The 60,948-nt window shown below is 40.9% G+C and overlaps 3 protein-coding genes across 5 annotated transcripts in view; 1 reads left to right on the top strand and 2 right to left on the bottom strand.

Annotated features, from left to right (window-relative positions):
* Positions 1 to 3,336: 3,336 nt before the first annotated feature.
* snap25a (synaptosome associated protein 25a) lies at positions 3,337 to 38,228 on the bottom strand. Of its 3 annotated transcripts, XR_006362070.1 has the most exons (9): positions 38,084 to 38,223; positions 25,326 to 25,469; positions 24,051 to 24,092; positions 19,264 to 19,312; positions 15,690 to 15,807; positions 10,169 to 10,288; positions 8,895 to 9,039; positions 4,803 to 4,952; positions 3,337 to 4,393 (listed from the first exon to the last, which is right to left on the bottom strand). XR_006362070.1 is itself a non-coding variant. In XM_044048492.1 (8 exons), the coding sequence occupies exons 2-8, from the start codon at positions 25,395 to 25,397 to the stop codon at positions 4,884 to 4,886; spliced, it is 615 nt and encodes a 204-aa protein (XP_043904427.1). In that variant the 5' UTR covers positions 25,398 to 25,469; positions 38,084 to 38,228; the 3' UTR covers positions 3,337 to 4,883. The 3 variants fall into 3 exon arrangements, 2 of the variants coding, with proteins under 2 accessions (XP_043904427.1, XP_043904426.1); XM_044048492.1 differs by lacking the exon at positions 15,690 to 15,807 and adding an exon at positions 16,013 to 16,130 and having other exon boundaries at positions 3,337 to 4,952; positions 38,084 to 38,228; XM_044048491.1 differs by having other exon boundaries at positions 3,337 to 4,952.
* Positions 5,933 to 8,059, top strand: LOC122783695 (heat shock 70 kDa protein). Its single transcript, XM_044048490.1, has one exon. The coding sequence runs from the start codon at positions 6,045 to 6,047 to the stop codon at positions 7,959 to 7,961; it is 1,917 nt and encodes a 638-aa protein (XP_043904425.1). The 5' UTR covers positions 5,933 to 6,044; the 3' UTR covers positions 7,962 to 8,059.
* A 15,331-nt stretch (positions 38,229 to 53,559) lies between the features above and the next one.
* ankef1a (ankyrin repeat and EF-hand domain containing 1a) overlaps positions 53,560 to 60,948 on the bottom strand; it is an 11,843-nt gene continuing 4,454 nt past the window's right edge. Inside the window, exons 4-11 of the mRNA XM_044048708.1 lie at positions 60,898 to 60,948; positions 60,585 to 60,734; positions 60,334 to 60,457; positions 59,229 to 60,063; positions 58,237 to 58,463; positions 57,861 to 58,009; positions 55,563 to 55,715; positions 53,560 to 55,243 (exon numbers count right to left, since the gene is read on the bottom strand). The exon at positions 60,898 to 60,948 is cut by the window's right edge and continues 149 nt beyond it. Of these exons, the coding sequence (XP_043904643.1) occupies positions 55,091 to 55,243; positions 55,563 to 55,715; positions 57,861 to 58,009; positions 58,237 to 58,463; positions 59,229 to 60,063; positions 60,334 to 60,457; positions 60,585 to 60,734; positions 60,898 to 60,948 (1,842 nt within the window). The 3' untranslated portion in view covers positions 53,560 to 55,090. The remainder of the gene's footprint in view (positions 55,244 to 55,562; positions 55,716 to 57,860; positions 58,010 to 58,236; positions 58,464 to 59,228; positions 60,064 to 60,333; positions 60,458 to 60,584; positions 60,735 to 60,897) is intronic.

The raw sequence follows: 60,948 nt of genomic DNA, 5'->3' as shown, positions 1-60,948 counted from the left end.
ACACAATTTTAACATCTTAAATTAAAGAAATACATAACTAACCTTTGAGCATTATTATCGTTATTATTATTATTATTATTATTATTATTATCATTATTATTATTGTTATTATTATCATTATTATTGTTATTATTATTATTATTATTATCATTATCAATATCATTATCATTATCATTATCATTATTATTATCATTGTTGTTATTATATAATGTAAATTATTTTCTTAAAACTACAGTGGGTAACTTTAAGTGATTTTTATTATAAAGAAACATTATTTGTATGATGCGTCCTTCATTTCAAAACAGGCTCTGTCAATCAATACTATCAGACCTGACCGGGGGGAGCGTTTGTGTGGATACAGCAGCAGCACAGGAGTGGATCTGAGTAGATGTTCTGGAGCTTGGTTGTGTCTTGTAACTGGCTGCACAGACCACGCCCCCTGCTCATGGGGAACAGACGCTCACGCTCAGTGAAATCATGGCAGCTGGTGAACTCACGGGACACAATGTAAAAGTGATTTTAGCCAACAAATGACTCACCTAATACATTTCTACGGCAGCTTCAGTCTATAATATCTTAACACCTAATCTGCGCCACTTAATCTTCCCTTTGGACAGCATTTAAACCTCCCTCTCTCTCTCTCTCTCTCTCTCTCCCTGCACCAAAGTCTGTGGAGGAAGTGAATGATTTGATCACCAAGTTTTCATCACATTAAGTTTCTTTATGTGTGTGTGTGTGTGTGTGGGGCTTGTTGCTGACTAAGGCCAAACGTGAATCCCAGACAGTGTCAGGAGGCTGCAGACAGCACTCAGGACAGAGACGAGGCAGCAGGACTGGAACAGGACGAGACATGAAAGAAGAAGGAGACGACGAGATGGTGCCTGGGTTTTTAGTTTTTGCTGAGCGCAGGGAGAGTCTGAGAGAGCCAGAGGAGAGTAAGACAAAGTCAGAAGGATAAGCTCGGGGGTTTGCCTGCAGTCAGATACAGAATGTGCACATTTAACCACAGCAGCAGCCGAGACTCTTAATTATCCGGCACATACATCCAGGACAGAGCAGCCACACAGTAAATACAGCACTGCCGGTGAAAGAGTCACCTGGATAGATGTATGCTGTATTATTGGTTCATTTATTTTACTGTGTTCTCTTGTTTTTATGACTATCTCGTATCTTATTTTAACCCTGTGTTGTTTTTATGACTCTCTGTATGTCTGCTTTTATGATTTTTATGTTGGTGAGTTCTATTCTTTTCAATAGATGTTACAGCTATAGCTAAATTGAAATTAAATGATCATTAATGGACATACTAATATTTATCAGTGAAGTATGGATGATAATAAAAGAAACATCAAAGACCACCACTTTCAAATTAAAGTGACAGTTCATGGATGCCACATGATCATAAACAGATTATTTCTGTCTTTGATATGTTCTGGATTATGTTATGACTCTGCACCAAAGTACGAAGCTAAAACCACTTTAGGTAAGTTGATGTCACTCGTGTTTATCCAAAGTAAGAGTTTCAGAGACTCACTCTGCAGCCCAGTCGTGAAACTGATTTACACCGAGGGAGACTAATGCACAACAGCGTCGCATGAGTCAACAGTTCTGCATCAGCGTGAGTCAGCACTTTCAGGACAGGCACTCGTGTCATTTCACCTCCGTGCGTTCAGAGTTTTCACAGAAATAAATGGAACTGCAAACTCGCTAATGAAAGAGAGGAAATGTGAGATGAGAGGACAGAATTTCTCCAGACACCAGAACGATCCATAATGTTCTTGTACTTTCTTCTGGTCTCCTTCAAGGGTATTTTTGTTATCCTGCTGAATAATGGATGAAGCTCAGATAGTGAGATAGAGGGAGATAGTCCTTTGGCACTTGCTCTTTTACTTTCTTTGTTTATGAGTTTTCTCATGTCTTGGCCTCTGAGCCATAACTGCTCTTTGGTCAGAAATAAAAAGGTTTTGGCCTAAAAGGGAAAGTTAAATCTGGCTCACGGAACTCTAATAGGACTTTTAATGACACAATCCATTACGACGACCAGTCAAAGCTCTCCATACGCCACACACATTAACCCAACGCCCCAAACTTTCTCTCTGTGTCCACATAAACACACTGAAGTCACCTCTTTAAACTAGTTTAATCGTTCTAAACTCTACTGCTTGGCACATATAGGTAGAATATACTGAATATGTATATATACATGCATATAAATGTGTGATGATTTGGCATGTTATGAATTCTCCATTGTAGTGCAGGGCTCATTTTGTATTTCCATATTTTTCATGCATGTATGTGACAGCCACTGAATAAAAATGTAATATTATACGACATCAAAAACGCCTCGCCGTGTGGAACTGCTTTATATAAGACAGGTTTCTATGTAATAACCGTGACTGATGATGTTCTGTTTGCCTGTTCGCTGCAGACATAACATTCACCTGCCTTCCTGTCCTTTTAATAACCGTGTGTGTGTGTGTGTGCAGTAACTTTGAGGACTGGCTCAGTCACTGTCACTGAACAGGCTGCAAACAGGGAACTGTTCTGACACCAACTCTGTCACTCTACGCCACCTGCAGGAAAGAAACGTAATGGCAATAATGAATTGACAGACAGTGGATTGACCTGAAGGAAAAAAAAACATGTTTTAATGTGACGATTTGGTAAATGAGTCTAAATCAGTGTCATCAGTAGTGGTGTAGTTTACAGGTATTTGAGACAACGTGCTCCCCTGCAGGTGTGAGGGTGGAGGTTGATGATGCAGCACAAATCAGTTCATTCTGTGACTCTCACTTATTTGAATTGTAAGACTAACACAAAAGCTTCCAATTATCCTTATTTTTTAAGGTTTCTTTGCAGCGTAGGATGTTGTTGCTGATGCTGGAGGACCTGCACGCAGAGTGGTTTTCGTAGAACAGCCAATCACAGCAGCCTCTTTCTATCAACTGTCCTGTGATTGGACAAAGTCTGTAAACAGAGGAGGTGCAAAAGTGCCGTTCTCTCTCAGATCAATTTATTTACATTATACTGAGAGGTTATTATGCAATTATTGATTAATGTTGCTGAAAGAAATCCTGCCTACTGAAATGTAAGTATTTATTATCTTGATTAAATACTTTGACATCTTTAATGGATTCTCTGCATTTCTAAGAAGAAAGATGAAGAGCGTTATAACCATACATAAATCTTCTATCTTGGTGACTGTCAGTGTATAAATTATGGTAACTCTCCTGCACTTTGGGTGGACCGTCTGCCAAATTAGTGCTCATCTACATGTCGCTGCCTCTCTTAAGCCCCTCGACTAAAAGAAACAATAAAGACAGACACGGGTGCGACTAGGGTTTATTACTTTTAATCAATTCAGCTAGCTACAAAATGTCCACCACTTCACACACTGACAGGATACAGAGAGGGAGTCTTTAATATTACATGCGTTGAGGACATCAATCTCACAGTTTAACCTATTGTGTCATTCAGGTTTAGGTAATTAATCACCTTACTCTAACTACTCAACATTTTGGCGATTTGGTGTGCATAGCTCTAAAGTACAGAAGCAACAAAAAACCCCTTTGTACGTGTTTTTTTGTATACTTAGAATCATTGTTATTTAACATGATCATTATTTTTACCAATAACAAACCACACGGGGAGAATAAACTTACAGGTACAGTCTTCTTATAAAAGTAAGGTCTCTCAGAAATATGCGTCTTTGCTTTACATTGCAAACGTTTATTTTTTTTCAGAGCATCCAAAACCTATGTTACAGTACACAACCAGTCCTTCTCTTTCAGCACATAATCAACATCTTCATCACTGAACTGCATAATCATTTAGAAAACAGGTCATTTTTTTTGCAATACAACCCAAAGTCCTCGTATTTTTCATCTTTGACTCACTTTTTTTTGATCCCTTTTGCATTATTGTACAACAAGATGGTCACAGTCGGTAAATATATCGAGACAGAAAGAGTGGCACTATTGCAAACTTGCAGGAGTATGGAACGATCAACTGTGTCCTAATACTGAGCATGCGTTTTGTCAATTTGCTACTGCCATGTTATCATTTTTTATATATATTTTTCAGACAAGTTTTATTTAGAAGACTAAAATCTACCATTTGTCATGCAGAGAACGCACAATTCACATCACTTGGAATGCAGTGTCTAATACAGCTACAGAGAGTCTAGTTGCACATTGTCTAAACAGTAACTCAGTATGAACAGTATGATTGCGATGAGGGAAAATGACCCAACGGCTGCCCTTTGATTGTAAGTGCTCTTTGCTTTCTCATTCGTCCGCGCCGTCACTCAGCATGCTCTTACTCACGCTGCTCCGTCAGACTTCATCTCCACTTTAGTCGCGACAACATCAAAAAACAGGAGCATGACAGTAGCCTAAGTGGAATGACACAGTTTTACTAGGACGATACTGAGATACTGAAAAGGAAAAAGAATAAAAACAAACAGCTTGTTTAGCATTCCTATTATATACTTGTCATCCAGAGCGGTGTAATTTTATATATATATATATATGATATATGATATATAATAATATATGATATATATATATGTATATATATATATACGTTCATAAAGAGAATAAAAACTTCACAGGTGAGCTAGAGAGCCATCAAGTCAGCACTATATACAACCTTTGGAAAGAATGATATACGGAGTATAAGAAATCATCTTTTTTTACGAGGACAATCATCTTGAAAAAGCTTGACGGACGACACACAGAACAACATTTACAATGGGGAGGGGAGGTGATATGTGCATGTGTGCAAACCTAGAAGGTCAATACCAAGATGAAAGCATGTCAGCGCCTTTGTCAACGTGCGGCGTGGGGGACGCTGGGGACCGTCACGCCGCGCACGCAGAGCGCTTAGCCACTGCCCAGCATCTTTGTGGCACGCTGGTTGGCCTCGTCGATCCTGGTCTTGTTGGAATCAGCCTGGGTGAAGGAAGAGGAGAGAGAGAAAATGTCAGAGTCAAATCCTAAAGATTATTTTTGATGTCGGGTCAAACTTTTTTTTAATACATCTGCCTGACATAGCAAGGCAGATTCACTTTATATATATATATATGTATACATATATATACACATATGTATAACGCTGATGGGAGTAGTTATTGTGTGTAAATACTGTATATAATTTCTGTTGCTTGTGACATCCTGGGTTTGTTACCTCCTTATTTAGGGTCTTACATTATTCCCAGGAATTGTAGAACTTATTGCCAACACTTGCAGGAATTAGATTTATTTAATTCTGTATACATGTGTACATACATGGTCACATGCACTTAAAGGTCACCTGAGCTGACCTAATGCATTAAATATAACATATCCCCTTATTGCATATTTATAAAGTACAATCTCAAGACATATGTGATCACAACACAATCTTTTCTTCTTTCATCTTCTGGTGTCTGTCCATTATGTTTCATGTCACTGTGTCATTTCATGTGATCAGAATTCATCAGTGTGTATTCTATGTGTGTAACTGAATGAAGTTAATCAACAATAAAGCAAGTCCTTTAACATGGATTACAGACTTTCAACCTGTTAAGCTGTATTCATACCAAGAAGAAATAAAACAGAAGGCATATAAGGTGAATGGTGATTAAAGTAGTGGTGTCCAAGACTTACATGTTCACCCTCTGACAGCCCTCCCTGTTTTAGCCTCACAGCTTCAACCTCAGCAATGTGTTCCTCTCAGTGTCAACTTTGGCTAAGCAGCAAAACCTTCTGTCCCGCTCTAGAATATTCACCAGCTCTCTCGCAGCAGCCCGACTGAGCGAGTCTCTATTATTAGCAGCTGAGTCACTGAGCCTGGAGGCGGGGCAGGGGAGGGGCCTGGACTGTTCTGGAATCCTGGTTGTAACTATATAAGCAACAGGCCTGAGTCAGTCCAGGCATGAGTTTCAGAAGAAACAACACTGGCTGGCAAGAAGCTGACACAAAGGGAACAACCTGAGGAGACTCTGCTGAGAACCTTCTACATCTTTGAGCAACTGAGCACGCATCACTGAGACAACAGGAAAAATGTCTTCAGCAAAGGGAACATCCATCGGCATCGATCTGGGAACCACCTATTCATGCGTTGGGGTTTTCCAACATGGCAAGGTGGAAATCATCGCCAATGACCAAGGCAACAGGACCACCCCCAGCTATGTGGCCTTCACTGACACAGAGAGGCTCATTGGAGACGCCGCTAAGAACCAAGTCGCTATGAATCCCTCCAACACAATATTTGATGCCAAACGATTGATCGGAAGAAAGTTTAATGACTCTGTGGTGCAGTCCGACATGAAACTCTGGCCTTTCAAGGTGATCAGCGATAATGGAAAGCCCAAAGTTCAGGTGGAGTATAAAGGCGAGACTAAGACCTTCTTCCCAGAGGAAATATCATCTATGGTTTTAGTTAAAATGAAGGAAATAGCTGAGGCCTACCTGGGACAAAAGGTGTCAAATGCAGTCATCACAGTGCCAGCTTATTTCAACGACTCTCAGAGGCAAGCCACTAAGGACGCTGGAGTCATCTCTGGACTTAATGTCCTGAGGATCATCAATGAACCCACAGCAGCAGCTATCGCCTATGGCTTGGACAAAGGTAAACGAGGTGAACGCAATGTGCTGATCTTCGATCTTGGTGGAGGCACCTTTGATGTGTCCATCCTGACCATTGAGGACGGCATCTTTGAGGTGAAAGCCACAGCAGGAGACACTCACCTTGGTGGGGAGGACTTTGATAACCGGATGGTCAACCACTTTTTGGAGGAATTTAAAAGAAAACACAAGAAGGACATCAGCCAAAACAAGAGAGCAGTGAGGAGACTGAGAACAGCTTGTGAGAGAGCGAAGAGGACCCTGTCCTCAAGCACCCAGGCCAGCATTGAGATTGACTCTCTGTTTGAGGGCATCGACTTCTACACCTCCATCACAAGGGCTCGCTTTGAAGAGCTCAACTCAGAGCTCTTCAGGGGAACACTGGAGCCAGTAGAGAAAGCTCTACAAGACGCCAAGATGGATAAGTCCAAGATCCATGATATTGTCCTGGTTGGCGGCTCCACAAGAATTCCCAAAATCCAGAAGCTCTTGCAGGACTTCTTTAATGGCAGAGAACTGAACAAGAGCATTAACCCAGATGAAGCTGTGGCATATGGTGCAGCAGTCCAAGCTGCCATCCTCATGGGTGACACCTCAGAGAATGTACAAGACCTGCTGCTGCTGGATGTGGCTCCTCTGTCTCTAGGCATTGAGACTGCTGGTGGAGTGATGACGCCTCTCATCAAACGCAACACCACCATCCCGAGCAAGCAAACCCAGATCTTCACCACATACTCCGATAATCAGCCAGGTGTGCTAATCCAGGTGTATGAGGGTGAGAGAGCCATGACCAAGGACAACAACCTCCTGGGCAAGTTTGAGCTGGCAGGTATCCCTCCCGCACCCCGAGGTGTTCCACAGGTGGAGGTAACCTTTGACATCGATGCCAACGGCATTCTGAACGTGTCCGCTACCGACAAAAGCACGGGCAAGGAAAACAAAATCACCATCACCAACGACAAGGGTCGCCTGAGCAAAGAGGAGATTGAGCGCATGGTACAGGACGCCGATAAGTATAAAGCTGAGGACGACCTGCAGAGGGACAAGGTCGCCGCAAAGAACTCACTGGAGTCCTACGCTTACCACATGAAGAGCAGTGTCGAGGATGAGAGTATGAAAGGAAAGATTAAGGAGGAGGATAAAAAGATGGTCATCGACAAGTGCAACGAGACGATCTCCTGGCTGGAGAACAACCAGCTGGCGGAGAAAGAAGAGTATGAGCATCAGCAGAAAGAACTGGAGAAGGTTTGCAAGCCCATTGTGACAAAGTTGTACCAGGGAGCAGCACCAGAGAGCTGCGGCGGCCAAGCAGGAGGAAGCTCTCAGGGACCCACTATTGAGGAAGTGGACTAATGACCATATGATTGTTTAATTCAACAGAATCACTGATTTTGTTCTTGAATTGTCTTAATAAAAATTATTTATGTACAAAAATAAAAAGTAAATAAATCTCAAACTATGAAAAAGTTGGACTCATCTAAATCTGTCTGTTTTATACATTTGTTTCATAATTTTGTATTTAATTCTTCTTTTAAACAAATATGACATTATCTTATGCCTCTGTAAATAAAGGCTAAAATAACAACAATAGTAAAAACATGTGTTTACAATAAGACTGGACAGGACTTCAGTCAACTACAGTGGATCAATAGAGCTACTGAGAGGTAAATAAGAATTAACATGTTTTTAATTGCACCTAAAAGCACAGCAGGTGTCTTTATTTTGTGAATGCACATAGAAAATGTAGTAAAATATAAGCAGTGGGTTGAAAAGAACTGAATAGAATTCATTTTCTTTGTTGAAACATTTGTGTTCACATAAGATACGAGTGTGTTCTTGGATTCATTTTGTTCTTTCATCCAGTTTCATACTGCTGACTTTCCTTAACGGTGAATTTGTCAATCGGAGTATTTGCTTATGCTGCTTTTCTCTCCAGAACAAGAGAGGGAAATGCGAAAGTTCCATTTTGCGAAACATGAATAATACATGGCATTATATTGAGTTGCAGTAATGGCGGTTAATAGTCATTTTGAAATGCTTCCAAACGTCAGCAGAGACACAAACGTCAGCATTTTACAACATGGTTCAGTGTGAACATCAGACTCAACTCAAATCATGATTTAAAACGAAATCATATCAATAATGAAGGGGAAACTATTCAGGTGTTTAACCTTCTTTTTACAGGATACAATAAAACTTCCTGAATAAAAGCTGTTATATGTGACATGTAATGATGTAAAAAAGTTAAAAACCATTAAATGTACATCTTAAATGTCAGAACTGTACCTTCTCCATGATCCTGTCGATCTGGCGATTCTGGGTGTCGATCTCGTTGCCCATGTCCAGAGCCATGTGGCGCAGGTTACCGATGATTCCACCCACCTGCTCGAGGTTCTCGTCCATCTCATTTTCCCGGGCATCGTCTGTTACCCTGAACACACACACACACACAGTCTCAAGATTAGAGGTTGTGTCTGCATAAACACCAGGTGACACACAGCACATACTGGCACAGTGACCGGGTTCAGAAAGGCGTTGTCCGCTCCTTCTGTGACATTCTCCTCCATATTTCACCTCTGAAACCAACCACCTGCACAGAGAAGGACTGAATAATCTGCACAGTGGATTATATTCTGTAACATCCCGCAGTGTAACCTCACACAAATTCAAAATTTATTGATGCTCGGCGTCTCAATTTACAACGTCAAATGACTAATGACGTCAAGTTGGAAAATGATAAAAAATGACAGCACCGTGTAAAACTGGAAAGACTCTGGAGTGACGGACAAATCAATCAACATTTAGTGAACATCTGTGCCTGAAACAGACACAACTACAGCTACACAAAGCACAAAAGTGTAAGAACTAGGGCTGAGTGTAATGTCCATAAAGGACATTTTTCTCCTGTAGTGAAAGTTGAAGAAACTAGTTAACCAGCTAACTGTGGTTTAAACTTATTGATGGACAGAAAACGGACAAGATAAAATAATGTCTGTGTTATATCTTCAAATGTTCTTAAAATACAGTAAAAATGAAATGCTAATGAATAACGATAATTATTATTGTCAGAGAGCCACAGAGTAACAAAACATCTACAGTCTATAACACGCTATAGGAGGAAAATACTGCAAAAGCACAACACGTCCTCTTAAAATCAATGCTAACAAGAGTTTAAATGCAGATTTGGTTGGAAATTACATTTTACAAATATCTTTTTTTTTTTTCACTGTTATAAATTTACATTTCACAAGGCCACTAGTCGTAAGAGAACCACTTAAAATCCTGACATGTCAAGGGCTGGGGTTCCTCATGGTACCCAATCCCAATTGTTCCCTATTCATTTGGTTAAATGGAGAATTGACTGCAGGTGTGATAGTTTGTCTCTATATATGTTGGCGCTGTGATGGACTGGCAACCTGTCTAGGGGTGTAACCTGCCTCCCGCCCTATGTCAGCTGCTGATTGGCTCTCACCCCTCAAATGGAGGATAAAGTGGTAGAAAATGGACAAATGGATATTCTCCGGCTTTCAGCTTCAGGTGCAGAAATCCCTCCCTCTTACCTGCGGATGAAGCCTCCACTGATGGCCATCTGTTCACGCTCGTCCACCACACGGGCAGGCTGGCTGGCCACAACCCCGTCCTGGTTGTTCCCCCAGGCCTTGCTGGCTCCGCTCTTCATCCTGGCCACCGGCAGTGATAGGGAGGATGAGGAGGGACAGTTACTCAACTGTTGGACTGAAAACACTTGACATTTACCTCAAGCAGGCAGACTCCCCATCAGTCAAAATCTACAGCGAGAGCCTTGGATATGAGGCACTGCAACATGTCAGTATGTGACACAGAGGTGTTACTGTACTTCATGCATCCAGCACATATATATATGGTGGGGACTAGACTAAGTCAAGCAAAGCATAGCAGGCATGGGCTGATTGGTACAGGCTCATTCTGAAGTTAGACAATAATAATGTATGTGATGTTATATCGTTTAGGTATATAACATACTGTTCAGAACCAGGCAAGCCTTGTATGCTAAATCACATCTGTGTGTGTGTGTGTATCTGTACAATTCAGGCATGCATTTAACTAGCTGCGACATTTAGGCTCAACAATCCCACTGAGACTTCTACATCGTTGCAATAATAAAACCCCTCCCCACTCCCACAGTGTGACAGAAAACAGAGAAGAGATGAGCTGTTGGCAGACACACAACACACAGTGTACAGGACTGTCACATTGTTCGGGGGGGGAGGGGGGGGGGAGACGACGACGACGATAAATGTGGAGGACAAACTGCAAAACGAGTAAAAGAAACAAAATAAACAGAGAATAACATCATGGGTCATTATTCGTACACCTTGTGACCCCAAACCCTCCCCATCCTTTCATTTTTTTTTTTACATGTCACTGCTTTGCCTCCAGGTTTAAGTCTCTGGACAAGCTGGGACGTCAGGTCGCAGTGAAGCAGAGGAGTGTGAGCCGACGCTTGTACCTGCCTTTGTTTCGAGGGCAGATCAATTTACTGACAAACACAGTAAAGTAAACAGTAAATACAGCTGTGCGAACACAGCTGGGCTTTGTTAAAGATCACTTTCAGCAGCTGTTTTGGCACAAAGAGGAAGATAACTGTTTTAAGGCACTTTTGGAGGCGGGGCTGCCACACATCTTTTCACATGTATAAATACTCACAGATCTATTAATGTTCTTACTATAATATAAGTATAATACAACAATGTTGTGTTACTTCTTGCGGTCGTGTTGCAGTGTCAGTCGCTGGGTTTTGTTGTATAACCTTGAAGTGCCGTGTTGGTGTATTCTGGCTCCATCAGGAATGGCGATGGCTCTGCCTCCTACACTGCATTTATTAATAGAAATGGACTGAGGCAAGGCAAGGCATCGCTGAGCTGCCTGTCCCTGCTGCCACACAACCAGTGCGGTAAACACACATGCTACCCTCGCCTGAGTCCTTTCCCTTTCTACCTACTTTGTTTTTATTCCCCATTCCATACTAATGTACATATGGTTGTTTCATTTCCTCTCCTCTCACTTTCCTTTCATTTGATATCCAGTTTGTTCTCGTTTGCAGTTTGCTCCTGCAGAATGGATATAATGCACTTCCCTAATCAGTTTTGCTGTGCTTGAACCAAGATGATGTGATTAGATCCAATGAGTATCACAGATCCTGTGGTTAAACTGTCTATCTGATCCATTCCCAGAGTGACCTGCAAGTTGAGTTATCTTCCAATCAAAATCCACTCCCTGTGGCATGCAGACAGGCACAATCGGAATATTTTGAGCACCCAAAAAAAGTCAGGGGTTATCGAAACGTACATGTCATTTCGGACGGACTTATGTACCACTTTCTAATACATCTCCCATCATTGTAGCCTCCATTTATATGTGCATTCACTTTGAGTTGACTTCCCAGCAGGCCATCATGCCTCTGTCTGATATGCTGACCTACATGTGAGCGAGCTCCCCGCAGGAGCAGGAGCTTAGCAAACACTAATGTTGAGCAGCCAGCGCAGGATGAAGGCTACGTTAGCACAGCGCTCTGCAGGAGAGACGGCACTGCAGAGAAACTGCAGCAGAGCCAGAGGGAGAAGAAACAAGGCCGCAGCAGCAGCAGCAGCAGCAGCAGCAGCAGCAGCAGCAGCAGCAGCAGCAGCAGCAGCAGCGAGCTGTAGCACCACGTGGAGCCATGTGAAGACAAAGGAACCACGCGTATGTGGTGCATGTGGTATTTTTACATGATGTAGCCGCTTTACAGACCGATGCGACTGTATCCCTAAAAATATCTCTCCTTGCATGTGTTGTAACCCAGTTCTCAGCTCCAAGGAAGAAGCGGATTATACATTTTTTCCTTTGATTGTGTCTTTTTTTTTTTCCTCCTTGCGATGAGTTCACAACCTTCCTTCTAGCATTTGACAATATCGCGTTTTTTCCTTCTCTTTTGTGTTTAAATCCGGTGGGGCAATTTCAGATTCAGTGCATCTTTTAATGTCTGTAATATTGCTTATAAAGTATGATATGAATGTTCTGGATTATGTTTAGAGATCAGAGGTGTTAATCTCTCCCAGCTATAAAATAAGACATGAAGAGTCTCTAATTTAAGTTGATGCAGACTGTTATCTCTTCTTTGCAATTATATAAACTCAAACTCTGCTGTGTCACAGAGTTCATTATTTTCTTGATCGTACGTGTGATCACATCACACATCTGTGTGCGCAAGAAGCTATTTCTGTCAAAAGACAAGCTGGTGCTACGTGGGTGTGGTAAATATTCAGGGTCAGGAGTAAAATCTTTAAGACAAATTGAGAACATCTGAGACACTCAAGAGGGGGAGGAGTTAAAAAGTCTTGAAAATTTAAAACAGTTAAAAACGTGCCAACAAGTTTCCGCCATTATCAGACTTCATCAGGGCAGGTTTTATGACCTCGTGGTCATGTGATCAGAGTGGTAGTCAGATAGATTACGTCACATGACATATTGTGTTCAACAGGGAAAATGATCTCAGTCGAGAAATCAGTTCAAAGAATATTTTTGAACATTTTTATTAAGCTGAAATATGTTGACACATTTTTATTGTTGGTATGATTCATTATTGATTAAATCTGTTTTTTTACTTATAAACCGTTGAGAGCCTCAGATGTTTTCAACATATTTATTTTTGTCTCTGATTTTTGATTTGACAAAATAAAATTATGGCTATAGTCTTATTGACGATATTTTTGCCAACATGATTTTCACAGTGTATGAACATCACATACAACAGAATTTTACCTTATTTGTTTTCATTTAAATGTATCTGCTTTAACTTTCTCTTAGACAAGGCTTTGTTCTGTTCATCTTTAAAAAAAACCCAAACATTTGTTCATCAACATCATCAACATCATTCCATTCTTAACATCAGCACCATGATCTCAGCATCTTCACGTGTAGCATTGCTGTTATGAGTTGCATCGTCATGCATGCATGAGCATTCAAAGGGTCATGCTCGCCAGTCATTCCATGTCATTGGCGCTCGGTGGTTCAAAAAATGGCGGTGCGGGGGAGGGGGGAGGGGAAACAAAAAGATCTCGTTTGCCCGGCAGAGAGGTGAAGATCTACTGGATGTTAGAGCGGTGTGGTGGTAGAGGTCATGCAGATGAGGAGAAGTGTCAAACAGTCCTGGACCAGGCTGACCAAAGACATTTTGGAACCAAGATCACTTGATCACCACACGGGCTCAACACTGATAATGATCTGAGTGCCAAGATGCTTCGGGAGCCGCAGCCCTGCTCTTTTTCATCTAAGTGGAATTGAAGTTGGGAACAGCTGAAGTGGTATCACTGTTATCACTTTGTATTCATATTACTATAGTAGAGATTATATTATATTGTTTGACAGGAGGGGCTTCTGCAGTGTCTACGCCTGCATGTATATGACTCCCGTTGTAAAGACCAATGAGTGGAGGCTCAGAGAATAGGGCACTTGGTGGAAGAGTGTTGAGAGAGGCACTTATTGTTGAACCCTGGCCTTGACAGAGTGGAGGAGAGCTTATGGAGAGGACTGGACGCGTTGGCTTCAGGATTCCGATCTCGCCAACTCTATTTGCACATGCCTGGGTTGAGTGTGTACATTATTAAAGGACGATCTGTAATTTAGAAGCCCCCGTGCTACCTTCAGAGGCTAATTATGCATCAGTGAATCACACTGGTGGATTATGGGCTGCTCACCAGTTGTGGGGGGGCTACGAACTCTAGAGGCCAATCCAAGAGAGTCTCTGTAAGAGCCCAAGGCTGCTGCATGTGCCCGCTGAGGTCTAAAGTACGTGTCTGCATACATCATTACAAGTTGCATTAAAGTCAAACTGAAATCAACAATAGCTCATAATATTTTAATGTCAGTAAATCATTTAGACTTCACACCATCCACTACATTATTGTCAGGAGAAACAGATTTTTGGTTCCACTTGACAGAGTCACAAGTGATAATTTAATTACTCTTAGATCTGTGTGGGAAGACATTAAAAGTTGTTAGTCCTATCTGTTCTTAGAGCACTCTGGAGCAGGTTGATTTTTATTCTGCCTTTGTTTGGTCTTTATAAATAGAAACAATATAATATTATTTGTTTGCTTAATTTGAAGATGAGTGAGTTATGGTGCTTGCTGGTGGTTCACACCAGTTCAGGGGAACCAAAGTTTCACCACCACACGTTATCAACAGTGGCCGGTGCTCAATGCACAACATGAGTGGAAATAAAGTGACAACATGGAATATCGCACTGAGCTTCTGTCACTGTGAAAAGAACACTACATACTACTTTGTTTCCTTCATTTTCACGGATATGATGACTTTCCTTCTTCCTCTCATCTACAGCTACATCTTCACACGTCCACTGATGACATATAGTTAAAAAAAAACTGTTTTACCAGCACAATGTTGCCGTTTCCTCTGTCTGGCTCGAAATAAAATGAATGACTTCCTGTGTGCAGCGCCAAGATCTAAATACAGTCATGTGGAGCTGCTAGTCTAAAGCAGCATCACACACGACCGTTTTAATGAGTCAGAACGTACGCTGTACGTTACCCATAAACGACTTCTCACGTGTGTAAAATCACGGAATAAAGCAACTAATTAGCTTTGCCCCTCACCCTAACCCTCGCTCCCATGAGGCTCGTTGTTATGGTTCCTTGCCAATATTTACGTGTTGAGTGGCACACTGTACAATTAGCAGCTCACCATGGAATTAGCAGCATAACACCTTTCCAGGGCTGGCCATAAAATGTTAATCAACCACTGTTAGGTCCTACACAATATCAGAACTGTGTATTTCCTATTTCAAATTTCAGTTTGACTTTAAATGTGCAGTGCATGTGTGTGTGTGTGTGTATTTTAAAGCACATCATATCCTCCTGTGGCTGAGAAAGGGCTGGAGTCAGGATTTATTTGGAGCTGGAGCAGAGCGGACTATTGTCTGACGGCCACCGTGATGTCACTTCTACCTCGGTTAATTCATTTTCCTTGATTATTATTATTATTTCTTAGATATTTACTCGTATCTTTGAATGGCAGGCAGGCAGGCAGGCAAGCAGCACCTACTTGTTACATGGACAGGAGCAAAGACCACAGAATTTCCCTAGATCGTTCAAATTCTTTTCTGCATCCTTCATGTCCTTATTGATCTGGTCCATTCCCTCCTCGATGCGCTCCAGTTGCTCTGATTAAACACAAGTCATTTATCCCCCACAGAACGAAGCACGAGAAGAGAGAGATAAAGAGAAGACAAAGGAGAGAAGACAACAACTTCAGACACTCACTGTGACAAAAGAAAGTCAAACAAAACCAAAATAAAAAAAAAAAAGAGGAAAACTGGACGCCACCACATATGTAAAGAACCTTTGAGGCACGTTGTCAGTACCTACTTGTTACATGGACATATGAAAAGCCCACAGCATTTCCCTAAATCTTTTAAATTTTTCTCGGCTTCCTTCATGTCTTGGTTGATATGGTTCATGCCATCTTCAACACGATCGAGTTGCTCTGGTCAGGACAAAGGGATGACAGTAGTGGAATGAATTTCATTGACTGATTGACAGAAATATGAGTTATTATGAGCAGTAACTTGAGTTGTGTGTGTGTGTGCACTGGTGTCTATTAAAACACTTTTAGTGGACATAACATAGAATGTCATAATTGCCACATAGGAGTACATTGTTGCCGCGTTGTGACTCCTGGCCGGAACACCCATCATTTTTATAAACATAGGGCTCAGGTTGAAATATCCCATAATTCCCGTTAAAGGGACACTTTAATAGTCAATCAGTTGTGGAGATTTAGGGCCACTTCACATGCAGCATCTTTCGTGTGCACAAATACACAGATGAAAATATCTCAACTTTAAATAACGTTGCAGCGCTTTGGACAGAGAAGTAGGTCAAACTGTTCAAATGTGAAATAAACTCTGAACCTCCAGTAATCCAGATGAAGCCCCTGAATCAGCTGGTGAAGGAGAGGATGCTCCCGCAAAGCTGCTGTAAGGGAAACGCAGTGGCGATAATCTATTTATTGTCTTTATTTTGATTAATTCTGTTTAATGTGTGTATTAATTCTCTCTTAATAACGATGGATGCGACAAACACCTCCGGCTTCATGCATTTTTAGGTGCTGCGTGTGAATACAGGGCCCTCACTCTATCACATTTTCCGCCATAATACAGCAGATAAAATGGGGCGTGTTCTACTACTAAAGCTATGGGTGTCGCTTTGGCTGCTTTTGCAACATAATGGAACTGATTTAAAGTACGTATGAGTGGATTCTGGTTCGTGAGCGGTGTGGCTTTTGTCAAGCTGATGTGGTGGATGGCGGGTCGGTGACGGTTCACGATGGATTTCCATCACGATCAAAGGAAACACGGTGCAGGCAGAGTGTGACAGGGTGGAGCACATTTATAAATATGGATTGAGAAAATAGTTCATTGAGTTTTTTTCAGATTTGTAAAATCCCTGATTGGCATGCATTTATGTAAATATATTCAACAGAGAAAGGATCGGCGATGACGAGTCAGTGTTATTAGAGTGAAGTGGGTTAACGGCACCGAGCATGCTGCACTTATCATTTCATTGTTAAGAAATTGGTCGGTGGTGAAATATTTGCATTTTCATCACCTGAAGCAAAACTGTACGCTTGTTAATAACCGTCTCCAGCGTCAAGTGCTACAGCTCGTACTTGGTGCCTGCGCTAAAGTCAATAACACAAGATCAGGGGTCAGCTCAGGCTCTCAGCCTCCTGTGTGTCTAGTCAGTCGCTGCAATTAGTTTCTGAGTGGTGATCCTGTGGGTGCAGAAAAGAGCTGGGGACAGACTGAGGATTAGGAGATAAAGGAAGAGGTGTAGGGCGGAGCAATTAGTTGTTATTAAATCAAATTAGCAAATTGCAAAGGCTGCAACTTAATTATTCTGTATTTTATTGTATTGTTGTCACTGCAAATTAAAACAAAACGTAACTCATAAATTCTGGAAACAGTTCTTATCGTTAAGTCTCCATCCTTGCAATGGAATATACAGCCATTAATGATTTGACTGTGATGAGCAGTAACACTCTATCACATTTGAGATCCTTTACACAACTAATATTGACTCAAAATAATGATGAAGCAAATTTAATCATGACTGCAATATCTGTCAGAGAAATCTGCTTTACGCTGCATTCGCATGTTAGTAAGAGTTGCTAAAGTGGCTAAGGTGATGGCGATCAGTAACTGGGAGAACAACCTGATCCGATAGCTCTGTTTGAGCTGTGTCGTGTTAAAGGGTGAGCGGGATCAGATAAGATCAGCCTGACACTCAAGTTAATGCTTGGAAAGTTGAACATTCCTCAACTTCTGCTTGCACACGGTGCAAGCAAAGTGAAGCAGTGGTCTCATTATGCAGTGTGGCGACGCTTAACACTGCTCTATTTCAGTCGACTCCTCCACAGTGAACATGTGAATCCAGAGTTAATGCTCCTTTACACAGGCTTGGTGAGTCGGTTCACAGCCAATTGGAGAACATCGGGTCCGCGTCGCTCCCAAATAAAAAGCCAAGTGAAGCGCGAGGTACCTTTTCAATACCCACTTCTGTGATGTTCCAACACAATAAAGCGTTTAATTAAATGTGAGTGGTTGGTTTGTTCATGAACAAAATGCATGAAAGCAGGGATCGTACAAAGCCGAATGTGAGCTGAGACAGAAGTGAACATTTTTGTCTTTACCAGCTAAATCGATCGTTTCTTTTTTTTCCCCTTTCCACCTTTGATTTGTCAGCAGTGTGGCAGAGACTGTTCGGCTGTTCTCTGAACTGTTTTCAATCAACATTTAAGACAGTTGTGCTTAATTATACCAGGTTAAAGGTCATCTGTTCCATATTGTATGGGTCATTTTGGGGAGAAAGCCCATTTGCTGTAAATGTCGTGCTATGATATAAAATCGACTGGCACTGAATTCAAGGTGACTAAGTCTGTGACACTATCGTCGTCGCGCAACTAGCAATTTTCTTAAGTGATTGTAGAGAACACAAACAGATCTGAGAACAGCCAAAGAAGTCACCCTGTCACCGGCTGCCACAGAGACAAACACGTTCACTTAGATGGATTATGCAAAAGGAATCATTGATCTTGCTGTTGAGCTGTCGGGTTTTGGCACTGCTTTGGCTGCCATTAAATTATCATCGCTTGATTTGTTCATGTTTTGGCACTTTCGAGATTTCCTGTTCTTGTCTTTGTGAGGCAAATTAAAATGAAAAAAAAAAACAAAAAAAACACAACAAAAAAATGTTAGCCAAAGGAAACAACAATTACAGAAAGCTGAAAGAAAGAAAATTTTCCCCAAAGTTATATCAGTACTTTGATTGATTAAATAAGATATTGATGGTTAAAAATATTAAAAATAGGGGGAAAAAATGAATTAGTTTGTAAATGCATTTAAATGAAAACAAGCAACTACATATGAAGCGATTCATTCATCCAAGTGTTGTGATACCATTAACTTAACAACATTGACGTCTGTAAATGTGGAGCTGCTCATATGTGAATAATATCATAATTGAATGCTTTGTCTCATTAGCTCTGTTTCAGGTGAATAAATCTGTTACTGATACATATGCGATGAAAGACGCCATCTCCCCTCGGGCAGACTTACCGCCCTGCTCGTCCAGCATAACCAAAGTCCTGATGCCGGCATCTTTGCTCTACTCCCCAAGGACAGGCAGGTGGAGGGAGGGAGGAGAGGAGAGGAGGGGCATGAGGGAGGCAGAGAGAATCAACATGAAACAGAGGTCAGTAACGAATCAGTGGCCATTTTAAATTCACATTCTCCTTTATCTCTTCTCAGCACAAACAACAGCATTTGGACATCGATTCTCAACTCTCCATTTTATATTATTTGATATTAAATTGTCCCAGTGCAGCAGAACACTGTTGTGATTGATGGAAAATAAAAACACAGTTAGCAGAGGGAGAGCAGCTTAAATTAGCAATGCTGACAAAGGCCGGCCTCTCTGCTGGATACATTACACTTTTACGGGATACAAAAAAATAAAAATGCATGCATGGTATGATTAAAGGAGGGTTTTGTGAACCTGTTTATTTGGTTTCCAACTGAGCGTTAGATGAGAAGATTCACATCAGTTTCATGTTTTCGCACTAAACAAGATATAGACATACAGTGGAGGCAGCAGGTGGTTTGCTCAGAAATGGTAAAAGGAAGAAAGCTAGATTGTCTCCAGCTATGCAGGAGCCAGATGCACTTATAACAACATACATTATAACTACTGGTGAAACTTTTTAGCACTTAATAAATAAATAAATAAATTAAATCAGCATGTTAATTATTTAGCTGCAGAGATCTTTGTTTTACATTCTGAAAGAGGCACACGGTAGCTCTCTCTCGCTTGCGTTCACGTCTTTGCGTGTAAGCAAGCTAATTTATTGATGCTATTGACTACAACAGTTTTTTTTCTTCTTGTCTTTAATCCTTTTTTGACTCTACCATATTTCCAAAACAAAACAAAAAATCAAACAGCATCTGTAACTGAGCATCTTGATATCCTGACTTCTCCATGTTGATTCTTCTGTCCCTCTGGAAGGACACATTTGAATATTTCACCCCCACCCCCTCTATCAGTGTATGACCTTGTATTGACAGGAAGGAGCAAAGGTCATTTCTCAATCATGGAAACTGCCCTCAGGAGATGAACAACAACGATAATAATTATTATAATAATAATAATAATAACGCTGACTGTAGAGGAGAGTTCTCATTAAAATGAACCTTGCCATCTACAAATGACGTGGTTAAAAACACAGGATCCCAACACCCCAATCTGACTCAGAGTCAGCAGATGTTACCTTTAGACTTTGCTGTTTTACTCCAAAGTCAAAATGGAGGTTCTGGGTTTTCCTTCAGCTTTATTTGAATTTTCAGCGATACGTCAGGTCAGGTACAGGCAAAGAAAACAAGGATGAACAGGACGATGGTGACACTCGATGCAAAACTCATCTTATCTCAGCTGCTTAGAAATGCAGCACTAAGATGAAGCACCTGGCTTGGCTCGGTCGTCATAAATAAGATTATGGTGTGTCAGTGCACACGCACACGCCACTGCACACAAATCCCCCTGCATGCTCAGCAGTTTGGGTGGAAAGCTACACATCGATGTTTAAGAGGCGAGAGGGGAGCAATTATTCTGTAATCCAGAAGAGCCTCTGTCCAAGAGACATTTCAAAGGAGTGGAAATGTGTCCCTCAGGAAACAGACATGATCCCGTACAGGACTGAAAATAGTTCAGCGACGCTTGCTCACTCAAATTAAGTAGATAGATTTAGACATTTTGGCAGAAGAGCTCAGAATTGAGAGAATTTGTGTTTCGCTAGTCTTGCTACAGTGATATTTGGTATGAATCATTATGGGTAATTTTAGATTCATGTTAGTTAATTGAGTGATGCTAAGAGATGACACCATTTTCACTAAAGGACAAGTGTATAAACATTACTGACATCTAATGGTGAGATTTCAGTTCCATTTGTATTCGTAACTTGGAATTTGAGTCCTCTGAACTCGGCTTTCCAACTTGGAGCAACGTCACCAACCCTGACATGAGATTGCTGTCACCACACAAACACGGCTACCTTTACAGTGAATAGCACTTTTATCATATTTGTTTCACAGTAAATCACAAGTCATGAACACGGCTGTGTGTGCAAAATAATGCAATAATGCTAATAATGAATAGCACAGGATACTTTTTCATCTCTGACTTCTCACTCCCACTTCTGACTTTCGATTTCCTATTTAAATGGAACACAGATAATGTGTCAGAAAGGATGTAAACACTCTTTCTTTTCACCCCTTCATCCATTCTCTCACTCTCACAAAGCTGCTCAACATTTAATTAATTTAAGTACTCTCCCATCTTAAAATGTGAAATACAAATCCCAGAAATATGCCGCCTCAAGATCAGGCTATATTTTATATATCTTTCCATCGCTTCACTCCCTCTCTCCCCTCAGTTTTCCCTCACCCACAGTACAGTTATAGAGGTTGAGCGGTGTGCAGCGAGATATTTTGACTGATGATCAATATGACCTTGAGATCTGTACCCGGAGCTTGTTGGACACTCCCTCCCCCAGTGGTCCATGCCTTCCCTTTCCTTTCTCTCTGTCCTTCACTCTCTCTTTTATTGCCTCCTTCCCTCTGTCTGCTTGTTGCCATGTCACTCTCCGCCGTTCTGTTGCTTTCTCCTCATCGTTCACCCTCAGTTTATTGCAGCATTATTTATGAGTGTGAATTTATACGAGCAAATAAAAATATGTGTGTATTCTCTCTCTCTCTCTGACATTGGCTCATTTCCTGTAATGTGCTATACACGCCGTCCCTCTGTTGACTCATGAGTGACTCAATCCTGCCTGACATGACTAATGGACTCAGGCAATCAACAGAACAAGGATTTTATGGCTTTAATTTGGGATTTCGATTCATTGGAGTCAGAAATTCCAGAAATGTTTGGAATACATTGACAGTCTAAGATAAATATTTGCTAATTTGCTTCCTTTTTAAAGTTTTTATTATTGGTTTCGGGTGCATTTTAAGGGTTTATTTGAAAGCAACAGTGATGAGTGTGATGCAGAGCATGTTTGCTCATGTGGTATGAACTCTAAAGGTTTGGCCATGGTGACTGAATGAGCTGTAGAAGGTTGGATAGTGGGGAAAATAGTTTTTATTTATTCATTTTTTTAGACTTATCCCCAATTTATAACATACTAATATCTTGGAATCAAAGCCCTCTGTCCTGAGCGACTCCCATGCGGAGATCCAATGGACGATCCAAGGTAATCTCACCATCACTGAAACACTCCGCCCATATTGACATGTCTCATTGCATTAATTGTCCAACTCTCTTTCAGAATATTCTTCCTTTTTTAGGTTGCTTTGCGCTGCTCAGTGGAACAGCCAATAGGAGCGTCCTCTCTCTCTCTCTCTGTCTCAACTGCCCTGTGATTGGTCAAAGTCCCCTATCACCAGCCAGATTTCCCCAAGGCCGTGAACAGACCTTGAAGGAGGTGCACAAATCGAGCGCTCTCTCGCTCTCACTTGATTTACATTATACTGCAAGGCTAATGCAGATTTTTTGATTCATAATAATAACACAAATATCTTGAATTCCCCATCTGCTTCCTGGCTCCAGCTTTGTATGTCACATGATCTGGCCGTAGTATCATTTTACACAATACTATCCTTAATACTGAATTCAATGCCATTTATGTAACATTTAGAAGGGTTTATTTGCAAAAAAATAACATTATATCCAGTATTTTTGTTTCCATGTCTATTGCTTTACGATAGAAATTGTCTGTTTTTGTTGTCTTAGTATAAGGCTCTTATAAGAAGTGGCACGCTGGTGTGTTTTTACAGCAGCGTGATCAAACAGACCAACCAGAGAGGTCATTTAGTGTTTTGAAAGCAGAAGCTTACTACACTAATGAAGATGAATTACATCCTTTCTGGTACGTGAAGGCCACCATAGTTCACTGACACACTTGGTAAAGTGTTTCTTAAAATCTGCACTCTCTCCATTGGATGTCACTACATTTTTAAAGTGAGAAAAATTCCCTTTCTTTCGTCTCTTAAGTGACTCAGACTTGTCAGTGACTGGGTTTACATGGACAGCAGCTGATATTGATCTGATAAAAGTCTGAATGTAATGAAAGCATTTTCTGGTTTCCTTAATCCAGATGATTTCATACTGAAAATAAACAATATTCACACAATGATATGATGATATCTCACACAATATCTTTTTGTTTTTAAGATAAATACCCTATCTTGATCAGACAATGACATCATTTGTGTTATTCAGAGCAGTGGACATGATACATACATGATCATCAGACCTTGATCTTGACAGGAATATGATTGCATATTTTATTAGGGACTAATGTAAACGTCATAATCAGAATGCATTAGTCTGAATAAGGTGAATAGGCTGATTATTGATGTCCATGTAATATACGGATAGAATTCAATGGCATGGTGACAATATTATGTCTCATTATTGCCAAATCATTGCATTTTTTGGACGTACATTTGCTTCACGTTTGTCTCTTTTGTCCCACTGTCAATCATCCATTGTGGACTGTTGTGCTGTGTGTTGAACACAGAGAATTGTGTTGACCTGGTAATTCTGTTTTATCTCAATGTTATACATGACAATAGAATTTACTGTCATCCATGAAAGTGTCATTTTTTTCTAATGTTATTATTCAAAAACAATGACACAATTATAATTTAGTTTATATATAAAATAGTTTTTCTGACACAATATAAATGATTAGTCTGTGCAGAAGAGATCAGAGGTCATATTGTCATATTTTGTCTTGAAACTTTTGTCCAAACTTGATGTTTAAATGATAATACAAGTATTTTCTTACCTCTTCCACCAGCTGCAGCATACGACGGGTGCTCTCCAGTGACTGTGGACAAGCAGGACGAGTATGATTAGTTTCCATTCGTGTTCACGGGACACATTCAGAATGCTGCAGTGGTCATTATAGTTTGCCACCGCAACACAAATGCACCCACACAATCATGTGTCTGCGTGTTGTTTATTGAATAGAGCATAAGCGAACATGCCTCACAACAAAGTGGAGTCAATCTGAACAATCAGCAGGACATGGAAAAGATCAATATCTGATGTGTATCGACATGAACTCAACGTGAACCTCACAGAGACGGACTGTCTGCGCTTGGATGATTGAATGCCATATGATCGGAAATGTGGCAGTCGCAGTAGACATAGTTCACAACTTAACATTAAACCTAGATTTGAAGTGATTTTAAACACCTTTGAGATCTAATAAGCAAAGATTTACTCAAGAACACATCAGCTCAGCCTTCTTTGTGAAGAAAGATTGTTGAATCCCTTCTTCACCGACTGTTGGACGTCTATTATTAGCATGTGCTGCGATAGATATGTAGCCGAGTGTTCCAGTTCCCCCTCTAACAAGCGTGAAACTGCAGAGCACAGCTTGCTAGCAGGAGCCACTCGGCGGGGACGGCGTCTGTGATATCTCCTTCCTTCTTACAATGACACAGCTCCGCCTTGCTGTGCTCGCTGCAAGCGCCGCTGATCTTCTAAAGTGGTGGGGGTTGAAGAAAGAGGGGGGGTTGGGTGAGGAACTGAACCGGGCCCAGCCTCGACTTCAGAAGCCATCTTTGGTGCAGTCGGTCCTCTTTATGTTTTGTAGCTTTCATTATTATTTAATCTTCCATTTGACTCATTTATATGTGAAGTGAAGTCACGTGTTCTTTGATCTGGAACGCGTCTGTGAGCTTGTGTAAGTCAGAGGCAAAAAGTGTTATTGTGACGACGCCATTTTGTGTATGTTCACGCATCTGTGTGTGCGAGAGAGTATTTAATATTCTGCTCAGCTGTGCCAGTGTGAGTCATATGTGAAGCTGGAGGGGTGTGGACTGATCTGCTCTGGGCCATGACTGAGACTCTCTCTCTTTCTCTTTCTCTTTCTCTTTCTCACACACACACACACATGAACACAGACACGACGACACATATGCGCCTCATCAGTAACACACACACACAACCCAAGACAGACAAAAACATGTAGGTGTTCCAGTATAATGCATTCGATGAGTGAAGAACTACTGCTGTGGCTGCCTCAAAATCAAGTTCATGTTGCTGTTCTCACCTCATCTGCGAGCTGGTCAGCGCGTTGCTGCATGTCTGACAGCTCATTGCGCATATCTGCGTCATCTGCCATGGCTGCTGGATGTGGGGGGTGGAGAAGGTCTCCAACAGGGAAGAGAAGATCCTAGTGGGAATCCGGGGAAGACTGGAAGAGAGACAAAAACAGAAGAAGGAGTCTTTAGTGTGGACAGCTGGAGGGTGCAGTGACAACATCTGAGCCCAATGAGGCCTAAAATCTCTCAACTTGAATAATTGAATAATTTAATGCGCGACTGCTGTTTTATCCACATATGATAATGTACTAGTTATCAAATGCAGTGTTCTCACAACACACATGCTCTACTCTATGGACCTCTATGAACAGCAACACTTGTAAATGAAGGATATGACAGAACAGCATCAACAGCAGTAGTATTTGCAGGCTTCGACTCTGTCATTGGTCCTGAACAAATGCTCTACAGATACTCTTTCATATTCTGGATAACCACAACAGCTAAGAGCCAAAAGTACAAAAATGTAAAATGGCCAAATGATAATGGCTCATATTTATAAAAATCCTTCAGCCAAACAAAGAAAAACAAAGTGATTGGGAGCTGCTGTGTTCACTGTTGCAGGCAGTATAACGAAGGATTAAGAAGATCTTGCAGCAGCAGAAGCAGCAGAGTTTGCTGACTGGGCAGTAAATGGAAAGGGAAAAGGCGGCCGATGTTTGCAAAGGAAGTCTCAGACAGGCAGCATTGACTGGGATATCGTGGGATTAGTCACAGAGAGACATAAACAGCCCGTTAGTCCTGTAGCTGTGATCCTTTCTTCCCCTCTGAGGTTCAGGAGAGGCTCGTACTGTATCAGCAGATGTAGGATTACTGGCAGCTAACTCATGAACATGATCTTGAAACGACTTGTCGTGTGTCAGATGGGATGGCGATAATAAATCATCAAATTTTAACATGGCAAATTAGTAAAATCTCCTACGAAAGACAATTCTTTGATGGAGAAATAATGCTGCTACAACACTTGAGTCCAGTGCTCAGAAAGGCATTTTTATTCAGGTCATCAGGGTAATATTATGGAATACAAAGATATGTTTGAGTCAGCACGGAATAAAAATGAAGCTGCAGCTGTTTTGGTCCATTGTTCGGACAGTCATGGCTCATATCTGCAAAGAAAACCTTATTTTACTGAACCTTATTTCAAATAAGGACAAACAGAGGAAAGGCGATTATCTGAGACCGTTACAAAAGTCAAACCATTACACAAGACGTGGCTATTTGTCTCTGGAGTTGAGGGTGAGTCAGTGTTGGATTTTAAAATTGCTTGATGTTGATGCACTGACAATATTTATCTGTCAGGTTTGTGTTTCTGTTGGTTTTTTTTAACACTTAATCCAAGAAATGTCACAAAAAATCTGAAAGTCAATCACAGTCTCAGACAGACGACTTTCATCCACTTCTAACATCTGCTGTCCACCCCTGGGTTGGAATATATGTAGATACAACCTTCACCAGATGGACTTAGTCATGTGTACGACAGTAGATGAAATGCTGTCTCATACTGGTTAAATACTGCATGGTGTACAGACTCCATTTTATTACAGCATTTTCCTTGTCAGCGTAAATAGATTCTACCACCAGCAATCAGAGACAGAAATCACATATATTCCACCCTTCCTGGCCCGGATTGATCACATTATTAGACCGTTCCCTTTCCGCCTCACTCTTCTGCATCACTTCACAACAGCAGCAGCCATGTTGGGTTACATAAACCTGCAGCCAGACTGTGCGTAGTGCGCTGCCAAATGAAGTGAGTCAAAAAACACTCCTCACGACGACTTGCTGAAGGAACCAAAGGGGCATCATTGCCTGCCTGCGTGCCTGTCTGTCTGCCCTGTTACATAACACAACTCAGGCAATCAAGTTTTAACAGGCCATTCTGACCTTTCAATTTACGTCTCAATTACCAGCTCCGCATTTTTGCATCTTAGCTGCTCTGGTTCACCACTGGAGCAAATTCATCATTAGAACAGAAAGAAAAACCTGCTGCAACCAAAAATACTTTTATCATCAGCGTCATTTAACTGTGTGTTTGTTGTTGGGTTCAGAATTGACTGTGTTTCACTTCACTCATGACAACAACGTCCACCATGTGCATTTACACTGGCAAAGCTGCAACAAATATACAAGAGGAACAAACCTGATTAAGACAAATCATTATTACACAATGAGACACAACCCTTAAGTTATTTAATTATTAGTTACTTCTGTATCTGTATCATTTACCTAAATGACTCATGTGATATGATTTCTGCTGGTGGAATCATTCCACTTCATATTTCTGCTCTGACAGAAACAACCAATTGAGCTGCTGGTTCATCCACGGACCGTGTAGAAAAATGGACGGCGTCTTCCATAAGCAAAGACGATAGCAGCTGTTGTGTCCACTCATAAGTGTCCTAATTTACAAAAATTGCATACTTTTCTATGGAAGAAGACCTGATATTAGTGATATTAGTGACCCTGTCCTTTGTTACGGTCTATGTGTGCACCCTCGTTTCAAATATCTACAACGTGTGTGGCTATTATTGCAGCTATTTGTCATCTAATCAGTTTGTTATTCACCGATATGCAGCTCCACTGATATAAAAATGAGAACAGGAGTTATTTCAGCGAGCTTTGTTTTTCTGCTAATCAACACCCAAAGGGTATGAAAATAATACATTTTACGTGCGACCAACCCATGCAGTGTTGTTTATCACGCATGCCTCATTCACTCATTCACTGATGCAGAGCTAGAGCAGGTAGCAACACCTGAAAGAGTTAAAAAAATAATCATTGACAGATACCATTACAGGAATTTAACTGCTGACCTTTGAGTTCCAGAGTCTTTCAGCAGCTGCTCTGCCCTCTCATCTGTGGATGCTCCTTCTCAAAGGACACTCATTTGTCTGGAGATTTTCCCCTTCTGATTAAATGTTGGGCAGCACAGCTGAGATGCACTGACTTTTTAATTACTCACATAAAATCCCCTCTGTCAGCATTTTGGATGAGGATAATAAACTACTGACAGGTCACATCCGGAAAATCTGGCTGAAGAAGGGGCGGCAACATATGTTTCCTTCCATGTGTAAATTACAATAAAAGCAGCAAAGGATTCTATGTTGTAGATTTATGTTAATGCTGTGTGCTATAAACCAGTGAGCAACGACTACATTGCAAATCAAGTAAAGGTTTATCAGATCAAATCTATGTTACAACAAGACTTGTGGTCAAGTCATCTAATCCAGTCTAGTCATGTGTAATCTTATCATCAGAACTGACGGAAATGTGATAAAAAGTGACTGAAACCTCATAACACAGTGAGTCCCATCATCAAACAGCTGACACACACACACACACACACACAGGTTAACAAAGGAGAAATCAACAGCCACCACAGACTAAATAATTCCCGTGTTGACTTTAAATAAATCTCTGTGCGCCTGCGGCTTCCGACCGACCTTGAGTTCCTGCCACCTTGTCATCATGTGTTAACTCGTTTATGACAGGAAATGATGCGCACTTTGTCCTAAATCAAACAGGAAGATAACAAGCAACAAAAGCAGGAAAAAAAATCGTCTCAAAGTTATTAAAACCACACAAAGAGGCCATGGCGCGGTGCACTAAACACACACAAACACCAATCTATGTACTGTCCTGTATCTGCAGGCGCACACACTTTATTACATCCATGTCGGTGCAGTAAGGACTGTGGCAGTGTGAGCTTTGCTGATTAGCAGAATGATTAAACTTTAGAGGAGGTGCTGTGATATATATATACAGAAATTATCATACGTTTCAAGGCAGCTGCAGGAATAAAGACAAACACATTTGTCAACAGAACATGGCTAACACTTGCATTTATGTACTATACTACAAACTCTACAGCAAGAACTTCCATCCATCCATCTGTTTACTACCTCAGAAATGACACTGCAGTGTAATGACCATGGGAATAATAGCATTATTATTTCCATTCCCCTCACATTCCCTCCTGGAATACGACATATTTCATACCATATTCCATCACGTTCTACCTGGAGGAGATTACCAGCCCCCACCAGCAACTCCATGCATCTCCCCTTTTCTATCTTCTCTTACATTAAGAATCTCTCATCTACTCCATGTGTTGTTTCATCTCTTTCCTCCACTAAAACTGCGACTGGAACAATCAAATTCACTCCCAAAGACACTGTATCAAACACATTTGCCCGAATCTCACATTAAAAACTGCACTCAAAGGTTATTTAAAATGTTTCTAATGCCTCTATTGTATGAAAATAGATCTACAGTTGACATATTCACATGTGACTGTATGATGTTTTTTTTATGCACATACAGTTGGATGTATTTCTCTGTGCCGTCGCCGTCGCCAGACGTTTTCCTTTGTCCTTTAGAACATCGTATCCTTAATGGTGATACATCACTGGAGTGTGACTGATACGGTTGGGCAATGCTCAAAATATCGTACATATTTTAATTCTGCTCTACTTAACCAGCTCATGATGAGCTCAAACTCAGAGAAAGGTCAAACACTGTGTTCAAACGACAAGAAAACAGGAAATCATGCGGAGGCCTAAGAGTTTAAAGCTCAGCACGTGGCTTCAGTTGGTTAAGAGATGACAGACCGATGTGACTGGCTACTGTAAAAATAAATCGTGCAACGTAAACTGACTTTAATATGAAGGTGCTGATCTGAGCTGAGCTTCATTTATACAGCTGTTATCTCTGCATGCAGACGACTGCAGTCACCCAGAACTGAAACAGATCGAGTGGCTGTTCCTTTGTACACTGAAATGGCTGAATTTATTTATTTATTTATCATTATAAAAGATAAAGATAAAGTCGTATGAATTGCAGCAAGCATCTTTTAGCCTGGAAAATAAACCTGTAAATGTGTTTGCCCACAAATAAGCTTTTTTTTTTTTTAGTCCTTTTGTTTGGAGGTTTCAACACTTCATATTTAACCATGACAAAAGGATGACACTATCCTTCCAGGATCCACAGCGAGCCCGGACAATAACAGCAGTGATGTAACCTTACTCATCCAGTCTGAGTGTCATTACAGCTGCAGCTCTCTCCGCACGGTGAGTGAGGAGCCGTAGCATTAAGTGCTGAAGCGACATCTCAACAGGCCGCTCTAGGAAGAATGCAATAAATTATTGACCTGAGGAGTCTAAGAGGCCATCACTTATTCATCTGACTCCACTGTAATCACATCATCACCAGCGCATCTGGGCAGGCACACACACACACACACACACACTGAAGACAGCATTTCAAAAATGGAATTCATTAGGCGATGTAAACCAGATTTAATCAAGGATAATACATTCATTTTTGTCACCACAAAATTAGGAGGGAGCCAGGACCGCTGCAGAAACACAGCTCGCTCAGGACGGGAGCAGCATTCTGTCAGTCAAATGTTCACGTACTAACACAAATTACTATTGTTGTGACATTTTCAAGCTTCTAAACATCAGCGTGTTGTCAGCGTGTCGCTGTCAGGTGAAGCATAAAGCACTGCGGTGTCTTAGTTCAGCCACACAGAGCTGCTACCATGGCTGTGTATGCTCAGATATACTACATTAAAGATATCCTGCTTACTTACACTCACTTTGAGTTTAAAATACCACAAACTCACTGATTCTATCTTTTTAAAAACAAATATACGCCGGTCACAGAAGTGTGATAATTGGGCTTGTGGAAGGTTGGATTTTAAAACTTGAGATTAGGCTACAAGATAGTTACTAAACTCCACTCATTAAAATCAGATGCCACACACACCTGCATATAAACCCTGCAACGTCACACAAACCACATCATTGAGTTAGAGTAGGTAAATATAATATTGGGAATATTGGGGGAATATGAAAATATGAATAAATCAGTGAAGAGCACACAATCTAAACATAAAAAACCAACACAATCTACTCACAACATCCTACAAGGCGTGTTATACAACACATAAGTAAACAGGACACATCACATCCATGCCCGTGGCAGTTTACCGAGCTATTTCCAGTCGGAGGTTGGGACAGAGCAGACAAAGGAGTCTACTCTGAAACATTACTGTTGGCAGTGCACATTGTGGTTTCTAATGAGTTTAAAGTGCTGCCAGGTTGATTCTCGGGTTTACAAGTTTCCCATCAGTAAGACAGAGTGTTTGTGTGATCATGGGATGCTGAAAAGTGGAGTTTACAGCTTTCTGGAAAACGCTGAACCCAAATCACACAAGGTTAGGAGACCACCGTGGTATTCCAGTCATGCCCCTCCTCTCATAAACTACCTGTCCAGAGTGACCGCTCAGTCTGAAGAGCTTGATGGATGTGCACATGACCACGTGGGCGTGTAAATGTGATCGCTGCAGTGCAGCTCATCAATTATCATTCAGCACTAAGGTTAAAACACTGTCATCGCCATATTTATTGCCTCTTGAAGGTGGTGTTCGGGCAGCTTTTTCGCTAATAGAGACCAGATAGTCTAAGGGTGTTAAATGGGGTGATATCCCACTATCCCTCTCCTCACTGTTGCTATGAGCTGCATAGCTTCTTATCAGTCAGCTCCCTGCTCCATGGAAACAGATGCGTGGTCAAGACAGGAACATCTCAGCGGTGCAGGCTGACGTGTTTATGCTAAGCTAAGATAGGAGGATGAGTGAAACAGATGGTACATGTAAAAAAGAGAATAAAATAAGGGTATGCACAATGTACCACGCCCTACACCACTGGCTTCGTTATTTGCCGTCTCATAAGAGCACATTCATTATTGTGTGGCTTTGATGTTCGGGCACCTAAAAAGCTGTGGAGATTTGACATTTGACAAGCCAAACGTGACAGGGACGGCCACTTATGGGGCAGTAAAGTTGAAGGCAACAACAGTGGGGAAGGTTCAGGTGGGGGTGGTGGTTCGGGAGGTTGGTGGTTTTGTATTAGAAGCACAACCTTGTGTGTTTTACAGCGTAATAAATGTCAGTGGGGGGGAGAGAGAGATGTGAGGCTCCCCGGGTGAGAAACGCAGCAGATGTCTGTTTTATATCTACATGTCAGATGAAATCTCAGGCAAGAAGCGTTCACGTAAAACCACAGGGTAAAAAGAATTCCTGATGTTTCAGTAAAGCAGCAGTAACAGAGCATAAAGTCTTATGCTATAATCAATAACCATGACTTTCATTGCCCCTTCGGTCACAGCTTTTTGGCAGAGAGCAGATATGGAAACCTGAGGATTGTGGTATGAGTTTCCATCAAAAAAATCCAATCAGAGATCAGAGATCAGAAATCAGATCAGAGATCTCGTGAGGTTCAGGGGGACACATTTGGTTCTTAAATTTGGTTTTTATACTTCATGGGATTTTGTTGCTTCTTTAGTGTCACATTTATGGCCTGTTGAATATTTGAGGCGTCATAAAAACAAGGCAATTATGAGCAACCAGAGGACGAGAAACACCTACTAACAGACAACAGAACTATCAAACTACATCTCTGCGGCCACTGTAGAAACGAAAAATAATATTTTTATGGTCAAATGTAATATTCAAAACTATAACGTTAAACAAAAACATATATGAGTTTTAAGTACATTTTGCTGAGTGTAATGTAAGTTAACAAAAAATGGTCCAAAACATTAATAATACATACATACATAAACACTCTTGCTGCAATGCTGACCTCCAGTGCTGGCCATAGTAAATCAATACTACTGATACTGCTTTTGCACAGTATTATTTAAAGCACATTAGAGTTTACTATAAATTGTGTGGTGACTGTGTAGCTAAAAAGTATGGTACATCACCCCATGCATTCATGCATGTTGTTTTGTATGATTAATATGAATCTAAAATGTGACAACAATCGAGACAACTTCTCTTTTGACTTTTAAAAGGTGGATGTAAAAGTGATGCAGAGGCTAACCTGCACTAACAGCTCCGGTCAGCTGCACTGCAGCATCATAAATTACCCAGCACAACTGGCAGACCTACAGCAACAGCATCACCAAAAAACAACACTCCGCTGACCCTTGAATGAAAACCATCTCCACAAGCCACTGAAGACTGATACAGTGGTATTATCCCTGCACCTGAACACACAAACCAGAGGGTGTGTATTCATGTTGACCCGAGCAGATTGACTGGCAATATTATGCTTCACCCATGCAGGGATAAGATGTCTATACTTGGCTTTTATTCTGGAAAATGGGAGCGTGAGTCACATGAGGATACTTTACGGTACAATGCTACTAAAGTGACGGTAAATGCTGGTAGTGAAAACGATACGTTTGAGGCTGCAGCTCTGCATGAAACCCAAGCAGGTTGCATCAGGCCCTCCACGTGAAATGTAGCCAAGTTTTACTTCATCATCTTGCCATAACAAAATGTGACATCCAAGTTTCCTGCACATATGTAAGTGAAGCTCTCTGCCTGTTATTTAGAAATCTATTATTTATGATTTTTTTTCCCACATAGAGAGTATATGAACTATTTCAGTTTAACCTGGCAGCCATTCTTTCATAGTTATACTCTGTGTTTCCATTTCCTGTCTCTCCACACCTCCCTTTCTCTTTCTAATCACTTTCATTTTCTCTCCTGACATTCATTTCATGAATCAAAAAGAAGAACACTAAAACCCTAGAGAGCAGGAGAGAGAGAGGACAGATGGCAGAATGATGACAGTGCCTGACAGCGCAGTCTCATAAATGGGCTTTTTAAAAAGTTTTTTGATGTCCAGGAAAGCTTAAAAAAGGAAGCGCATTACTTAGGAGATAATATTAACCACATCATTTCAGCTAAATTTAGAGAAGTGAGTATGAAAAGATTCATGACAAGTGTGTTGCTCATATCCCCTCGGACCAATCTCCATGAATGACGGTCAAACTACCCAAAATAATGCAATGACACACAGTTGAATCTTCCTAAAATAATTTTAGAAAACAAGAACTTATAAAAGCACCACATTAGCTCAGTGTCTATGAATTTCCACAGCGATTCCCAAGGCCTCATGTGCAGCCATTTTGTTCATCTGCTTTTGCAGAGTATCAGAGAAAATAAGCGGTGACTGGACTCAAAACAGCTCAAAGCTGCATTTAAACTATAAAATCTAGTTAACAAATGGAAGAAGCCTTTTGAAAAGTCAAGCTGAGGATATAAGAGGGACCTCGCAGTTAGCCACAAGAGGGCGTCTCCACTGGTTTCCAAAAGAACTCCATTCGAATGGACGTTTTTGGGAAAATAAGCCTACTTTTCACTTGATTTACAAGGTCAGTAAACATTTACCTGGGAATGTAATGGTCTCAACCACTAGTTTCAACTTGTCTCCATTAGAGCATGATTAATTTTGTAAATTCCCATTCAGAGGAGAGAATAGACAATTAAGCATAGCACACATGAGTGTAATGGACAACAAATAGTTGCCTGGTTGCAGGTCACATGTGTAAACTTGTAGTTTTACAAACTGACATGGCTCCAGTCAAACTACAAATGTTGCATGCTTTAAACCTGACCTGCCATTTTCACTGCTACACAACTATTATTATGGTAAAGTGGCTCATGGTCATTCACAAGTATCTTCACATAAACTACAGATGCGACACTTCCATAACCTCCTATAGAACAGGTAACACTTGATTGGGGGCTTGTTTCAGGGTTTATGTTGACATTTTTGCAGTATTGTCTTTGAATGGGTTACACACGTTCAAGGGTGGATATTCTGATTGGGGGATTTTGTTGTGATCAAACTGTCTTTTAGTTTTCCTTATGTGAGCTTAGCCAAGCAAACTGGCTAGTGTCTGTTAGTTTACTTGGCTAAACAGAGATGGTGATAGTATCAAACCTAAAAAAATGTAAATTAAGGGAGCAATACCTGAGCCTAACAGCATTTTCTATTCCAAAGCTAAAGCTATGTGGAGTTTGTATTAAAACAAATGCACTGGCTACCAGGAAAAACTCAAAAAATGACATAAAAATATCCTGAAATATGAATTAAACCTCTAATGTCTCATAATCCTCTATCAAACTCTCAGCTCATCTCGAGGCAGAGGATGGTTCCTGCAGAATTGGCTTCATTATCCCGTGAAAAGAGAGGAAACATATTTGTCATCCTCATTCAGGATATGTCAGAGTTGTTAATGCGACATCAGCTCTGTTGAATCCATAAGGATCATTTTGTCCGTCATGCAGCCAAATCCAGAGGCTTTTGATTCACATTCACGTCCAGAAAACTTTACAAAAGACGGAGCAAGTCTGGTTCTGTGCTGAAGAAATGTGAACGCTATACATTTGATCTTAGTCTTTCTGACACCTCAGGGGTAAACATGATATTTACCCCTGAGTGATACAGTATCTGCACACTATGAAACAGCAGCTGGAATTGTGTAACATGAAACAATACTAAAGGTGAATGTTGGGTCAACATTTCAGAGTGCTGTCATCTAGTGTTTACAAAGCTAATTTTAAACAGTTTGATTACAATTCCCCATGTCAGAGAAAGAGATGATGAGTTATAAAAGATCCCTGATGTTGAATATGACTCATTTCATTTTAGATCACAGCGATGTGGTTAATATTCTATGTTTAGTTGCTTATACATGAAGTGGATGGTTTAAAGCCTTTCAATCCATACAAAACAAGGGCTTTCTTGAGGCTGAAAGTTGCTACACACATAAAAACTGTACCTGCACCAAAGCACGCAGTGCGCAGCACGGCATCGATCACACAGACTTTAGCTCCATTTCCAAACAGCACAAGGCGGGCTCGTATAACGGTGCCCCTGTGAAATGAACAATGGCCAGGGTGTTTCTGAGAAACAATCAGCGGCTGGTGATGGTGTTGTGAGTCACCCATTTATCCACATAGAGCAGTGCCTTCACAGTGTGCTACAGGCCTGACACCCCCTCCCAACACCACCCTCCCTCCCTCCCTCCCTCACTCACTCACTCGCTCCCTCTCTCTGCAGTCCAAACAGTGCAAGCCGCATAATGTGAGCTGAGATAGCGGTCATGGCAAGCAGAGCGTCCCTGGAGGGTTGACTGTGTTCTCTGTATAGGCCCCACTGTTGGCTATAATCTGCCACTGCCATGAATTCACAGCTGGTTGTGTATTTATAGGGCCTTGCTCTGCAGATATGAACGCAAGGCCTCTTTGTTTACTTGTTTATTAAATATAGGGTGTTAAAGATCACCAGACCCACTTATAACTCATGTTATAGCACCAATTGCAAAAAAAATATCAGTTATAATCTAACCTCAGCGTCACTCCATGAAGCCATAAAATGAAAATAATAATTCCAGATGCGCCACAAATCAATCATGAGGCTCAGGTATTCACAGCATCCATGCAGGCTGGTGTGTGTGCCAAAGCAGCACATGGGTGTCAATGCACCACACATGAATCCATACATTGATTACTGTTTGTCACTGGATCAATCAGAGATGTTTGCAGATATCAACCACATTCTCCAGGGGAAAGGTCATTTCAGTTTGACATATGACTTGGAATTGTAACATTACAACAACAAATGACAACAAACACAGAACAGTCTAAACAGTCTTAACTGCTACTATATGTACATTAGAAGCTGGTAATGTCACGTTTGATCCATCACTGTTTTCTGTAGTTAAAATCCCACATCCTAAATGCATCAATCACACTTGCGCGTGTTTGCTGCTCTGGTGCAGTCGTGCGCCATTTACAGACAGCTCACGAGGGGCTCATTGACAGTTTTGTGCGTCGCTACGGAGACGGTGGATGGATGACTGGACGGAGCTGGTGAGGGGGAGGAAAGAAGGGGAGGGGAGGTGTCATAGTGCGGGTTTCACCGCGGTACTCCCCCCATCTCCCACCCACACACCCCACTGTTACACCGCCGGGATATTCTTCTCGCCTCTGTCGCGTAAATGTGCCTCAGATTTGACTGCTCGTGATGCAAAGACGCCGCGTTGAGGGAGAGAGAGAGAGAGAGAGAGAGAAATAATGAAAAGAAAGGAGGAGGCGCATTCATGGAGCTGGATCATGCTTCATGCCCCCTCCCTCCTGTTTATATCGGCTACTCTCCTCCTCCCACACCGACCCCACCATGGCGCAGTTTACTATTATTATTTCACTCAGAACTCATCCACCTATTTTCTACTTTGTGGTCGCGCTGCTGTTGTTGCTTCATTTGCTTTGTTGTCTGACAGGTGTGCGGCAGACTGTTAAAGTGATTGCACCGCGTCGATGCGGCATCAGCGCTCCGCACTTGGTGCAGCTTTCTCGACCAGACACGAGACCGGTTCATTAAAATGGCTGTGAGAAATCAGACCTAATAAAACCACTGTTTCCTCAGCGTTTGTCTGGACACAGAGTCATTGTTTCATCCTGTCAACGTGCGCGCACGCCTCTTGCTCTGTGGCGCTGTCCACGGTGCTGAAACGCTGAAAACGCCCACATTGAATATACGCATTAAAGCTGCACCGCATCCATCCTCACTGTGATCCACTGCGCGTTTGAGATTTACCACCCGGGGACGTCGCTGCCTTCTTCCCTTCCTTCCTCTGCCTCCTTTACTCCCCTCCTCACACAAATCAGTGCTGAAAATCACCCGCTCTATACAGTACATACTAAAACGATTCAGACTGAGAGGAAACAGAACGTCCACCCATCGCGTTTCTCCAACATCACGCACCCGCTGCCACAAGTGTTAAAATAAAAACCTGAAGTGAGGAAATGCAAGTGGTAAGGATGGATGAGAAGTCTTACCTGAGCCTGTTGTCGGTGGCCCGGTCAGTGTGGGAGGAAATGTCTGTATACCAACAGCTAACCGATACCAGCCTCTCTCTCTGTATATGACTGAGATGCTGCAAAGGCACTGCGCGTCGGCTGATTCCTCCTCGTTTCTTCTTCAGTCAGGGGGGGGTGGGGGTGGCAGTGCAGCTCTCGTCAAAGATGGCGGACACTTTTGACGTCAGCAGCAGCTTTTAATAGATAGTAGTCAAAAGAGAGAGAGGGAGAGAGAGAGGGGGGAGAGAGATGGACTTCAGAAAGAGTTTGTTACAATGGGCAGCTGCATGACACAACACAACACCTGAATATTTCAGATGTTTGGAAACACTGCTACAGTGCCGTTTGTTTTCATGTTGCATCAAAGCCACACTATTATGCAGATTATTCATGACTATCATATTTTCTTTATAAGATCTCTTTGTATAATCTCAGATTGAAGCAACTGCTTCTTGTCATTTGCAACTACTTCATTACAAAACTGAATCAAAGGAGTACATCAGTCACAAAAGTTACCAAATATCACTGTTTAAGCTATGGGACACAACTAGTATTCAACATTTAAGAGCATGTGTGTGTATATTGAATATACTTACCATACACACTTCTGTATAAATTAGGGGTCTCAAACTGAAATGACCTGCGGGCCACTGAGCATCAAGTCTGGTTAGGAGGGGTGGGCAACATGTGTTTAAATGTATTAAACAGTATTCCATGGTGGTATTGGAATAAAAATATGTTATGATATTTCAGAGAATTTCAAAGTAAACAATATATTGTTCACAGTGAAATTAATTTATGATGCAAAATGAATATATTGATACAAAAAATCTTGAAGGGCCGGCAGTCTGAGACCTCTGGTATCAGTGTATAATCCTTTTAAATCTCACATCATAGAATGAGACCTTTACATGCCATCTGACATGTTGTAGATGTGTTTAACTAGTGAATAATCACATTTCACTGATATTATAGTGACTGTAGTGACCAAGGATGGATTACTAATTGGGCAAATGTGGAGCCATTATTGATATGGACTCAACTAAAACATGACATATCTTTACATCCTAAAATGGTGAACTGTACCTAATTGACAGCACCAGTCCTATAATCACTCATGCACATTCCTCCAATAATAGACAGTTCAATACAGAAAATGCACATGAACAACTCACTCATTTTTGCCCAGACTTTTGACAAATCTATGGAGCTACTTCGATAGCAAGTTAGTTGTTTGCTGTCTAATAATTAGCATATCAGCATATTTTTCATGCACACAGAATATAGAATATATTTACTGGCCTGCTGTGAAGTACAGATTCTCCCATGGACAGACGAGTCACCACCTGGGTATTAAACAACAAGGATGGTGATATATACAGTCATTGTCATTATTCACAAGTCACATGTAAAGACCAAAACATACAATGATGTAGTCAAAAGTTTACAGTCTTCCTACATGACAAATGAGATGATGTTTTCTCAGCACGTCCACACTGGACGGTCTGTGGACTCGGCAGGATGGGAATGTCCCCCTCTCTTCTCCTCCAGCAGCTGCCTCTGCTTGGCATCGTAACAAATGTGTCTTCAATTGCTCTGAAGCGAACCTGTCTCCTAAATTAGTGATAATGATAACTCTGCATGAAAAATCTATTTGGCGAGGAAAGCCGGGGGAGAAGCGGAGGGAGGGAGCGGGTGTGCACACACTCCATGAACGTCTGTGAGGAAAGAATGGACATGTGTGTGTGTGTGCATGTGAGGAGAATTAATCTACAAATCATTCATTCATTCCCCTCGAAAACATTTTTTACAGAGGAACAACAAAGCAAATTAGGAATAGATGGAAGTGGAGAATTGTGACTCAGTTTGATGAAAGGAACAGAAACCATGCAGGATCACATTACTTTAGAGAGGGTTTCCACTCCGAGGTCCACGATCCTCTATGGACCCAAGAATCAACAATAGTGGACATGCATAACACAAAGCATATCATTTCATTCTAATATGTATTTTTTGATGGAATAAATGACCCTTAAGAACAAGCAGAGGCGGAAAGAGTACTGAAATATTTTAAGTACCACTATTTTGATAAAATTAAAATGATAAAATACAATACTTCCAAAAAAAACAGTTAAATAGTACACAAAAAAAAATACTAAATTACAGTAACTTGAGTGAACGTAATTTATTACTTTCCACCTCTGAGAACAAGGACATGATTGCTCTGATCATGGGCCACATTTTAACCAGGGTAATGACAGATAATTAAGTTATAATCAAGAGCAAACACATGCTCAAATGAGATTAGCTGGAATAAACGTTAGAGTCTAATGGTAAAGCTATCTATGGGAAAGGGAGTCGATTGCATAAATTCCTGCAGATCCAGGATGTGGAGTTCTGACAGAACGACACATCCGATTCCACTCCTGTCAGCCAAAAACAGAAATGTGAGTGAAGTGGGTGAAGTGTTTAGTGAACTTTAGCAGCCTACACAGTCACCAGAACTGAATGCAGTGTAACACCTATGGGATGTGGCAGAAACAGGAGACTGACAGCAAGATAAATCTGTGGAAATGATGTGATGCAATCATGTCAACATGGAGCAGAATCTCAGTTTCTGGACCGCCGTGTCTACCAGAGAGCGTCTTTGCATCATGGTGGGACACTAACTCTCCGACTTGAAACCAAAACTAATTTGCAAGTCAAGCTGACAAACCCTTAGCTTTTAAATAATGCAAGACAGTCCAGTGATGCAAAACACATTCTACAAGGAATAACTATTAAAAAATGGTACGTTTCAGGTCTCAAAAACTATATTGATAGATCTGTGGCGTATAAGACCACAAATAAACACACGTCTATATGTGCAAGAGGCTAATAGGACACAAACATTAGCCACTGGTCCTCCCCCCGTGTTAATGGTATGATCCATGTGTCTCCCCCTGTGCTGCAATGACATAATTAGCTTTACAGCTTCTGCACATCACTTATTAAACACAACTAAATTAAAATAGCCTAATAAAGGTATTAACTATACAAGTAGTTATTGTTGCCATTACTAAAGTGGTAAATTCCTTCATTCTAAAAAAAAGGTTTGACCACCTGGGGGCAGCAGACACAACATCCTGTCACCTTTAAAATTACTTTTGTAAACCAATTAGCAAACGGATATTTATATATGATGACGACACATGACGCAAATATGAAGCAAACTAATTAAATCATTTGCAGTCACATCTCCGCTAACTGATGTTCATGTTTTCTTTTTGCTCTGTTTTCATCTCCACCTGAAAAAAATGGAAACATTGCATTCTTGATTCATGTCTTGATTTGTTACTACTGTTTACCAGAATGCACTGTAGCATAAAACCTCCCAAATAACAGGCCCTAGTTGTATTATCAATAATATTATGCAGTTGTTCATTCATTGTTGAGGGATTTATGCTTTATTCTAATCGACAGCAAGAAATACTTGAATATGCCTTCAGTGCATATTCAACTCCTTTGTCTTACTCCCAGAATACCAGATTTGTTAAAGAAAGAAAGAGAGAAAATTACTCTTTTACCTCTATTAAGGTTAATCCCATTCATGATTTGAACTAATTAAAAGTGAAATATTTTATAATGTAAAAATGAATATAAATATATTTTTGTCTGACAAGGTCATGAAGTCATGTGACCCAGGCAGTCAGCCAGTTGCCGGAAACATCCCCCCAGTGCTGCTGTTCGTTCACACTGCATCTACTGCAGAGGAGAGTCAGGTTAGACAACGCGAGTCTCTCCTCACTGCAGGTTAATACTTCGTCTGTCCTAGTACTTCAGCATTTGGGGAGAATAATGCTTCCATCACATGGTGAGATTTTTCAAAAGTGAGCTGAGCACTGAGTCATTGAAAGAATAATATATTTACCCACTCATACTTCCTTTACTTTTACTTCTATTTTCATCCATTCAACCTTTCTGAATCTTAGCACTGAGCAGAGATTAAAGAGACTGGCTAAGTTTCCAGAAGAGCCCTTTGAAGTCAGAGTGATATTTGCAGCAAGAGCGTGTGTGTGTGTGTGTGCGTGTGTGTGTGCCTGTGTGAAGTGTCTAGGGAGGCCACGGGATGGAGAGCCTGGCTTCAGCAATGCTTCATCTGACGGTCAAAGAGCAAAACACAGCAAGTGGAGAAGAAGATTAGCCGCAGCATTATCAGCCCTGTAACAGACAAGCTCACACACCCTGAAGCCTTCCCTCCACTTTGACTGATTCCAGTCTTAATCAAAGTTAACAGGGAGAAGGTGGACGGCTGAAGGAAGTGAGGGAGGAGAAGAGGACAAAGGTTGATATGTGAAGGAATGACAGAGCGGAAAGAAAAGTTGGAGCCGAAAACACCAAAGGAGTCGTGAGAGATCCAGATAGGACAAGCATCCACACAGACAGAGGAAGGACATTAACAATTAAGTGAGACAGTGAACACTCTCCATATGACTGGATGCACAGAGAGGTGTATAAATACAGTGTTTATATATGTGTGTGTGTGTGTATGGAGAGGGTAGGATGAGCGATGAAAACAGTCAGCCAGGCTGTGAGCTTCAGTGTGGGGGAGGGTGCTGCAGCAGCAGCGGCAGCCGTGCTGTGACTCAGCACTAAAATCTGCCTCTCTCTCTCTGTCCCTCTCTCTCCTTCCTCTCCCAAATATCAGTCCTTAGTCATTGTACCAAGCATACCATTAAAGCGTTTGTTCACACGTCTGTGGAGAGCCAGTCACGACAGCGATTTGACTGTAATCTGATTGAAGCGTCAGGGCAGATTCAACATCTATAAAGCAGCAGGGAGCGCATTTATGAAGATATCTGCTGTAAATATTTATGTGGTTAAATAACATGTACAATTTAGCTGAGGATGTCTATTTAAAGCCTTAACACATACAATCCAGATGGATCCAAATTATCTAAGATCTAAGAATTGATTTTCTTTTTTCAAACCAGCCTGTATTGTAGTGTTATTACTAATGACTATGTTCAGATTTTAAAATATTATAATATAATATCGACAAAAACCTGTGTATGCGCTGTGTGCACATACATAAACAAATGAAAAAAATTTGCATTACATGTATAACTTAGCACATGTACCACCTAAAAATATACATTGCTTTCTCCACTGAACTTCCGGCATTATAGGAATGACTAGGTCATTTTGCTTAAAGGAGCAGTGTGAAGAATTAAATGGCATTTAAGGGTGCAAGTGTATATTACATAGTATAGTAACATAGTATGTATTTGATACTATAGAGCCTGTATTTGATATGTCCATATCGGGCTACTGTACAAACTGTACACAAAAGGGATACAATAGTGAGTATAAGTACTGCGGTACTCCCTAAATATCATGTACACATGTAAACAAGCACAGGCAGTAAAAAGCAGCAGCATTTGAATTGAGTCAGGTTAAGCATGAGTCAGCCGAATACTTGTTAAACAATTGGAGCATTATGTTTATGAAATGGCTGGTTATGGCTCTGTGGTAAACACATCAACACAAATGTGAAGTTAACGGATTATTAGTTCAAAAACACTGTCAGGGTGGTAATGAATTGATGATTAATAGCTAATACAAATGTACCAACGCAAACTCATTAAGAAGGATAAAAAGTATTAAAGTATAAGAGTATTAAAGTATATTGTTGAAAAGTTATTACTGATGCTATTCATTTTTATTTAATAATGTTATTACAAGTGGGTTTTGTTGTTATGATTCTTATGAGAGCACATGATCACATGTAACTGCTGCTGTTTTTATACAAAAATGAGCCAACATGAACGCCACTAAAGCAAAATTCTATAACAACTATGTATTAATCCTTTCTACATAGTGTTTGATAGTTTATCTTACCGTATGAAAATGCTCTATATTTTTTAAAATCTTATACAATGACACTGTATTTGTCAAGCAGCACAACAAAAAGTGTTTGCTTTAAGACCATAAAGTATACATTAACAAAAATATGAAAAGGTAAATAAATAAATGTATTTGTGTGTTATATATTTAAGCTCCAGTATTTAAACGCATTTTCTCATAAATAATAAAAAATTCTGCTGCATTTCACGTCACATTAACCTGCAGGCCCGTCGTTGTGTTGTTGTCTTTACAGAGTCACCGAGCTGTGAGCGAATACACATCAACAAAGACGTGCGTGAAGAATCGGATTCAGTCTCATCCAGCTCACTGAGGAGAAAGACATTCAATCTGATAATTGAGGCACTGATAGATCGGGAGTGAGTAGCGACATTGATAAGTGTGGGACTGAAGGTCCTGAATCTAATGGTGAGGATGGTTGTCAGAGGGAGGATCGATCCATATCGACATGCAGCTCTACACCTCACTGGCCTGTTTCATCTCGTCTTTTCTATCCCTCGTTCTTTTTTTTGTGCTTTTGTTGACGTTCTCCTTACTCATGCTCCTCCCTGTGTTTTCATCTCCATTTCGGTTAAATTCGCACCACCTCTCCTATCAACTGTGTGGCACCAGGAACAGATTTCAGGTGGGATGTGGTATTTGTGAATCAACAGCAAACAGTTAAAGCCTGAACTGGACGGTTTGTGTTTAAACAGATAAGAGACAGGAGAGCAGAGAACAGAGGAGGCTGGAGCAGCCGGACACAGCAGAAAAAAAATAAAAACATCACATGCAGCAACACACGCTTATGTAAGTTATCCACGATCTCCATCTTAGACAATAAAAGGCACCCATAAACATATGGTGTCACATAAAGTAACACAATGTAAGACAAGTTGTCAAAATGCATTGTTATAAAAACGGTGGAGGAAAAGGAACCAAACTGAATCTGAGAGGGTGCACTGGCCCAGAATCTAACGTCCCTCCTGGCTATAGCTCACAGGACAGAGCACACGACTGCTGACTGAACTCCAAATGTGCGTCCTCTTTAGTCTGCCATATGTGCATTAACTGTGTGTGATAATATAGGAACAGGGAAATGTAATGAGCTACAGCATGAACAAAATAAACAATTGTGTAGAGGAAGACTGAATGGATTCAATTATTTTTTAGCAATAAATGCATCCTTCTAAAGTCCTGCTGCTTTGGCACCCACTTCCTGTCCTACTTTGTTATCAAGTCATTTTCTCTCCTGCCACATTTCCTTTTGTCTTTTCACTAAACCCCATTTTGACAAATGTGCCACAATGTGAACATTTCTAGTTTAGTTTCTATCGCTCCAATTTATAATACACAGCACAGCATTTGAATGAACATCTTCAACAAACAATATACCAGAAAAGAACAGGATAGTTGTTAAAGTATGCAAACAAAGCATGTGTAGAGCTCCTAACTAAGGCACTAAAGCTATGCTTCTTCTCACTCCTTATAAATGAATATGTCATTTATTTTCTTTTTCCTGTGTTTTATTATTTTGCTTCCTCAATTTCATTTCCATTTGTTTAGTAGTAATCTGGAAGCCTTGTACTATTTGCATATTCGGAATAAACAGTACAAACAAACAAAAGACGGTTCCTCGGGGCAGAGGACATTGCTCTTCTTTTACAATTCTTATCTCTTCATATGTTCTGAACTGTTTTGTTACATATTTATTGCCCCGTCTGCTGTATGCTACAGACCTGAGCAAAACATTATAATCTAATCTAATCTAAAACTGCAAGAACAAACAGGCAGAGAAGCCCACACAGATTCCATTTGTTCACTTTTGTCTCTACTCCACAACTAGGTAAAGGAAGATTGTAATCTAAACTCGGTCAACATTGATGTGGGCATTTATCAAAGCCCTGCGGTCCTTAAATGCAGCCTCTCTGAGAGCAAGGACACACATGTAATAATCCAACACTCCCATCCTTTCTGAAACTAGCAATCTTTAGTCTTTTACACTGAACGTCCAGGGTTTGAACTCACCGAAGCAACATATGAAGCATGACTTTCCTGATCCACATACTAAGTGTCTTGCCGCTGACAGAATTCTTTTTCCACCCTGTTGATGAGACAGCAAAGCACACACACAACACAGTAAAGATCAGTTCTTTAAATGTAGTTCTATGAGGGAGCCAGTGAGAGCGGTACCTTATTGTCCCGACTGAGAGATTTGTCTTGAGCTCAACAAGGCTGCGCTCATTAGCATTCAACACCAGACGTAAAAGAAGGAAAACATCATAAAACAAGAGCACTCAGAGAGCGCAGACCTCTGCCAAGGTTTAAACACTTTGTCACCTGTGTTTTACATAACTGATATTTTTACATTTTGATCCACTGGATCTAGAAGACTTCATGGATCTGTATAGAACTTTACCTGCTTATAGCTATTACTATCTTACATAAACATGACAAAATACATCCTGATCTGCTAAGATGTCACTGAGATTTACACATGTGAACTTGTTAAATTCACATAAGGACATGAACAATCTCACATTTACATTGCTGCTTAATCTGTAATCTGCTTCATTAGAGCCACATTAAACTGTTTTTTAATGGCAGAAACCAGCTTCAGACATTGAAAACTGCCAGAAGTCTGTGTTGCTTTGTATACCGCGCTCCCCACTCCAACATCTATAGAGAAAATCAGAAATGATCACAGCCCACAGGAGTTGTTGTTCCACTGCTGCCTCCATCACTAAGTTCAAATGTGTAATTGTGTGACTTCAGTGTTAGAAATTCTTTGTTAAGATTGACACAAACTTACCGAATAAAAGGAGCAGTTGTCCAGCAGCTCCTGTGAACCTTGGCATGCAGTTCACAAACATACTTTTCTGCAGAGTGGCGAGATCAAATGGCAAACATTCATAAACTATAACAGATTTAAGCGGGCACAGATTTTGTATTTGAATTTTGTCTTTTATTAAAAAAACTAAAATCTGTTTCCTTCATTTACCACTGGCTTTCATGGTTTCACTGAGGGTGAAGTCAGTGTATGGTTAGTTTCTGGTGCATGTGCACAGCACAGTTACTATCACTTTAATTACAACCATTCTCTTATTAAGCATTATACTGAGGCCTAATGATAAGTAATGTGGTGGCTTAAAGTGGCGGCAGACGTGAACAATTAAGAATTAAGAACCGCAACCCCTAACCCTTTCACCTCCATTTCTCAGGTTCCATCCTCTTAACCTCTTTTCTTCTCAGCATGAAAGCCCCTCATCTCCCTCCTCTTCATCGTGTAGTACATCCCCCAGGGACGGCTCAACACTGTTTTCCCCTAGCTCTCCAACCGCTTTAATCTTGCTCTACTGCTCATCCCTCTCCTCCTCTTCCCTTCTTGACAACCCTCTTTGATCCTCGTCACCCTGTAGGTTCAGTGCATCAGTCGTTTCTCTGTATGTGTGTGTGTGTGTGTGTGCAGGGTCATCAAGGTCAGCGTTCTGGTTGGCCAGTCATATATTCAAAATGTTCACATATTACCAATGGTACATGTGGTTTTCTGGCTTCATTTATCCCAGCATGGTTCTGTCTGTGTGTGTTGTGATTTTTCCTCTAAGAATCACTCTGTGTTTGTTTTTGTGTACATTTCATGTGTGTGTCAGTGTGAATTGGGCTACTCACACAGTGATGCGCATGCAAATGTTTCACCTCAGCAGATCCAAAGCTAGATTAGCTCCCAGTGTCTTGCACCTGCCTGTTGCTATGGAAACTGGGTATCCTCTCTGCGTCACCTGTGCCCATGTTTGGTCTGGTTTCCTGCTCCCTTCTATCAGCTTCCCTCTTGCTCTCTTTTGCCCTAATTTGCTGTCTATGTCTCTCTCCCTTTCTCTGAAGTGCAAACCACACACTGAAACAGAAACACACACACAAACACAGACCACAACCATCAACTCCTCTGTTAAACAAATGAATCACAAACACACACACAAAACACATCAGATAGATCACGCTATGAGGAAAACTATATTGAAAATACATGGATCATATTGGAACAGGTAATTATCATCAGAATTACATGTCAATTCATATTTAAATTTCGATTAACATAAACAATTGTGTCATTAATGAACTGGCAACCAGAAACAGCGAGGCTCACAGTAAAACATGATGATTATTCATTGATAGCAGAGCTTGAAAATAGTGACCCTCATGGGACCTTCCTAATCTTAAAAATCCATCTATCAAAGATGATTTTTCTAATCTGAGACTGCAAGTGTGCATCAATTCTAAAATTATTAGGTATACAATGTAGAAAACACAACAATTTTCCATATGTCAATACTTATGGCCACCAGCCAGTTATAATAACTTAGGATAGGAAGGACCGTGGTGATGCAGCAAAAAGACAACTGTTAGCTCTATGTTGCAAATGGAAAACATGCAGCACTATCCTGTGTTTGCTTTTATTTATGAACATTTTTTATCTAATTTATTGATGTCCACATCAATAAATAAAGTTTGCTGGCAAAAAAAACAAAAAACAACAACATCTGATGTGAACATACACCAGCCTACTTATGAGCACCCTGCCTGTGCTCTCACTGCACCTTCACAACAAGCTGGAGAGCAAATTCCTCAGATGCAGCCACAATTTGGTCTGAGGTCCAAAAGGACTTGTCAACCATATTTGATCAGTACCTCACGAGTCACCAGTAGAAAGGAAAACACAAAAAATACAAGAAAAACACAGTTGAGGAGGAAACCAAGCAATTGATGCCATGCTCACCAGTACCATCTAGACCAGAACCACACTGGGGCTCCTCAGGGATGTATCCTCAGCCCCTTTATTCTCTCTGTACACTGGACTGAACCTCTATACACAGCTCCAAAACCATCATGGAATTTGCAATTCATGCTCTAACATTGCGGTGCAACAGTAACGACCTCCAACTCAACATCAGCAAGACAAAGGCAATTATTATGGACACATGTAAACTTCTAGATTCAAAAACCGACATGGCTTCTATCAAATCGCAAATCTTGCAGCTTCATTTTGCTTCGTTTCGTTTCGCAAACAGAAGACAACTTTCTTAAACCGTCTTATTGAAACAGCTGATGTCATTGTTTGTCCTGAGACAGAAGAACAACAAATGCCATGTCACAACTCACTAGAGCACAATTTGCTTAGATCAATTATTGGGATGGCCCCATTCAAAGTGGATCAGTGTGTTCACTACAGAAAGACGATGACCTCTGACATGTAAATAAAAAAACTGTGTGTTCATTCTCAAACTAGAAGTTTCTTGCAACTGAGCTAACTTTGTATTTGGCAGACGCTGATGCAGCTAATAAGGGAAAGAGTAGGTCTTTGGCTAGCGGCGTGATGCCCACACACAGCGAGACTTCACTTGGGGTTGCCAGATATGTTTTGGACAGCGGGGCGCCAGGTACCAGAGAGAAGGAGGAAAGGGAGGATGCGGAAAGAAAGAGGCAGAGAGGAAGACAGACGCCGACTAAAAACACATTTCTTCCGACTCTACCTCGACTAAGACGACAAAAAAAAAAAAATCGCACTTATGACTAGCACTTCATAGTTTGTTCTACTTGAAGCTCTTACTTACTTCTAGCTCTTATATGTACCCAAATGTTTAAATGCACTTTTGTAAGTCGCTTTGGATAAAAGCGTCTGCTAAATGACATGTAATGTAATGTAAAGACAGGCGGATGAGACTTCAGTGAGAATGACAGTAGAAGTGAGAGTGAGAAAGATGGGGTTTATTAATGAGAGGCATGTGGGGGAGGACAAAGAGCCTCCACTGCAGTGAAACAACCCTGATCAGACTGACCCTCCTCCTCTGCTCTTCCTTCATCGATTCAGTGGCGCAGCAGCATAACAAAACCCCTACATAAAAAAAAAAAAATCTCAGCTAGAGGCTCTGCAGTGGCTGGCCAGCTTTTGGAAAACACCCTCCTTTTTTTCACGCCTTTTCCTCCTCATGCCCCCACCGCAAACTACTGACACAGCATTTCCTACTTGATATGTCCCGGCACAGCTGTAGCAGGCCAATGAACATCACCACGCTTCTGCTATCACAGCTTCTACTGTGTCTGACTTGGTCAAACAAAGGTTAGGTCTCTCTGGACCTACTATAACCTCCATGCAGATTCTCAATTTCAGTCACCTCACGCTCCTCACTTTACCTCCTCTTTATCCTTCACAGGTTGACAGGAAACAAGCCCTCACTCACTGTGACTCTCACGGTGTGTTCACTGTTTTGTGTTCATGTTTCTTGCCTTTTCCAGCAGTAGCAAAACTGGATGCAGCGTCATTACCATGCAGTGAGAGAAAGCAGGAGCAGAAAAGAGTGAGAATGATAAATGTGATGTGCACAGCTCTGAGGGAAAATAATGCTAATGAGAAACATAATCACAAGCAACTAAAACTCCTCATTAGGCCACATGATGTTTCAAAAGACAAAAGGACGTTTTCTAAAATACTACATTCTCAATAAAGCTTTTTATGATTAAAACAATTGCTGATGTGTGACAGTTAGTTATACTAACATGTATAAATCTCCATTAGTCATGGGCTAATGCATGAGTGGCAGAGGGATTTCTACAATGTGTTCTCTCCTCTTGTCACTCTATCCATTTGCATTACATTCATCTGTAATATTTATGGGCTTATCAGAAAGCCCTGCTGACAATTTCTTATATAACATTCATATTTTATGACTGTGTTTCCTGGTTGAAGTTTGATTAAAATGTCCCTCTTGCTCAGGAATTGAACCACTGCTGAGCAATCGGTCACAGAGGAGGAGCGTGAGCGTGAGTGTGTGTGAGAGAGAAGGAAATAAAGAAAGAGCCCATCTCCTCCTTTTTCTTTTTTTCTGAAAGACTAAAGGAGACAGATTGGGAGGGAGCAGATGATACTGCAGTATAGAACAGAGCCAAGTGCAAAGAAATAACAAAAGGTGTAAACTTGTCACAAACAGTGGGCAAATAATATACTGTATATCAATAATATGATCATTTAATAACAGATTTCTATTATATTGTAAATCCCAACTAACCCAACAATGACTGTTGCTTTTCTGCTTTAAAGGTATTTGATGATTACTAAGTCTTCTAAGTCCTAATGAAAATATCTGTTGCTAAATGTTTCACCATGTTCCTCAGTTTGTACTACAGTCACTAGTTTGCTACTTAAATATAAAACATTGTCGTATTCTTATTTCCCCCCTGAAAGCCTGCTCAGGTTTCATTCCATTCCAATTATTTTCCAACCACTGTGGTTTTGGATAATCGTGGATTTACACTACCACTGTCAGCAACACTGATATTTTTAGGCCGGAGGAAATGTCTTTTTCTACAATTAGAGCAAGAAAGAAAAAACCCAAAATTAAATGGGTCAGTACCTTGAGTAATTTTATGAACCTGAAATAGTTTTTTTTTGTCAAGGATGGATTATGTTGATCGTTCAAACATTAACATAACTGTAACAGAACATTTATTGACTCAACACATGATAAAGAATAATTATAGGGCAATTTACTCATCTTTTACAATTCATCTCTCGAAAATTAACTTTTCATGAAGTGCACCGCAAATGTAATCTGTCCAGCGAGATATTCACTGCATCTGTTTTGGGCCTCTTTCACAGGAATCGGTCTGTTTGTCTGAAGCAAAGGCACAATCCTCTGTTTACCACCCAGCATTATTGGTTTCGCTATGAAATTCAAATCAATATCCTCATAATAAAAGTCCCAGGCTTGCAGCAAATTGGAATCCATAGCTTGAAAAGCTAAAGAGATCTATGGCACTGCCAAGGCTGCACTAATGAATGATGAATCACTGCAACACACACACAGATACACACACACACATAGTAAAGTATACATACACATGAAGCGGCTCTTTGGTCTCTCACACAGTCAGTCAGGCTGGTGTGAAACATGACTCCCTCATCAATAATGAATGTAAACCAGGATCTGTACAAAGTGGCCATTGTTTCACTAGAAACAGCATCTTCATACCACAGCTAGTGTGTTTACAGTTACTGGACACTATGAGCAGTGAATCCATTTTAGCATGAAATTACAGACAAAAAAAACAAAAAAACATTTGATTTTGAAAACCTTATACCCTCTACCTTTTAGGATGTGGACATATCGTGGGTATAATATCCTTCATTAAGTTATTCTTATTAAAAATGCAGAAGGTGACCACTTACCAAATTACAACCTTAGCCTTAGACTGAGGTTACCTGGTGCATGTACAGTCATCCAGGTCTACATTACACCCAGTGTTAGGTTCAATATTTGGAATTAATAACATTTTACTAAATATCTGTGGGTTTCAGATTGTTTGATGAACAAAATGAACACCTGAAGATGATGTAGTGACATTTTATCTGTAGGTGGATTCATTGAGAAAAACAAAAAACCAACAAGCATTAATGGAAACAGCTCTAATCTGGGTTTGCACTCTTACAGGAGCTCTGTGTGCATCCCACTTTATATCCACAGTGTCAGCCTGCATATACATGTCTGCTTAAAGTATGCAGTTATTGGATTATATGCATGTGTGAGCACATCTTTTAATGTGCATGCATATTTAATGCAAGTAATTTGATAACACATAGTAATAATACCAAACCCTAATGTGGTAAACAACGATAATGCAATCTGTGTGCGTGCGTGGGTGTGTGTTGTGTGTGTGTGTCCCAGTGGGTTGTTTTGGGAAGTCAAGGGTTGGAGTCCTGAGTGCTGAGTAAGCGGTGCAGGTCCAGAGCTGGGAGACTGCAGTGCTGTTGGCAACAACACACTGATTTCAGCTCAGACTGATACTCAGCAGAGAGAGGGGAGAAGAGAGGAGAGGATGACTAGAGGAGAGGAGAGGAGAGAGGAAAAGGAAAGGAGGATTAGAGGAGAGGAAAAGGAGTAAGACAACACACCTGGACTCCCCATCACCGAGCCAAATATAACAAGGTCTGCAATGTTTTTGGATGCAAAAGCCAGAATCACACACACACGCACACACACAGAGTTAGAACACCTTAATGTTATCCCTAATTTAACCAGAACCAGTTAATGCCGAACCCTAAAACTTAAACTAACCAAATCTTAGACCCAGACTGAACTAGCTCCTGCAAAATTAGGTTCTGCCTCATTAGGACCAGGTTTTGGGGTTCATTACTGGTCTCCAACAGTAAAGAGTAACACATGCAAACACATGCTTACATTGTGTATAAAATAAAGAATGCAAGTCGTAAAAGCAGCTACATACATCTCTACAGTGTAAAAGACAGACAGACAGACAAACACACATACTGCATGACCATATAAGCCCGAGCCCACGCCCCTACAGACACACTGCGTCATGGCCAACAATCAGAGCCAGCAGCCTTGTTTACTCCTCTAACCTGTGCACCCACTGATTGTGCTAGAAAAGCCCTCATCTCCTCCTCCCGCCCACTCCTCTGCTTCCCCGCTCATTCCTCTGTCATGCCCCCTCCCCATTGGTGACTCCTTCTCAACCTCTACTGCCACCTCGTCTCCTCACGGCCTCCTCCCTCTCTCTCTCTCTCTCTCTCTCCCCTGTCTTGTGTCTGTGTTATGAATGGCTCTGCTGGGCTTTCATAGATGTTTTTCACTCCCAGTCTCTGCTTCTCGTCTTGTGTATCGTTACATACAGAGTGCACGTGCCCACCTCAATCCTCTCTCCTCCTGCTCCTCGTCTGCCTCACTGTCATCACTCTCCTCGTCATCAATGGCATTTTTATTTGAACATTTCAGGCCCTGTATTACAGACTTCAAAGATGCTACCCCCACCCCCTTCTGCCTGTGAATTTCATTATATAACCGAGTCCCCATGGACCTTGAGGACACTGAGCAATCTAATTTTATCTGGAGATGGCAGTAGCGATGATGGGCGCATGCATCAACGCAGCATTTAACACACAAACAGATATTTTCTCTCATATGATTCCAGATACGCATCAAATGTTAGAACAGGACCAGAACACAGCCAAGAGAAAATAAAAAAATCACTAAAATATCATGTTGTGTTCTCTCATCATCAATGCTCTTTCAAGTTTGCAAAGCAGCAGCAGAGTGACTGTTATATATGAGAACAGTAAACACATGGCTGCCATTTTAATGCCTATCTGTGCTTGAAACACAAGAGCTCCCACCAAGTTTTCTGTCCTTTATAAACAACCAAACCCCTGCATTGCTAAGTTTGCCAAACAGCGCCATGCCCTGGCTCCAATGTGGAACTGCATTCAGCTGCAGAGCAGAGGAGGTGTAAAGCAACCGAAGGCTATTCGAGACACATGGACGTGAAACAGTAGTGAAATCAAACACCACAGCGTTACTGTCCGACGGTTTGATGCAGGTTTCACACGCTTAAAGGAGAGAGAGAGGTGCATGTTTTTACACAAGTGAGAGAAAACGAATGTAGAAGAAAGAAAGAAAATGAATAATTGGGCCATCAGTCTCCAAAGCAGCATCTTTCTGTCTTCATGTCTCACTGCAGCTCCAGATACTGCAGAGTCAAACTGCAGTAGATACTTACACTACTGTTTAATAATTACAGCACACTTTTACCCGTGTACTCCAAGTTTTACTTCAACCATACCTTGAATCTCCTAGTCTTTGAATATTTCATACAATATTCATCTAATAGGGCCTGTTAACTGCTCAGATCATTTGATAAATCATACTGAGAAAAGTGTAAATGTGATTAAAGTTTTCAGTATCTCTGCAGTGAGGCTTATACTTTCAGATAGACAAATTGCTCTGGATTTAAAGAACCAGTATTAGTATTACCATATTCAGTTATAAAGAATTCACATTCAGTAGCAGAGTTTTGACATGTCGGGTTTAGGGACACACAACTGTCCCTAAAGAACATTATGTATATAAAATATTGAGTATGGATATATCATCAGTGATTATTCACGTTACTGAGTATCAAGATACGCAGCTTTTTACCAAAATGAGGATCTGTATGAGAGGGAAATGTCCATTAATTGTGGCAGGTGATCAACTCACTGAGGTAAAATATGAGTTTAATTTCAAAGTTTCCGAGTGTCTCTCTCCTACTTCGTGTCTAGTCTGTGGTTTTTGCCTCCACTGTTGTCCTCTGGATGTTCCGACTGAAAGGCATCATGAAGTCGTCAAAGTCCATCTCGAGAGACAAGAGCTCCTTCCGTCTCTCTATCTTTGACATCAGCTGGCTGGTGGTGGGCGGCTTTCCCCAGACCTGAGACAGACGGAGACAGAGGGACGAGTCAAAGAAAGAGAGCGCAAAACAAGAGAGCTTTGCAGTAACTCACTATACTGTGCATTGGTGATGCTGGAATAACTGAACATCCACTGCTTTAGTATTTCTGAACCGAAAACACGTTTATTTTCTGAAGTTCATCTTTTGTATCAATAAGAGGCAGAAATATTTTTGTGTGCTTCAAGTTATTTTCTTACACCAATCCTCATGCACGCTTCAGCAAAACACCAAAAGCGACAGACAGAAGTAATAACTACACAGGGAGATGCTACAATACACTGATGGTGGTAAGTCCTACCGTTTTTGGCACAAAGGTGGTCTGCATGATGTTGGTTTTCCCTGTTGTGATCTTTGTGTTCTGCAGGATAGTGCTGTTAGAATCCTTCTGTGAAGTCTTCCCTGCTGTTGCAGTTGACGACTCTGCTTGCACAGTTACTGTTGCTGAAATGACCTGCGGGGTACACTTTTTAGATTTGCCTTATTTTATACAAGTACTAAACGCAGTCGCTACAAATGCAAAGGTTAAGGCGACTTAGGCGACAACAAATGTGAGTATATTATTGTGTGTCACTGTGATGATTATTTTAAACTTCACTTATTCATACAGAGGACATAAAACCTCCACAGAGCTGTCAAAAGCACCATTTTGCAGTTCATGAAGCTTGGAAGATTCCGATGAAAATGACAACCTGTATCAACTGTAGACTCTTAAGAGTATAAATTCATGTCACAGTAGTGACTAATGTATCTATAAGCCGACTAAAACACATAAATGAAAGCAACAAAAGGACCTTTAATGGCCTAATGAGGTCATACACATCCTGATGTTTACAGATGTAACCAGCTGCTGCTGCCACCGTTGCTGTGACTCTCTCTCGTTTCAAGTGAAGTTCTTGTGTCTCTAGAACGGAATATTGTCCCGGCCCAGTTTCTTTGCATCAATGCCATTGTGCCCTTGTTTCAGCCTCACCTTGTTTTATAGTCTTTCAGTTTTAATCAGTAACTAGATGAATAACAGAGCAGAAAATAAAATACTGCAACACAATGTTAAAGTCAGGTTTGTGTGTGTGTGTGTGGTCAGAATCAGTGATGATTATTATTGGAGATTTAATACCTGTGCTTTGCCTTTATTGTAAGAGTCCAGCAAATGATCTCAGGATAACCAGCCATTCAACATTCAATGAAAAACATGCACTTTGACTTGAGGGTGCATGCATTATTTACACAGACTGACTGGCTCATGAGTCACAGAGAATGGACGTTTAATGGGCTTATCACATTCTTGCAGTTCTGTGGAGGAATACTGTCATTTATTGTGACAGTTTGGAATTAGTAGAAAACAGGGGCACCTTCTATAAATGCTTAGAGGGCAGACAGCTCCACATTATGCCCGTGTGCTATTTATTCTGCTGGGTAGACTCTTTCTGGCTTCCTAGAACTGCTGCTTGCAACTATATTGTGCTATGAATATCCCTGATGAATTTGCACCGCTGCGCCACACCTGCTACATTCAGAGTACTGATGACAAAATCAATACATTTCATCTGATTGTGGCCTGGTTATAGGAAATGCAAATTCAAGCAACAGCATGGTCTCGTTGTAACATAACACGTCTGGTCTAATTTGCTTACAAGTTAGAAGCCTTACAGCCATCAGATCTCTTTACAGGCTTGAGTTTCTATTGTTGAAACAAGAGGCCACAGCACACTGGGTGAGACACTGATGTGTGCTTTATATTCAGCTTTGGTCTCTTTTGTGTTTGAGATTTGATCAAAGTGTGTGACTGAAGATGTGTTTGCTCAACTGATTCCACATAATACATCTTAATAATGCATTGTAAGCAAGCACTATGACAATAAAATGCATGGGAGGATGACACCGAGGATGGACCAGGTAGTGTAGGAGAAGAAGAATTGTTAATGTGGTAATGTCTAAATTGTTGGGTCACTTTTATTTTAACATCATTTACATGTATTGTGTACTGTTGATTTAATTCATTAAATTCTCATTGAATTTCAATACAAAAATCAATATTTTAATTAATAAATTGCGACGCTCTAAAGTGAACAGTCGTTGCCAGTGGGCGACTACTTCATCTCTCCTATATTGATCATCACAGAATCGTTGTATTGTGATATTAATGGTATCGTTGGACCATGTATCGCGTATTTTATTGTGAGGTACGCTGTGAATCTCACCCCTAGTAAACAGTACTGTTTGTTACTGTCATAAAATGTACTGGTAGCCTATGTTACAGCATTTTATACAAATATGATTACATTGATTTAGTTTTTAAATATAATAGAAACATAAACACGCCCAAAATATGTCAAAATAACCACAGTGCTTTATATTGTGTAACCTATAGCTCATTGTTTGAATCACTTGATTTATGAACAAGATGGACGAGAGGAGGAGATGACTGCAACTACATGCTGTAAAGTAGAAAGTAGAAGTTCTTTTTATGGCACGGACCAGAAATAAAAAGTTACGTAGTCCCAATGCAGGCGACTCAGAGGTGCCATTCACCCTGTTATGAGTTGATGCACCATCAAAATTCTACACTGTGTCATAAACTGCTCCGTTTTAATATTACCTTCTCTTTGGAGGGTTTAGGCTGCTGAGCTTTGCTCCTGTTTCCTCTTGATGGCTCCTTTGGTTTAGGCAGAGAATCCATCTTGTTTTTGACCAAGTCAATTGTCCTGGAGTCTGCAAAAGCTCGAGCGATGTCAAGGCAGTTTTGTTCTAAAGAGACATTAAACTCAATGTCAGTGAAATAGCAACAGTCACAGTTGTTAACTCAGTGAGAGCAGTTTGCTACAGAGACTGCAGTTTTTTGTTGTAAAACAAATGATAGTTCACTGAAAGTTTTATGACCATAATAATCTGTTACTGACTGGCACATTAAAAAATAAAAATTTGATTTCAATTGTATTTTTCAAAGGATCCGTTTCAGATGTGCACCGTCAAACCTTTCTTGTTCTCTGCAATAACACTGGCACCAGCCTTGATGAGAAAGTCCACACAGGCGGGTCTGGAGCTCTGGATGGCCCTCATGAGGGGAGTGCCACCACTGAGAGCTTGGGCGTCGACAGCAGCCCCGGCCTCCACCAGAAGTTCCATTAGTTCCAGTTGGCCAGCGCGAGCCGCGTGGTGCAGCGGCGTCCAGGAGAACTGGTCACAGGCATTTACATCGGCCCTGTCAAGTACAGTCCACAGCACGGTGTGATTTAAAGATGTATTTAATATATAATTTACCATACTAGATATCCAAGAAATCTGCATAAGAAAATAAGCTCAAACATTCACTGCTGACCATATTCATATGAAACAATTAAGACATTCTGAAAACAAAGTACACTGAAATGACTACATTTAAATACTTTTAGGGAACTGCTCATTGCTGATTTTCTCCGTCTTACAATGACAAGCACATTTTGTGTACAAAACAATGTTGAAAAGTAATTGGTATACTTAAACTTGCACTACAATTTTACAGTGCATTTGATGATATAACTCTTGGGATTGTTTTCCCTGTAACAGCCTTTCAGTGCATTCATAATCACATCTACTTCTATCTACTCTAATGTGGGATCAGCTATTCCCAATTGGGATTCATATTTATATAAAATTACTGGTAATATCTATCAAATAGTGCTAGAGAGTCAAGAGCATTTGTAATGTATACAATAATCACGTTGACTTGAAAATAGGACATTGTCATTTTCAGCATGTAAACATAGAAGACACATCAGCTGTACTTCTGTTGTATTTCTGACTAAACAGCTGCCCTTTGCTTTTGTCAACATGTGTACTGAAATTAAACTTGCTATCACCACCAGTAACAGAGTAAAACTCAGAATGTATGACACATAATAGTGACTTTATTCACAAGTGCAACTAAAAACCATGAATATGTTGCTAAAACCATTCAATCTGAAAGGAAATAGACAATGTCACTTACCCCCGGCTAAGGAGATACTGAGCCACCTCATAGTTGCCATTGGAACAGGCCACCATCAGTGGAGTTTTATAAAACTCATCTTGAACATCCACAGGAACCCCCTGACTGAAAGCAAGGTCCAACGACTCCAGATCCCCACTCTTTACACAATAGTTGATGTTCACGAAGATCTTCTCTGGCTTCTCTACGTACCACCCCGAGTCATTCATTATGGGATGCTCTGGCGGGTGGTCACGGTCAAAGCGTCGACTGTCTGAGCAGTTGTAGTACGTCTCAATCATGAACTCTGGTGGACCTCCATCCTTCCGCCGGAGCATGAGTTCTGGTGTGAGGGTGCAAATTGGAATCGGGAGGACAAATTTATCTTTCTTTTTCTTCTTCTTTCCTCCCCCTTTTCCTCCTTTTGACCCTTTTTTCTTTTTCGGTAAGTAAGAGGAGAGGAGGAACGGTTTCTTGATGTACTTGACACCTTTGATGAAATCATTAATGTTGACACAGCTCTCTTTCCTCTTGTCATGTGCTGATATTACTGTTTGGAGTTGGTCCACATCAGCCGGGGCTTTTAGTTTCTGCAAAACTGAAATGAACAGATCTTTGGTAACGGTGTCCGATTTGTTCCCAAAGGCTTGTCGTAACTCAGTCTCATACTCGTGGGACCAGTCATGGAGGGTCAAAGCCCAGAGACCTGACATGAGGCTGACACCGCTGGATTTGTTGCCTTTGCCCTGTTGCCGCTCAGCTTTCCTCAGCTCCTTGGCTGCTGCTTTGTGACCAGCGTCTTTGGCAATCAGACGTGGCAAGAAACCTTCATGGTTCTTTAGCTTGGGGTTGCAACCTGAACACAAAGCACAGTTTGACAGAACATATGAACACAAGGTTGAATTACTTAATTTGAAAATGTGCTTGCAGGATAGATAATCTGCCATTTAATTTGATTAAATATAGCTATCATCAATTCAACATATCAAGACACACAGTGACCAGTATTAAGTCCGTGTTAATCCTGCGATGACAGTTCATTATTTATGTCACAAAAGTCTAAAAGCTGATACTGATTGTAGTGACATCAGGATGCTCGTTATTGTTTAACTCTCTCTCTCAGCACCTCTTTGTGCCAGGAACTTGCAGCAGTTTGCGTTGCCCGTGGCAGCAGCATAGTGTAGGGGAGTGCAGCCGTCAAGGTTAATCATGCCCATGTCTGCTGAGAAAGCAGACAGCACCTGGATCACCTGCAATGCATAAATCACCACAGCGAAACAACAACAGGACATTTGTTTAGCAAAACCTTCTTTGTATTCAAACATTTCTTGCTGTTATAATATTGAGTAAGGTCAGGTCTCCCAGAAGTAACTGCACCTCAAAAAAGCCCCCCATTGCAGCATAGTGCACTGCTGTTAGACGGTTATGGTCCAGGGCATTAGGGTTTCCCCCTTTCTTGAGAATTGCTCTCACAAGCTGCAGGGAGCCAGCTTTGGCTGCTTCCATCAATGCTGTGATGCCAGTATCCTGCGGAGAGGAGGAGAGGAATCAGTACCAAAGCAAACACACCACATATGGCCACAGAACACATCACAGTATGTTGTGAACTGATGGGATATCAGTTTCCCCACACTCAGTTGTTACAGTTCAAAGAATTCCTAATGGTTATCCATACCATCTAATTAACAACCTGGTTTGTTGCACTGGGATCTGCTCCACTATCCAGCATGATGAGACACAT

Source organism: Solea senegalensis, linkage group LG17 (genome assembly GCF_019176455.1).
Source record: "Solea senegalensis isolate Sse05_10M linkage group LG17, IFAPA_SoseM_1, whole genome shotgun sequence".
Classification (NCBI taxonomy): domain Eukaryota; kingdom Metazoa; phylum Chordata; class Actinopteri; order Pleuronectiformes; family Soleidae; genus Solea; species Solea senegalensis.
Note: the sequence above shows the minus strand (reverse complement) of the source record. Positions and strands in the feature narration are given on the sequence as shown.

Coding starts and splice junctions, on each gene's coding strand:
- LOC122783695 (XM_044048490.1), top strand. CDS start 6,045: ATGTCTTCAGCAAAGGGAACATCCATCGGCATCGATCTGGGAACCACC.
- snap25a (XM_044048492.1), bottom strand. CDS start 25,397: ATGGCAGATGACGCAGATATGCGCAATGAGCTGTCAGACATGCAGCAA. Junction 19,313..24,050: donor TGCTGCAGCTGGTGGAAGAG/GTAAGAAAATAC, acceptor CTTGGGGAGTAG/AGCAAAGATGCCGGCATCAG. Junction 4,953..8,894: donor TCGACAGGATCATGGAGAAG/GTACAGTTCTGA, acceptor TCCTTCACCCAG/GCTGATTCCAACAAGACCAG.